The sequence below is a fragment of the Thamnophis sirtalis genome, unplaced genomic scaffold (genome assembly GCF_051295495.1).
Source record: "Thamnophis sirtalis isolate CommonGarterSnake01/CBP01778 unplaced genomic scaffold, rThaSir2_p1.2 scaffold_3, whole genome shotgun sequence".
In the NCBI taxonomy this organism is placed as follows: domain Eukaryota; kingdom Metazoa; phylum Chordata; class Lepidosauria; order Squamata; family Natricidae; genus Thamnophis; species Thamnophis sirtalis.
The window spans coordinates 11,273,068-11,345,156 of NW_028261383.1; the positions used below are offsets into that span (position 1 = coordinate 11,273,068).

The 72,089-nt window shown below is 41.2% G+C and overlaps 2 protein-coding genes across 2 annotated transcripts; both read right to left on the reverse strand.

The window, feature by feature from the left end:
* Positions 1-11,015: 11,015 nt before the first annotated feature.
* LOC148047170 (vomeronasal type-2 receptor 26-like) lies at positions 11,016-24,427 on the reverse strand. Its single transcript, XM_087707985.1, has 4 exons — positions 24,264-24,427; positions 23,249-23,540; positions 12,803-12,929; positions 11,016-11,914 (listed from the first exon to the last, which is right to left on the reverse strand). The coding sequence occupies exons 1-4, from the start codon at positions 24,425-24,427 to the stop codon at positions 11,016-11,018; spliced, it is 1,482 nt and encodes a 493-aa protein (XP_087564111.1).
* A 4,274-nt stretch (positions 24,428-28,701) lies between these two features.
* On the reverse strand, positions 28,702-30,610 carry LOC148047171 (vomeronasal type-2 receptor 26-like). Its single transcript, XM_087707987.1, has 2 exons — positions 30,574-30,610; positions 28,702-30,041 (listed from the first exon to the last, which is right to left on the reverse strand). The coding sequence occupies exons 1-2, from the start codon at positions 30,608-30,610 to the stop codon at positions 29,149-29,151; spliced, it is 930 nt and encodes a 309-aa protein (XP_087564113.1). The 3' UTR covers positions 28,702-29,148.
* Between the last annotated feature and the right edge of the window lie 41,479 nt (positions 30,611-72,089).

A 72,089-nucleotide genomic window follows, 5' to 3' on the forward strand; every position in this document is an offset into this window, starting at 1 on the left:
ATCATTGCATTTGTTAAGTTAGTAACATGGTTGTTAAGTGAATCTGGATTCCCCACTGACTTTGCTCTTGGAAGGTCACAAAAGGGGATTACATGACCCTGGGACATGGCAACGATCATAAATATGAACTAGTGGCCACGCGTCTGAAATTTGGTCATCGTGTGACCATGGGGATGCTGCAATGGTTGTGTTGGAAGAAATGTCCATCTGGGTTCAGTTCCAAGTGGGGGAAAAGACACTGGAAACATGGAGGCTGTTTGGTGTAATGGTGGATAGGATCACATGCCTTGGAACTCCTGGGTGAAAAGGGAGATCACATCCTTCAAGGTTTTGGGTGAAGAAGAAAAAAGGGAGGAGACGCCTGAGTTTTATGTCCTCCCTGGGCTTTTGAATTTGAGCTTGTACTCAGATTGGTTGACAGACTCCCATGAGGCCATGCAGGGGCAACTCTTGTAGGCTGTCATGAGTGCCAGGCTTGGTTGAGCCTTTGCTGGGTGATGATGTAAGGTGATGGTGTAAGGCAGTGGTGGGATTCAAATAATTTAACAACTGGTTCTCTGCCGTAAATGACCAGCTGAGTAGGCATGGCTCGATGGTCATGTGAACACGTGGGTGTGGCCAACTCAATGTCACTCAGGTCGATGGGCGCAACACCTTAGTTGTTATAGTGTAATAAGGGTTAACCAGAGAGGAATTTTATGTAAGCAGGGCAATAAAGATTAGGCTAGAAACAACACCAGAATGTTTCTTTCCTTCCTTCCTTCCTTACAGGATTAGCCCTGTAAAGTGGAAAAAACAAAATAAGATTTCTTCCAACAACCGGTTCTCTGAACTGCTTAGAAAGTTAACAACCAGTTCTCCCAAATAGGTGCGGACTGGCTGAATCCCACCATTGGTGTAAGGGCTTTGGGATTCCTATTGTGGCTCTGTCTGAAGTAAGTAGATCTTTGGTAATATACAATAGACTGGCTCAGGCCTTAATGGTCTATTGACAATGGTGGGGAATGGGTTTCTGCCTCCCTTTTTTGGGTGGAAATATTCTATCCTTTCAATATTTCCTAAAATATTTCATTTTCTAGGATAAAGATAGGTATTAACTTCCTACAGTTGTAAGGGTGAAAAATGGTTAGAAGTCATATTTTTTCAAAATGGTTGTAACTTTGAACGGTCACTAAATGAACTGTTGTAAATCAAGGACTACCTGTACATAAACCATACATAAACCATTCAAGTAGATCCAGATTGGGGGTGCGATATGCTGACTCTGTAAACCGCTTAGAGAGGGCTGAAAGCCCTATGAAGCGGTATATAAGTCTAACTGCTATTGCTAGATCTTGACATTCTGTGATGAACCTTAAAGATGGCTGTGTCAAGCCTGCAGTTATATCCCTTTTAGGATCTTTGGCCTGCCACACTCTCTCTTATTTCATTATGCTGTTTCATTAGTGTAGTAGTTGGGAGGGGGGAATAGAAAGAAGTAGAATTGTGGAATGTATTGTTGTTGTCATTCTTTTCTAGAAGCCCAAGGTCATCTTGTCGCCACATCTCTGCACCTGACCAGAACCAGCTGGGTGGAGATGCCAGCATGGAAAAAGAAGATTGGACCATGTGATGGATTTGTGGGTGTGGGGATAAGATCATGAACTTTCAACTGGGTGGGAATCCTAGGTAACTTCCAGAATTGGGATTCCACAGATGTGCCAAGATGTCTGACTTATTAAATTGGAACTTTAAGGATCGTTTTGCCTTGGACTCTGATTTAATTCTGCATGATACTTGGAACGCTGTCAGGCTGTAAAGGGTTGGCTTTCAAGGTCAGCCAAAACTGCACAGGGCCTATCAATGCCGCAATCTCCCAAAAATATGACTCTGGGAATGTGTAACATGAATCAATGTCAACCCATAGAGTCTGTGTTCCACGTGAAGTTACACTTCTAAGTAAAGTTTGAAAAGTTAGCAGCATTTCACTCTCAGTTCAGCTCCCCAGTTGCTCTAAGTCCCAGCTCGGGGCCTCAGCGGCCCAGAAGACACTTTGCTAATAACTTTGCACCAACTTCTTCAAACTTCATTCAAAATATTTTCTGTGGCTGTCGCTTCCTACTGTTTATGGGCCTCAATTATAGGTCTCATGGGTCAGCACTAGAAACCAGCTTGACCTTTGGAAACAAGCAAAGCAAATTGGCCTTAATTGGATAATTATAAGGAGAAGAAGGTGATGTGTCTGTCATGCACTCAATTCTGCCTACCAGTAGCTGTCAGCGCAGGTGCAGAGCTCGAGAAAAACATGTTTATGCCAATTCCCTAAAGGGGTTTAATAGCTTAGCAACAGGTCGGCAAAGAGCCAGTTGAGTTTTGCCTGCCTGTTTTGCAAGGCAGAGAGTCACAAGAACAATTAAAAGTTTTGCAGTGTCACAAAGAGCAATCGAATGATCCTTTTAATGTCTCAGATGTCCCGTTGGTTCTGTTGCTATGGAGGAATTTAGAGATTTAGCTTCCAAATGCATTGCTTCTTTTCTGCTTTCTTGGAAGCTTGCCAGATTCAGAGTTTTACAGGCCTTTGAATACTGCCATTCTCTGTATTGCTAATAAAAAATATTCCCTGAAAAATAGTGGGAAACTTTTTTGGTACAGTGTTTCTTGAATGACCACTAAATGCATTCACTGGTACCTTGAACCATATCACTTTATGGTTCAACTGTGGATACTTTTATAGGTCCCCATAATACAATCAAAATTTAGCCAACCATAATTTCAGCTACTATCTTTTATGTCAGTGGTGTCCAGTGGAGGGTCATGATGGCAGAGAGAGTACTGTGATAATAGCCCCATCCCTTTTGAAAGTACCATATTTTTTGGAGACACTCTGAAGTATAAGAGGCATCTTACTTTGGGGCAGGAAAACAAGAAAAAAATCCGCCTCTGCCTCCCAGCAATTTGAATCCTTGCAACAAACAGCCTGTTTCAGTTTCAATTTCAGCACAGCCTGATTAGCACAAGCAACCAAGCCCCATTTTTGGCCTCCGCATGCTGCATTTTTGGCCTCTGCTGCCCCATTTTCTGCCCATTATGGATCAGAATGGGTGGAAAATCAGGTGCACAGAAGCTGAAAATGGGGTGAGCAGAGGCCAAAAATGGGGCACACCAAGGGAGCAATAGGTAATAGCAATCCCTGCAGCCTGAAACAGCTGATGATCGGGAGACCAATCCAACTGACAGTCAGCTACTTGTGTTAATCAAGCTGTGTTGAAGCTGAAACTGAAACAGCTGTTTGCTACAAGGAGGCAAATTGCTGGGAGGCAGAGGCCAAAGGGTGGGAGCTATGGGTCCACACATACACACATATATATAGATGCCACTGTATTTAGAGTCACAACCCCCGGTATGCCCAAATATGGGAGAAAGTTCACTACTTCCACCACTCTAAATACATGCCTATTCCCTGGCTCTGCTGATAAGGATAAGAACTCTGTGGCTTAGTGGTTAACACATCTGCCTAAGAAGCAATACAGCACAGGTTCTAATCCCAGTAAGGGTATGGCTAGCTGATGAGAGCTAAATAGTTTGAAATAGATCTATACTAGTCTCCCTTTATTTATTTATCAGCACAAATACAACACACACACACACACACACACACACACCTATATCTATATCTATATCTATATCTATATCTATATCTATATCTATATCTATATCTATATCTATATCTATATCTATATCTATATCTATATCTATATCTATATCTATATCTATATCTATATCTATATCTATATCTATATCACTCTATAGATAGATAGATAGATATAGATATAGATATAGATATAGATATAGATATAGATATAGATAGAGATAGAGATAGAGATAGAGATAGAGATAGAGATAGAGATAGAGATAGAGATAGAGATAGAGATAGAGATAGAGATAGAGATAGAGAGATATAGATATAGATATATAGATATAGATATAGATATAGATATAGATATAGATATAGATATAGATATAGATATAGATATAGATATAGATATAGATATAGATATAGATATAGATATAGATATAGATATAGATATAGATATAGATATAGATATAGATATAGATATAGATATAGATATAGATATAGATATAGATATAGATATATTCATTTTCAGTTCTATACATTTCTGTATTGTTTCTTGGCTAGATTAACTTAATTCCTGTTATGCAACCATTTATACCAATTATCCCAAATTTCATAGTATTCAGACTCTTCTTTATCCTTTAAGCTTAATGTTAACTTGTCCATTTCTGTGCAATCTAGAATTTTCTGAATTACTAATTTATCTGGGGGAATATTACTCTGTTTCCAACATTGGGAAAACATTATTCTAGCTGTAGTCAACAGATGAATTAATATGTATTCAATATTTCCCCTTGGTTATTTCCAACAGAAAGAGTTCTGGTTTATATTCTCTTTGTTCCTCTGTAATTTGTTGTATCCATTTCCAAATTTTAATCCAATACTTTTGAGTTTCCGGACAGGTTCATCATATATTATAGAAAGTCCTCTGTGTGTGTGTGTGTGTGTGTGTGTGTGTGTGTGTGTGTTTGTGTGTGTGTGTTTGTGTGTGTGTGTGTTTGCACTTCCAGCAGGTCAGATTCATGTTCAGATACATTTTGTCCAATCTCATTGGTGGTAAATGTCAACAATAAAATATTTTGTACAGGTTTTCCTTGCTCCTATATTGCATTCTATATGAGGCTGCTTTGCAAGACTATCCAGAAGCTACAATTGTAGGAACTCCATAGTGATGAGTTGGATGGGAACTCAGTGATGAACTTGTCCAAACCAGCAGTGGTATTCAGCCAGTTCTGACAGGTTCTGGATAACCGGTAACAGAAATTTTGAGTAGTTCAGACAACCGGCATAGAATAGGATGGCCCTGCCCCCGCTGCTTTCCAGCCTCCCAACTGATCTTATTTTGTTGTCCCGAATAGAAGAACGGAGCTGGAAAGCAGGTTAGTGGGGGTGGGGAGGGAATGGGGATTTTGCAGTATCCTTCCCCTGCCATGTCCACAAAGCCATGCCCATAAAACTATGCCATGCCCATCAAGCCATGCCCACAGAACCGGTAGTAAAAAAAATTGAATCCCACCACTGCTTCAAACTCTAGCTTGGTGTAGGACACATTCTTGGAAGAATAGAAAATAGGATGGGATGGGACGTGATAGAATAGAATAGAATAGAATAGAATAGAATAGAATAGAATAGAATAGAATAGAATAGAATAGAATAGAATAGAATAGAATAGAATAGAATAGAATAGAATAGAATAGAATAGCAGTGTTGGATGTCTTGGAGGTCTTCTATTCTAACCACTGCTTAGGCAGGAAACCCTATACCAATTCAGACAAATGGTTATCCAATCTCTTCTTTAAAACTTCCAGTGTTGGAGCATTCACAACTTCTGGAGGCAAGTTGTTCCACTGTTGTCTATTCCTGCTAGCTTGGTGTCATCTGCAAATTTGATGAGTTCCCCATCTATCCCCTTGTCCAAATCATTGATGAAGATGTTGAAGAGTACTGTGCCTAAAACAGAGCTTTGGGGCACCCCACTGCATACTTCCCTCCATGAAGATGCAGTTCCATTGAGGACTACATATTGACTGTGGTTGGTCAGCCAGTTATGAATCCATCTGGTGGTGATGTTGTCTAACTCATATATTTCTATCTTATCAAGTAGTTGGTTATGGTCTACTTTATCAAATGCTTTACTGAAGTCAAATTATATCCACAGCATTCCTCTGGCCCACTAATTTTGTCACTTTGTCAAAGAATGCAATAGGATTTGTCTGGCATGATCTGTCTTTGACAAACCCATGAATATAAATCCTTCCATTCCGCATCATCCAGTTAGAGCTGAAGAATTTTTGTGGATGAGGGAAATAAGGTTATTCATGTAAAAGAGCAGAACCTGACACATTGCATTTTACACTCCACATATTACAAGAAGCAGAAGCAGCAATTTTATAACACATTACTCTTATAACACCCATCAGCTTAATGCCATATATAGAAAGAACATTTAGAGGAATCCCTGGACTGTGAGGTTAACTGAGGAGGAACTGGCCAGGTCAATGTGAGGCCTACCAAGAAAGTGCTGGCATCAGTCTCACAGTGCTGACATAAGGGGATTGATAATTTTGTTGTGATCTAATTATTTCCTTGTATGGTGGGAAGCAATTGGGGGCTTTCTGTTAAAGGGGATTATGGATGGAAACTGGCTGACTATTTGCCAAAGGTGTTGTATAACATGCATTGTGTAATATGACTTTATGTAACACAGACATTTAAGGAAGTGAACTGTTACCCCAAAACTGTATTTAAACTCTGTACCCAATCCTGTCAGACATTCTCTTTCTATCTTTCATGATTGAGAATCCTTTTGCAAAAGCTTATCTTAAATTAATCTGCTTTTTATTGTTTATCATCTCCTTGCTCTTTGTTCCTTTACGAGATAGAGATTAATTTTTTTCACAGTGGGTGAGAAGTGAAATGTCTTCAAAAAAAACCCCATAAAGTCCAGTTGCCTCTTGAAAAAGCACCTCTGGGACAACCATGACCTGGATGATGGAAAAAGGGATGTGACTATCACACTACTCTCTCTGCCATCGTGACCCTCAGTAGACAGTTATCCATGTCCAATAAATTGGAACATACCAGAAATAAATAAATATGAGCCAATGTATCATGAATCTACTAGAAACTCTGAATTACATGAACCACAGAATATGCGCTATTTAACCTAACAGACTCAAAGCAGTTTAGAGCAAAAAAAAACCAAAACATTTAAATATAAACCAACTGAAATGAAATAGCAACTGCCTAAGGTTAAAAAAAAGGATTCCCCTCACCTCCCTTTTAAAACAAAAAACTCAAGAAGAACTAGGTTTTATTATTGACTCAAAAAAAAACCCAGTATATCTACAACAATCTAAAATAAACATAGCAATTGTAATAATATCAACATTTATTCTGATGTATCAAAGGTTTATTATAGCTACAGATCAGCATCGTAAAATGGACAGACATTTTCAGTCTAGATTAAGCAGCCCATCTGCATTTCAAGGACAAAGGCCACTCTTTTGAAGACAGAAAAGTCCACATTGGTACATTGTTCAAGATATGGAGATTCTCCTTGACAGCTTCCATCTTTTGCTATTGTTTTTTATGTTTTTCTTCTTCCTTCTCTGCTAGTTGGATTCATGTTATGGGCTGTTCTTTACTGGAAAGGATCAGCTGTTTATGATCTCTTAAGCTTTCATACACTTTCCTTCTTGTGAGCATCACTGCTTACAATCTGCTCTGAGCACCATTTTATATTTCCCTCTTTGCCTACTACCGGTAGCACTTAAGGCAACATCATTCAATGAAGCAAGAGGAAAGGGAGTCTTCAATGACCCTCTAAAAAAGGCCTTCAACAAAGCTCCAAAACAGGCCTATCAAACCCGTGGTGCATGAGCATTATGCGTCATACACAAGCAGAGGTGGGTTCCTACCAGTTCGCACCTATTTGGTAGAACCGGTTCATGAAATCTACCAAACCGGCTAGAAGAGGTTCCACCAGTGGACCCGGAAAGCAGGCCACACCTACAGAAGAGGTTCCAAAAAAATTTGAAACCCACCACTGGTCCTTGGATATGATTATTCTACACTATCATGCTCATATTTATAAAACTCAGTGCTTCTGTGAAAGGTAAGGATGACTACTGCATTTGTGTTGCAATCAGAACATTGCGTGTGTTGAAGTTGTTTTAACGCAAACCAAATATGCTTTTTAAAAAACAAGTTTACATCATATTCTTATGCATGCCAGGGCTGTGTGTGAGGTAATTTAAGGTGGTTCTGACAAGTGTCGTCGGCATCTTCATATCCGGTCACATGGGCAGCAGGCCACTCCCATCTGGTCACATGGGCGGCAAGCTACTCCCACAAAGGAGGCCACACCCACAGAGTAGGTTCGAACAATTTTTGAAACCCACCACTGCACAGAGGCCTCATCCACCCTGGCTCCGCAAAAGCAAAAAAACCCATCATGATAAATCGTATGATGTGATCAAGTTTGACATCCATGCTCTAAAAGAAAGCAAATTACCAGTTGTCTGCAAGGAATATAAATCCTTCCATTCCTCACTATCCTGTCAAAGCTGAAGAAGCTTCTTGGTTGAGAAGCAAACCATCTTCAAAGAAAAAACAAGAAAGTCCAGTTGCCTCCTGAAAAAGCACCTTTGGAACAACCGTGACAGGGATGACTGAGAATCTCCTACAGACTTTTAGCTATACAATTTGAGATGAACACCCTTTGAATGGTGTGGGAGTAAAAATGGATTTCCAGCAGAAGTGGTATTCAGCCAGTTCTGACAGGTTCTGGAGAACCGGTAGCGGTAATTTTGAGTAGTTCGGAGAACCGGCAAATAGGATGGCCCTGCCCTTGCTGCCACCCAGCCTCCCAGCTGATCTTCTTTTGTTGCCCTGAATAGGAGAACGGAGCTGGAAAGCAGGTTAGTGGAGTTGGGAGGGATGGAGATTTTGCAGTATCTTTCCCCTGCCATGCCCACAAAGCCATGCCACACACACAAAGCTATGCCAACAGAGGAAAAAATTGCAGACTACAGGAACCAGGAGCACTACTCAGGTGACCTTGAAGACAGAGATAAACCTCCAAGTGCTTCAACGACCCTCTAAAAGGATGTAAATGACCAGCTGTCTGCAAGGAATATAAATCCTTCCATTCCCCACCTTTCTGTCAGAACTGAAAAAGCTTCTTGGATGAGAAGCAAAGTATCTTCAAAAGAAAAAAAGAAAAAAGTCCAGTAGCCTCCTGAAAAAGTACCTTTGGGACAAGAGAAAAGAGAGGATGAGCAGAATCTTGGGATCAGTTTCTGTTTGAAACTCCCCTCCAAAGCCAAATTCTACCTTGCTTTCTGAACACCTTTCGTCATTGTCAATGATGTTCACAGCAGGGCCACCACAACTAAGAATTGGATTGGAAAGGGGCCACACCAATTGTATAAAATTTCCTCCCTAAAATAAACACAGTCATCTTATGTACAGTCATAAATGGTGCTCCTATGTAACAATGGAAATGGACAAGGGATCAAGCTCACCACAAGTTTCATCCGATTGGGTGGCCTATTGTTATCCAGCTAAAAAATTATGAATCCCAATTTTAATACCAGTTTCATTTCATTCAGGATCCAAAGCAAATAATCAAGGTTCATTTCAGTGTTTATTAGGCGGTATGTACCACGGAAAGCTGAAGTAAGATCAGAAGTAGGGTCATGGTTTTACTTCACTTAGTAACCAAGTTTCTGGTGCCAGTTGTTGGCAAGGACAAGGACTTGCAACTTCTCTTAACTTTTCCTTTATTTCTATCACTCTTTCTCATACAATTAATACATATGAAACAATTAAAATGGTGACATTTATTTTAAAATTTCCTCCATTCCCCATAGAGGACAATTCTTTCTAACATGTCTATCTAAAGCCTAGGGGTATTTGCCATTTGTACTGTAGCATTAAATTGTTGAACTGTTGCCAATTACCTCCCTTCGTCCCATCAGATCGCATAGAGTGGGCCTCCTCCGAATTCCATCCGCCAGCCAGTGCCGACTGGCGACTACTCGGAGGAGAGCCTTCTCTGTTGCGGCTCCGACACTATGGAACAATCTCCCCGTGGAGATTCGAACCCTCACCACCGTCCAGGCCTTCCGCACAGCCCTCAAGATCTGGCTATCCCGTCAGGCCTGGGGATAAGACCTGTACTTTGCCCCACCCGAATGCTGAATGAATGTTGTGTTTTATTGGTTTATTTTTTATTATTCTCATTTTTTTTCTTTCTTGTGTTTTGTCCTACACTCCCTTCCCATTAATTGTAAGCTGCCCTGAGTCCCCTCAGGGAAAAGGGCGGCCTATAAATTTAAATAAAATGAAATGAAAAAAATGAACCCAATTGACAAAGGATATCCATGAAGCACCATTTCCTGCAGATAACAAAATGTAACAAAGCCTAAGACAGTTAACTTTCAAGAAGACAGTGGTTCATTTTCAACCAGATAGTGAATCCACAGTCCTCTTGGAGGAATAAACAGGGTAAATAGAATAGAATAGAATAACAGAGTTGGAAGGGACCTTGGAGGTCTTCTAGTCCAACCCCTGCTTAGGCAGGAAACAGACAAATGGTTATCCAACATCTTCTTAAAAGCATCCAGTGTTGGAGCATTTACAACTTCTGAAGGTAAGTTGTTCCACTGTTGTCTATTCCTCCTAGCTTGGTGTCATCTGCAAATTTGATGAGTTCCCCATCTATCCCCTTGTCCAAATCATTGATGAAAACATTTTAGAGTACTGGGCCTTAAACAAGCTTTGGGGCATCCTACTGCATACTTCCCTTCATGTAGATGCAGTTCCATTGAGGACTACACATTGACTGTGTTTGGTCAGCCAGTTATGAATCCAGTGGATTCATGGGGATATCTATGGGAAAATTTCCTGACAGTTAGAACAATTAATCAGTGGAACAACTTGCCTCCAGAAGTTGTGGATACTCCAACACTGGAAGTTTTTAAAAAGAGATTTGATAAGCATTTGTCTGAAGTGTTGTAGGGTTTCCTGCCTAGAAAGTGGGTTGGGCTAGAAGACCTCCAAGTTCCCTTCCAATTCTGTTTTTCTAATTCAAAATCATTATAAAGAACATTAAACCATAATCTTCAACATTATCCGGTCTCTTCTTAAAAACTTCCAGTGTTGGAGCATTCACAACTTCTGGAGGCAAGTTGTTCCACTGAATAATTGTTCTAACTGTCAAGGAAATTTCTCCTTAGTTCTAAGTTTCTTCTATCCTTAATTAAAGCATGACCAGAAAGAATTTTGAAGATAGAATCTACAAATGTGTGATGTCTTGCTTATGTTTTTAGAGATCAGGGAGACTATCCATGAAAATATGATCTTTAAAAATGAATAACGAAAGAAGTCGGTTGATTTATGATTTTCCAATTAGCTGTCCCTTTGCATTCAGGTTTGGTCTTAGTAAAATAATATAACACTTGGGAATAAAGATGCAGATCAGTAGACCGGCACTAGAAGTCAAAATAGAAAAGACCTGCACAGCCACCATATACTTCCCTTTGGTGCTCAGGTAGGTGGGCACAAAGGACACCCAGACACTGCAGAAGACCAGCATGCTGAAGGTGATCAGTTTGGCTTCATTGAAGGCCCCAGGGAGATTCCTGGCCAGATAGGCCAGCATGAGGGAAATGGCAGCCATGAAAGCCATGTAGGCAAGGGCACCATAAAACATGGAAACAGACCCTTCATTACATCGAAGCACAATCTCTTCTGTCTGGGAGTGCATGTCAGACTCAGGGAATGAGGGAGAAACTCCCAGCCAGATGCTGCAGATTACCACCTGGACACTAGAAGAACACAGTACTATGGTATTGGCCAATCTTTTCCCTAGCCATCTCCTTATGTTGTTCCCTGGTTTTGTGGCCAGGAAAGCAAGCACAACTGTGATTGTTTTGGCCAAGACAGAAGAGACAGCAATTGAGAAGATGATGTTAAAGGCAGTTTGCTGGAGGAGGCAAGTGGCTCTCGTTGGCTGGCCAATGAACAGGAAAGAGGTCAAGAAGGAAAGAAGGAGGGAGACCAGGAGGATGTATGACAGGGTCTGGTTGTTGGCTTTGACAATGGGAGTTTTTGTGTACTTCACAAAGATTGCTAACACAAAGGCTGTAATTAAAGAGAAGAAGGCTGCAATTGAAGCCAAGAGGATCCCCAGATATTCATTGTAGGCCAGGAAAGTTATTTCCTTAGGACAACATTTATTTCGCAAGTTATTTGGATATTGATCTTCTGGACATTTCCTGCAATGATCTGCATCTGAGGAGAAAAAATAATAATGTCTATTATCTTTTGCTATACTTCCCAAGATTAAACCAGTGTAATGGTTGACCCACTATGCAACCCTGCTCACAACCAGACAACAGTAACAGGAGGGGGGGTAATAAAAGCATTGAAATGTATGGGAGGTTTGGAAGGGAGCCCGGTAATGCAAGTGTGCTTCCTGGAAGTATGAGACAGTCCCAAACCCCAAGGATATCACCTGGGAACATCCAAGGCCATTTCCAAAATAAAGCAAGTGCAACCAATGGAAGGTCCAGGGGGGAGTTTTCCTATGCTGTTTGCATGTGAAAATGTCAGAAATGGCTTTTCTACTTCTGTACCCATGTGGTTTTTCAATAAAGTTATACTCTTGGATACAAAATGACCCAGGAGTTGTTTTGTTTTGTTTGGTTTGGGGTTTGGTTTTTGGTTTTTGGTTTTTGGTTTTTGGTTTTTGGTTTTTGGTTTTTGGTTTTTGGTTGTTGTTGTTTTTTTGTTTTTTTTTTTGCTGTTTAATGCATTGGGATTGTTGACAACCATACATGAAAGTTATAGAAAAGCCAACAGGAAATATAAATTTTGAGACTGTCCATTTTTATTATACACCAAGAACATTTTTATGATTGTAAATAGTAGTGAGGAACATAGGCTAATTAAGGTTTTATTGACACAGTTCATCAACCATGATCTTTCTCCTCTATATATCTTAAAATGTTTAGTTTGTTTGGAAAAACTGCCCAGAAAGAGTAGATGGCAGAGGTGGAATCTTCACACAAGTTACTGATAAGAACACATGTTATGCTTACTTTAGATACAGGGCCAAGATTTGTAAAGAAGCATTAGTGCTCTTAATGAAGGGCTGCCATTTCCTCTCAAATTACCCACCTTCCTGATTGGAGAAAGTCCCCTCTTCACAGAAAACACAGTCATAGCAGCAAATGGGCTTCCCTTCCTGCTGCACCTTGAAAAATCCAGACTGACAACTTTCCACACACCTGGAGGGAGGCAGATTCTGAGCACAAAAAAGAGGAACATAAAAGAATATAACTTATGGCTTACTTCTCAAAGAAAAAAGGGGGAAAGACCTCAGGTAGGTCTTGGTTTCACCTAAAGTCTGTAACCAAAACTAAGCCAATTTAACTGCAACAACTACGTATGCTTGAAGTTATCTCTTGCTATGAGATCAAAGAGATCAAGGCTAGAGGGAGGTTCTTCTCTGTTATTGTCCCCATGCTATAGAACAGGGATGTCAAACTTGTGGCATCACAGTGGCATCACATGACATACCATGACTTTTTCCCCTTCATTAAACCAGATGTGGGTGTGGCCAGCATATGATGTATTCAGCACATGGGCCACAAGTTTGACAGCTCTGCTATAGAATATGAGAAATCAGACTTTGCTTTGAGCCTATTAGCTTTCTAAAGAGAGTTCCTCTACAATTCCTTTTTATTATCTATGTTGTGGTCCACTGGCAGCCTGCAGAGCTGGCAGCAAAGTCAGACAGTGAGGAGGTTGGGGAGGAACATGGGTCAGTTCTGGAGTCTGGGAAGGGCTTGGACGATGGCTCTGCATCAGAGGCAGAGAGGGGAACAGGGCCATCTGGGAATTATGTGCTGGCTCCGGAGCCCCCAGAGTCGAACATCAGTGAGGCAGAGGAACAGGGGAGCCTGTTCCCAGTGTGTGAATGCGCAGAGATGCCAGAAGTCAAGAACAGTTAAGACAAAACGTGCAACTCGAGAGTAAGGCTTGGAGATGATTGGCCCCTCCTATAAGACATAAAGGAGGAGCAAAAGCATGTGAACCTTTGCAGGAAGCAACTTTGTTTGTTCTTGTCAATTTGAATTGTGAAGCTCCATTTTGACTCTGTGCTCCGTTTGGCCTTGCAAAGCTAATTGCCAATTAGGTCTTTGGCAGCGTTTAAAGGGAGATAAAGTTGGGTGCTTATCAGCCTTATCCCGAAAGACTTTGGCAGACTTCTATCGGACTTGTTACAAACTATTTGTGACTCATTATGGGTTTTGAATGAACATAATTCACACAGTTGTTGAAATAAAAATAAGGTTTTTGGGACTAAGTGTGTGCTTTGTACTGTCCCAGGAAGTTTAGGTCAGAGCAAGTTATTACTTTTACATAGTGTAGCTTCTTAGGAATTGCTTATTCTTGTTTCAAGACAATTATGAACATTATTTTTATGATTGTATTACCGTATCTTAATCTGGCATTGTTTATACTTCTGAACCATCAAGTGGCGAATGATTGTGGTGCTCTAAAGTTGAATACATAAACAAAACAGCAAATTATGTCTTCCTATGAACTTTCTGTGCATTTTTATTTTTACTGTTCATAATCAGTTTCATCTGAGTTTTACGAATAAGGAGAGGAACATGGGTTAGGAAAGATTCTTTGCAACTATTCTGAATTTTGCAATACTTCCTAGATTCTTTGCAAACACTCCACTGAGCATGTGTTGCACTGCTCAGAATGATGTCCCAAAGGTGCTTTTTTTCAAGAGGCAACTGGACTTTCTGGTTTTTTTTCCTTTGAAGATGTTTTGCTTCTCATCCAAGAAGCTTCCTCAGCTCTGACTGGATAGTGAGGAATGGAAGGATTTATACTCTCTGTAGACAGCTAGGTTATTTGCATTCTCAATCTGAATCTAGTCCAGATATAAACTGAGCAACATGGTATATATGCAGTACAGTGCAGTAAGCCATGCACAGATCTGTACATTGGAGAAACAAAACAACCACTGCATAAACGTATGTCACAACACAGGAGAACAAACCCATCAGGACAAGGTTCAGTAGTATTTTTGTATTAAAAGACAAAAGCCACTCTTTTGAAGAGAGCAAAGTTTAAATTTTGGACAGAGAAGACCATTGATTTGAAAGAGGGGTCAAAGAGGCCATCTATGTCAAAATTGAACAGCCCTTTCTCCACAGATGGGGAGGATATGACATCATCTATCTCCAATCTACAAAACAGTCCTTTCAACAGTTCAAAGAAGGCCCACACCCAGTTGCACCACTCAGGTGACCCTGATGACACAGATAAACCTCCAGTTAACCTTAATGACTCTCTAAAAGAATGCAAATGTCCAGCTGTCTGCAAGGAGTATAAATCCTTCCATTCCCCACCATCCAGTCAGAGCTGAAGAGGCTTCTTGGATGAGAAGCAAAATTCTTCAAAGAAAAACCAGAAAGACCAGTTGCCTCTTGAAAAAGCACCTTGGGGACAACCATGATCTGGATGACTGAGAATCTCCATAGACATTCTCAGAATGATAGTAACAACAACAACAAAGAATGAAATGAATCAAATGGTTTTCATACCTTGTTAAACCATTTGGGCCAAGCAATGGCATTCTGGTCGATAAAAAATTTGGGTTCCTGGGAATTCCCTCTTGCAAAACTCCCAAATTTCACTCTGACAAGAGACCTGTTGGGAGAATTCAGCCAGTTCACGATATCAAAGTCAGCTGCGAGCTCTTGGTTATGGTCCAAATATACCCCATCCAGGGAACTGTTGTAAAAATGAGGGCTTTGCAGGAAAGGATGAATCTAGCATGATAGGAAAAATACAGTGATGTTGTTTCTAAAATGAAAAGGCTTGACTCACATTATCCATTTTTTTTCGAATTTAGGATTTCTGATATTATAAAGACATTAAGATTTTCAAGTTTAGTTCTACTTCTGGGTATCTCTGTTGCAATTTTCTTGGCCAGAAGAATGAAATGGTTTGCCTTATTTTTCTCTGTGTTGTTCCTTCAATTGCCAGGGAAAAGTTCTAGAGGGCACCAAGTAGAAAAGGCTGATACAGAATACAGTTTTAAAGAAATTGTCCCAATTTCAAGGAAGATGGGTCTTTTTAATCAAATTTTTATTTTATATTATTTATACATATCAATGCGTGAATGTGGTACCTGGGTATCATACATTTCAAAACACAAAGATACAGTCTTAATTACTCCTAAATATTACATTCCATTTCCATTATGTCATGGTATTTATGCATGCCTTTTACTGTTAGCCTTCATTTCTAGACCCTCTTTCTGTTCTTTTATATATCTTTATATCTTTCTATCTCTATCTCTATCATCTCTATCTCTATCTCTCTATCTCTCTATCTCTCTATCTCTCTATCTCTCTATCTCTCTATCTCTCTATCTCTCTATCTCTCTATCTCTCTATCTCTCTATCTCTCTATCTCTCTATCTCTATCTATCTATCTATCTATCTATCTATCTATCTATCTATCTATCTATCTATCGTATTTATCTATATAAAAATAGATATCTATCTTTATATATCTATATCTGTTGTAGCCCAGCAGGAGCTGTTGGAGCTGCCACCAGACTCTGACAGCGAGAGGCCCTATGAGTTGGCTCTGGAGGATGTGGATGACCCTGGACAGGGTTCTGACTCTGAGCAGGGCGCAGAGAGGCTGGTTGGCCACCAGAAGGCACCTGAGCCTTGGACCAGTGGGGAGGAGACAAGGGAGAGTGAGCCGGAGAGTGAGTTGTTCCTGGATGAACACCATCGAAGAGATACTAGGCGTCAGGAACAATTACGCAATTACAGGAGGTAATTGCGCTCAGCTGGTGGTCATTAGGCTCCTCTCCAGACTATAAAAAGCTACTTGTACACACATCCCTCTTTGCAGAAGGCAACACAAAATCAAATGTCGGAGAACTTTGTAGGAGCTTGGCAGGCTGGATTGCTGCCAAGCCTTTTCTGTGTTTATTGCTGCGCAAGCTTGTCTGTGCTGGGTTGCTGTCAAGGACATGTTTGTCTGTTAATTAAATGCTGTAATTTATCTCTGGCTCAGAGCGTGCTTTGGTGTGGAACAAGGGGGGTCAGAACATATACCTATGCCTATGCCTATGCCTATGCCTATGCCTATGCCTATGCCTATGCCTATACCTATACCTATACCTATACCTATACCTATACCTACCTACCTATCTATCTATGGTGAAATCTATTTTTTTTTGCCACAGGTTCTGTGAGTGTGGCTTGGTGGGGGGTTATGTGACTGGGTAGGCATGGCCAACTTTTTTCACTTTTTAAAGCATTTTTCACTACCTATTCATCAGAACCAGCAGGAAAAAAATGCTCTAGAAAGTGGGAGGGGCAGAGATTCCGACAGTTGCACCGCTCACAGCTGTTCCATGCAATTATTGGAACATTTTTTTTCACTTTTGAAAGCATTTTTTTACTACTGATTCAGGGGAACCTTAGCATTTTTTGCTACTGGTTCAAACATGCATTCATACTATTATTCAAAAAAAATATGACTGGTTCTGTGGGTGTGGCATGGTAATTGTGGCATGGCGTGGTAGGCAGGGGAAGGTTACTGCAAAATCTCCATTCCCCCCTTCAATCAGCTGAGACTCGGGAGGCGGAGAATAGATGGGGGTGGGGCCAGTCAGAGGTGGTATTTACCGGTTCTCCGAATTACTCAAAATTTCCGCTACCGGTTCTCCAGAACCTGCTGAATACCTCCTCTGATTCCCCTCTGATTTCTATCCCTATTTTAACTCCCCCCCCTCATATGTTGTAAAATTCAAAGATGTGTTTTTCACCTGTTATGTTGTTCATATTTCTCTTAGTTAATTCAATTTTTCATCCCTCAAGGAAGATGTTGAAGGACAATGAAATACATATAAACATAATTCCTATTCAGAAATAGTTGGCTGAGTAAAGAACTACAGCTAAAAGGGCTTATCAATTTAACTGGCAAGGAATACCTAAGAGCTACGTTAAGATAAATAGCATTTTATTCTAAGAAAATGTCTGGACACTCATCAACTTCCAGGGAAGTTGAGTGAGACTGACCTGAAAGAAATGGTTGGAGGTAAGAAGATGTAGAGCTGGATGTTTAATTTGAAATGGAAAGAATAACTCCTGCCATGCATCCATATTATATGAGTAGAATATAAAACATAATCCAAGAAAGGCTGGGTTATGTAGTATGATACCCTCTGGGCCAGGGGTGAAATCAACTTACCTTTGCCACCGGTTCAGTAGCAATGTGAGCACACATGTGGGTGTTCATGCATGCAATAGCTTTGCTTGCACGCACGCACCACTTCCACGCATGCACAAGATCTGCGTATGCGCAGAGTGTCAAAAATGGACTGCAAAGGTAAGTGAACAGAGAGGGGGGGGAGCCAAGGTGGCGCAGTGGTTAAATGCAGCACTGCAGGCTACTGCTAGATCAGCAGGTCAGCGGTTCAAATCTCACCGGCTCAGGGTTGACTCAGCCTTCCATCCTTCCGAGGTGGGTAAAATGAGGACCCAGATTGTTGGGGGCAATATGCTGACTCTCTGTAAACCGCTTAGAGAGGCCTGAAAGGCCTATGAAGCGGTATATAAGTCTACTGCTATTGCTATTGCTATTGCTGTGCCACACAATTTAGATTAGCTAAAGGTAAAGGTTCCCCTTGCACATATGTTCTAGTCGTTCCTGACTCTAGGGGGCAATGCTCATTTCTGTTTCAAATCCGAAGAGCCAGCACTGTCCAAAGACGTCTCCGTGGTCATATTTTTCTACTTGCATTTTTACATGCTTTTGAACTGCTAGGTTGGCAGAAGCTGGGACAAGATAACGGGAGTTCACTCTGTTATGCGGCACTAGGGATTCAAACATATAGAGCTTCATGGGAACCAACATCATCTTGAACTACACCTCGAAACTAGGGCAGCTGAAGCAGGAGTAATGTTGGGTGTACCAGAGGTGGTATTCAGCCAGTTTAGACAGGTTTACCTAAACCGGTAGCTGAGCAGGCAGGCACACACGTGGCAAACCTGTGGCGACAAAATATGAAACCCACTGCTGGTGTTTACCATGCATATGGCACCACTTACTACCCACATGGCTGCATTCTGAGGATCTTATCTAGCTTGGGTAGTGAAATATCTGCAAGAAAACAACCAAGCTCAGAGAGCACTAAGGACGCCTCATTTTAACCCATGAATTACAAATATTTTTCTTCAAGATAAAAGTGGAAGAAATAGCCCAACATTAGAAATATTCCTATCCTGAGATTCCAGATCAGGAAGATCCAATTGATAACATTTTCCAGTCAACTTTTATGATCCTAGTTCCCATATCCCTAGTCCCCATACCCCATGAAAAGAAGGATTAGGGGAGACATGATAGCTGGGTTCTAATATTTGAGGGGCTGCCACAAAGAAGAGGGAGTCAAACTATTCTCCAAAGCATCTGAGGGTAGAACAAGAAGCAATGGGTGGAAACTAATCAAGGAGAAAAGCAACTTAGAACTGAGGAGAAATTTCCTGACAGAACAATTAATCAGTGGAACAACTTGCCTCCAGAATTTGTGAATGCTCCAACACTGGAAGTTTTTAAGAAGATGTTTGATATCCATTTGTCTGAAATGATATAGGGTTTCCTGCCTAGGCAGAGGGTTGGACTAGAACACCTCCAAGGTCCAAACTCTGCTATTGTATTGTATTGTATTGTATTGTATTGTATTGTATTGTATTGTATTGTATTGTATTGTATTGTATTGCATTGCATTGCATTGCATTGTATTGTATTGTATTGTATTGTATTGTACATCTGTTTGGCCTACCATATAAACAAGGTAGGCAAAAGAGAGAAAAAATCACAATCTATTCTGGATGCTTGGAACCTTGTCTCAAGAGGATCTTGACTTGACTTTCATTATAAGCTATGTATTTTCTTATGAGCCACGGTGGCGCAGTGGTTAGAGTGACTGCAGGCTGATCACCAGCTGCCAGCAGTTTGGCAGATCGAATCTCACCAGTTCAAGTCCTACCAGCTCAAGGTTGATTCAGTCTTCCATCCTTCCAAGGTCGGTAAAATGAGGACCCAGATTGTTGGGGGCAATATGCTGACTCTGTAAACTGCTTAGTGGGTAAACACTATGAAGCGGTATATAAGTCTAAGTGCTACTGCTATTGCTTATCAATTTCTGTAAGTGACATTATATGCGAACATTCTATTCCACTGAGAAAGAAATACCTGCCAAGGTGACAGCCTTTCCAATTCAAAGATCTTTCCACCTTCTTTCAGAACCCTTCTCTTGGATCTGGACATGCAGGCTTTACTTAAAGCTCGTACCACAGCCCAAATGGTGTTGTAAATGTGATAGTTGTCAAGAGAAAGGGTGCCTTCAACTTCCTCCTGTACTAGAGTTCTCGGGTGTTCTTTTTCCATGCATTTCAACCAGTGTTTTACAGTAAAGGGATGCTTTTCAAGTGAGCACATAAAAGCATTGCGAACAAAGCCAGCAATTGAAGACAAAAGATGATTGGTATTTTCATATTTCATCCTTTCCTTTGTGTGGATAGAGAAGGAGAAAATGCTGACAGCATGTCGTATAGTGTTGCGTCTTAAAGCCACGGTGAGATCCCACATAGCTGTGATGATCCAGATTTTTCCAGTGGCGGAAAAATTGTTTATCAAAAATTGAAATATTCGGTCTATCATTTCCATCCCATAGAAATAACCACTTTGCAAAGTTGACTCTGCATAGTATATAAATACATTGACTTCTTTCCATTGCAAGTATGCATTAGAGGGTATTTCATGTGCATTGCTATGAAACCCTGGTATACTGTGTGAGAAAAGAGCACAGATATTATTTTGCAAGAGTAAAGCTGTTAGAGTTTTCAAGAACCTTTCTCCATTATCAGTTTTTGGAGCAACAAGAGCCACTGAGGTCCATCTAAAATAATGGATCACTTTAACAAATCCTGTATATTGGATTCCTTCTTTTGGGAGCATTCGATAGAAAAAAGGAAAGTAGGTTTTATCATTCATATCATCGGAAACAAAAGCGTAAGAGATCTGGAGAAAATGGAAGAAATTTATAATGACTGATGGAATCAAATTTTGCATTTTTATAACCAAAAAATGTAATTGGAATATAATGTCCACAATGAAAAGAAGGGCTCCATCTTTTCAAAGAAGGGCATTTGGTTATACATATGAATTGTTTGCAGAGAAAACACAGATATACAATATATTAAAAAATTCAAGTATTTCTTTGAACATTTCAAAATTTTATTAAGTTGCTGTCAGGTTTCCTAAAAATGCTCTAATTGATTCATGAGTATCGAGCCAAGTTTCAATACAAAACTAGTCATTTATTGGGAGCACCACAGGCAAGGCCTTTTCGCAGTAGGATCTGAGTTATAGCTGAACTTTACCCTAGTTCCTTCCCTCCCCTCAGTCTGTGTCATAAATCACATTTCTCAATGAGGTGCACCACTCTCAACTTTGCAACTTTGCAACTTTAATAAGATTTGTATGCTGCCCACTCCCTAGGGACTCCAAGCCTGCTGCAGTAATCTGAGATCCAACCTTAGCCAAAAGTAAGCTTGAAATGCACTTCACCCCTTCTCTCACTATGGCAACGTTAGGAGTTGACAGTTGCACTCTTTTAGATGGATTTCTGCAATAGGTTTTGTTCTCATGAAACACCAGCTTCAAGTGAAAAGAGGTTTTTTTATTTAGAATCAGATAACATGTATCAAACAAACACAGTTTATCCTCAAGCTAGTCATCTTATAATTAGACTTATGTTGTGGTCCGCCAGCGGCCAGCAGCATTGTCACAAATACGAACCAGTTGCCAAGCACTCAAATTGCAATCACATGCGGAAGCAATACAATGCATAACTTTAAGGACAGGTCATGCCACTTTTTTCCAGTATGGTCATAACTTCAAAATATCATTAAACGGTCATAAGTCAAGAACAAACTAGGATTTTCTTATCTTTTCTAAGTGAAGAAGGTTCCAAGAATTTCATGCCATTTTCACCATCTTCAAGAGCCTCGACAAACGCCCTTTAGAATGGGAACTTGTTCAACTTCTTGAGAAACAGCTAAAGAATTTGCCCACGGATGCCCATGAATTTGCTTCATGATCATATGGAGGAATTGATAAATATTTCCTCCTAGGCAGGAATATAGACTAGTACAGAAAGACGTAACATTTCTAGTCTAGTCTTGGATTCACTCATATAACTTTGTCAGTTTATGAAAGTAGGTTCCCATCACCGTATTTTAGAATGTTTTTTTTTTCTAGAGTGGTGCAATGGCCTAGAGCTCTCTCCTCACAATCAGGATGGAGGTAGAGGCAGATATTTCTCTTTCTGAGCAAACTGAGAATGTATCTGCTGAACAAAACTCCACATTGACAACAGGTAGGGCATCTGGCCATTAAAACACTCTTGTTAGCTCCATTCAGTTGGCCATATTCCATCCCCATAAGAGTTTATGGGGTTGTTAAAAGAAGAAGATGATGATTCTAGAATGTTTTTTTCTCCTTCCTAGTGTAGACTACGGCCTATTGGTCTCTTGTCCTTTTATTATGTAGAGACCCCAATTCATATGCATTCTCTCTAGGTGGCATACAACATTAAAAATTCACAGTTAACCACAATTCTTAAATCAGACCAGATGTTTGGAAGGACTAACATCATCATTCCCTATTCCCCATCTGTCCTCCACAAAAATATACCCAATATTGGTTCAGCAATCTAGCTATAGTGGAATTTATTTTAATTTATACTTTAAATAAATAGATACAGTATCCTTGCATAATGTGCTTTGCGTGGAGAAACTCCATAAGATTACAGAATAACGCACATCAACAGCTAGAGCCAGATGACAGCTTTTCAAAGAGTTTAAGGTGTTTCAAAAAGAAATTGAGGTTCTATTACGTTCTTTCATTTTTCTCCAATGAATTTTTTTTTTTTTGCACTTTGGCATTTTTTAACTCTAACTGAATATTTTTTGAGGCGGGATGTATTTTATCAACGAATAGACAGTAGAAACAGAAGTTAGAAAAGAGGAGCTATAAAAAGAAGAAATGTCAATGTGGAGAGAATTTGAAGATAATGTAATGTATTATTGTAATTATATTACTATATAGTTATATTATTAATATTATTGTGATGAATATAACAACAAATATGTGGATTATGATTGTTGAAATAACTGTACCCAGATCACAGACTGTTTGATGGAAATAGAAAGTAATATAAACATATCAAATTAAACATCGAGCTTCTACTATGTTCTTTCATTTTCCTCCAATGAATTTTTTTCACTTTTGCATTTTTAAAAAATTTATTTTAAATACAGATGAACAAACAAAAGACATGTTTCTGCCTTTAGAGAAGAAACCTGTATAAAAACACTCACCACTTTCTTTTAAAAATACTTTATCTCTAGTCCATCATTTAATATCTCCTATTTTGGGATGATTCTGGCAAATTCCAGAATGGAAATGTACCAAGTACTAGAAGTCGCCAGTTTGCATTCTTACCTGTGGGATTTTGTAGATGCTCAGCATGGTTGCAATATGGTAGGAAAGGTCAGAATCGGTGCCTTCAAGGAGGACTAGCGGATTTTTCAGTCTTCCACATTTGTAGTTTGGAACATTTGCCTCCCCAGCAGAAAGTAGGCCTAGCAAGCTTTCAGCATTTACTTCTGCATTGAAGCTACTGTCATGGACATTGTAACCCACGGTAATGTTGGGTAGGATCAGAGGGTTCTGGTTGATCTCACGGATGGCAATCAAGAAGGACAAGAGGTACCAGTTATCCCATTTTAATTTCCTACATAAATGAATGGTGGATCACATCACTATCCAAACTCAATGTCAATGTCATATTTACTTCTTGCTTCTCTGACTTATATGGAAATAAGTAAAGTTCTTAATTCAGGAAGATAATATACAACATCTGAAAAAAGGAACCACTGAGAAAGTTGATTAAATGATCAAGAGGATAGGTAGGTAGGTAGGTAGGTAGGTAGGTAGGTAGGTAGGTAGGTAGGTAGGTGGGTGGGTGGGTGGGTGGGTGGGTGGGTGGGTGGGTGGGTGGGTGGGTGGGTGGGTGGATGGATGGATAGATAGATAGATAGATAGATAGATAGATAGATAGATAGATAGATAGATAGATAGATAGATAGATAGATAGATAATAGATAGATAGATAATAGATAGATAGATAGATAGATAGATAATAGATAGATAGATAGATAGATAGATGATAGATAGATAGATAGATAGATAGATAGATAGATAGATAGATAGATAGATAGATAGATAGATAGATAGATGGAAAGAAATTAAAAGACACATGCTCCTGTGGAGGAAAGCTATGGCAAATCTAGATAGCATACTAAAAAGCAGAGACATCATCCTGCCAACCAAAGACTCCAAGATCCTGCTAACCTTCTCAGTACAAAATGTGTCCTTTTCGCTTTTCTTGCCTAAGTGTAAGACTTTATTTTTCTCTACATTGAATTTCATTTTGTCTCATTTCAAATTGACTCACCAGAGAAGAACTTGACTGGAGGGACTTGCACTGAAACTGTAAAGGGGACGTATAGCGTGGCTTGCAGAGATTACTCCACCAATGAGATAATCCCCTGGCTGGAAATGATATTTCCAGTCTCGTACATTCCGTGGTGGCATTAAGGAGCATTTTGCCTTCAGCATCTTACAGGTTATGTGAGAAAGCGGGAAGCAGAATAAGGAGAAGATTCCCTCTTTATATTCCTGAGCTCTTTACTTGTCCCAAACAATGAGGAACGGGATTGACAATTCTCCTGATGCTGGGTGAACCAGAAGAAGACTTATCTCTGAAGTGGATCGTAGGGAAGAGGTTCTTCTGATGGACATGTCTCAAATGTCAGTTCTGGAGCAATTATAGTACTGTCCTTTCAGACTCAGAGTCAAGATATCATCCCATGTCCCCTCTGTTCTGGTGTTTATGTCAAAGGCCGTCATAGGAAAAGTCTCCGGAGATTCATTAATCCATACTGATTTTAACTCTGTGACATCCAGAATTTGCTCTGTGAAGCCAGGAAAACATGTTTTTCAAAGGTGCTGGAGGCTGTTCGCTCATCTCTGATGATTTTATGGAGAGATTTTGGCTAGCTTTTCACCCCAGAGAAGGATTCCAATGCAAAGTAGCATTTTAGGAAATCTGACCGCATAGCTCTGAAGGCTTGGATAAGAACAGATAAATATTTATTTTATTATATTTATTAACTTTGTAGAGCATCCAATAGCTGAAGCTCTCTGGGCAGTTTACAATAAAACACACTTTTAAAATGTAAGTAAAAGCACGTATTAGGAATAGAATGGAATAAGCAGAGTTGGAAGGGACCTTGAAGGTCTTCTAGTCCGACCCTCTGCCTAGGCAGGAAACCCTACACCATTTCTGACAAATGGATATCCAACATCTTCTTTAACACTTCTAGTGTTGGAGCATTCACAACTTCTGGAGGCAAATTGTTCCACTGATTAATTGTTCTCATTGTCAGGAAATTGCTCCTTAGTTCTAAGTTGCTTGTCTCCTTGATTAGTTTCCACCCATTGCTCCTTGTCCTGCCCTCAGGTGCTTTGGAGAATAGCTTGACTGCCTCTTCTTTTGGGCAGCCTCTGAGATACTGGAAGACTGCTATCATGCCTCCCATTTTCATTAAACTAGGCATACCCAGTTCCTGCAACCATTCTTGTTTTATCCCCAAGTCCCCTAATCATTTTTGTTGCTCTTCTCTGCACTCTTTCTAGAAAATCAGTTTGGTGTAGTGGGTAAGGTGCAGGCCTATAAACCAGGAGTTTCTTAATTCCTGAGGTGCTCATGAAGAAGCATGTTTGGCATGCATGTTCAAATTCCCCAGAATAATCATTCTGGGAGCCCTCAACTCCAGATGCAAGGCCAAAGAGAGGGAAGCTAGTGGGCAGCAGAGTGGGTAGTACTCAGACTATCTGTTGTGGCTCGCAGAGCTGGCAGCAGAGTCGGACAGTGAAGAGGTTGGGGAGGAGCATGGGCCAGTCCTGGAGGCTGGGGAAGGCTCAGACATGGGCTCTGAATCAGAGGCAGAGATGGGGCTGAGGCAGTGATCAGGTGCCTATGGAGCTAGACACCAGTGAGGCAGAGGAACAGCTGGAGCCTGTTCCCAGTGTGTGCATGCGCAGAGCTGCTAGAAGAAGAGAACAACTCAGAAAGCAGGTTCGACTTGGGAGTAAAGTCACAGGTGGAAGGTGACTGGCCCCTCCCATAGGAAATAAAAAAGGAGTGAAGGGGGAGTGGGCTTTTGTGGGAAACCATTCGTTCGTTCGATCATTAGATTCGTTTCAGTAGTGTGAAAATCTATCCGTGAATCTCAGAAATTCTGTGCTCAGTCTTGTCTTGCACAGCACCTCAATTGGAAAACATTTACATGGCAGCTTTCCAAGATAGATAAGGTCTGTAGTCATAATTACTCCTTTGAAAGACTGTTTGCCAAGCCTTGCTGAATGTGAATGAGAGGAATTCACATTCGTTTAATAAAAGGGGTTTTGTCGGGACCGGGATTCTCCTTTGTACTTTTTGGGGAAACTTAAGTCAGAACACTATCCCCACTCTGTCCCACATGACCTGTACAAAATACTGACATTTCAGTTCATCTGTACAGTAGAAATATACAATATAGCCCAGTGATGGCTAACCTTTTTGTTAAGGTGTTCCAAAAGTGGGAAGAACATAGGTGGGTCATGCGTGCCCATGGCCATAATGCAATGCCCTCCCCCCATGCAAGCATGCATAACCCCCCACAGGTGGGCCAAGATGAGCCCTTTTTCACCCTACCCAGGCTTCAGGGAAGCCTCCTGAAGCATGGGGAGGGCAAAAAAATGGCCCAACATGCAAACTGGAAGTTCAGGAACAGACTTCCGGGTTGCATGTTGGGCCATTTTTATCCCTCCAGAGGTTTCACAAGGCTTCCCTCCTGAAAAACAGCTGAAAATTAAGGCCAAGAATCAGCTGGCCAGTGCATGCATGTATACTGGAGCTGACAGACCAATGACTCGTGTGCCCTCAAAAATGGTTCTGCTTGCCACCTGTGGCATGTGTGCCATAGGTTCGCCATCATGGGTATAGGCCTATATTTAAGTGCTTACCTATCTTTCCTTATTGCATTGAACAATTTATGTCTAGCAGCCCTGTATAAGGTGTTTCATTTCCCTTTTAGAGGAAAATAACCCTACATTCTTACAACTGGTCACTATGGCCAGTTTACACAAACTTTTGCTGGTAAAATCACTTGGAATCACTATAGCCTTGATTCCTCCTAGATAGATATGGTGGGGGGTGACTGGAGGCTTGGCATGCTTTATGTGGCACTCCTGTGACTTTTGGCCTCTGAAGATAGCACGTCATCTCAGTTGTCTTCTGCCATTTGCTAGTTGTTCACTGTCCTTCTCAGTTGTATCGGCAACAGGAATAGCAATGACCATTTGGGCCTGCAGAATTGTCAGTGCTTGTTCCAGAAGAGCTGGATAGCATGAAAAAGGCCCTTCCTGAAGATGTCATCACTGGACTCATTGATGATAGACAACTCCTGACAAGTGTCCAACCTGTCCTTTTTGGGGGGAGGGGGAGTAGGAAGTTGTTGATAATATGGTGGTGGACCACCTTTACAAGAACCTAGATAAAATAAATTATCTAGATCCTTTTCACTCAGGGTTCAAGCCTGGGATTGAACTCTGCACATGTTCAAGTGGCCAAAGTTGAGAAACACTGCCTTAAAGTATATTCATAAACTGCAGTTGATTCAAAACAGCACACATACTTTTGGGCTTCCCCATTTGGGAGCACCACATTTGGGAACATTTATTTGGTTGCTAATTGGTTTCAGGGTCCCATCTAAAATATGGATTTTGACCTATAAAGCCCTTCATGGCATTTGCCTTGGATAGCTATAGAATCATCTTCTCAAGCTAGTATCAGCCTGACCAAACTCAAGGCCCAGGGGCCAGAAACAGGCCCCGGGGTGCTTAGATCCGGCCTGCGGGGCCACCCTGGAAACAGTAAAGGACCAGCCTGCGGTGGCTCTGCCAGCAAAAATGGAGCCCAGGAGGGGCCGTATGTGGTCCTACCAAGCTCCGTTTTTACTGGCAGAGGGTTGCAGGAGGCCGTCACAGCTGAAAAAGGGCTCGGGAGCCAGTTTTCACTGGCTGACTACTCAGGCCACTGCAGGTGGCCCAGACACGAGTGACATCAAGCTGGCCATGCCCACCCCAGCCACACCCACCCCAGCCTCCCGAGGTCAAATACCACCCTGATGTGGTCTTCAATGAAATTGAGTGTCAACTCCTAAAGTTGCCTTGGTGAGGAAAATGGGGGGAGCACATTCCACACATCCTTTCAGCTAGAATAGGATCTCAGATTACCACAGCAAACTTGGGAGGGGTGCACCTCATTTGGGAATATGATTTATGACACAGACTGAGGGGATGGAAGGAACGGGGTAAAGTTCAGCTATAATTCAAATAATGCTCAGATCTGACTGCAAAAAGGTATTGCCAAAATGAATGCTCTTAATAAATGACTAATTTTCTTTTGAAATTGGCTCAGGACTCATGAATGAATTAGGGATTTTTTGGGAAACTTGACATTGAGTTTGACACCCCTGAACTACCAGAAAGAAATGAGTGTAAATCCCACACTTCTGTAAATTTTTAAACTAACTCTCTGTGGAAATAAGGCTGACTCCTAGCTGGTCCCTTCATTTGACCTAAAGTGATTTGAGTTGATTTGAGGTGGGTTTTATTTTCTTTTAATTGTTATTGTTAGATCAGGTAAATGGATGAGACTCAGGCCCCAATGACAAACAACAGCTCTTTATTAAGACAACTATGCACAAAAGAAACAGATTCTGGAATAAACCACTGAATTTTTTCCCTCAGAATTGTACTATTTTTAGGAACTATCCACAATGGAATTGTCAAAATAACTGACAAAATTAAAATTATTTGATTCACATAACATTTAATTTACAAAAGCAACTTTGTTTAGAATCACATATATATTACAATGAAAATAAAACTTGATTTGACCCTGAATTGCTACCATTTGGTGAATATGCTTCAGAAGAGACAATAGTAAAAATAATATGACAATAGCCATAAAGAAGTAAAGACACTATCGTAAACAGAGAGAAAATGCTTTCTAGTTTGCGCCTCTAATATTAAACAATTTTCTAGAACAGCATTTGCCAGTGTTGGCAAATATATAGACTTGAGAATTCCCATCTGACAACATTATTGTTACAATCTGTGGAAATTGAAGTCCACACAACTTAAAGTCTGATACAAATATTTTTTTAGAGATAGGAGAGAAAGTATGCAAATTTATGATCTAGAGAGGGAAAATGCAGAAAATGAATTGTTTATGTTTTCACTATTAGCTGTTCCTTTATATTCAGATCTGGTCTTATTAAAATAATGTAGCACTTGGGGATGAAGATGCAGCCCAGTAGGCCAGCACTGGAGGCCAAGATGGAGAAGATCTGCACAGCCACCATGTACTTCCCTTTGGTGCTCAGGTAGGTGGGTACAAAAGATACCCAGACACTACAGAAGACCAGCATACTGAAGGTGATCAGCTTGGCTTCATTGAAGGTCCCAGGGAGGTTCCTGGCCAGGAAAGCCACTATGAAGCAGATGGTGGCCAGGAGGCCCATGTAACCAAGAGCAACATAAAACATGGCAAGAGACCCTTCATTGCACTGAAGCACAATCTCTCCTGATTGGGAGTGGATATCAGAATCAGGAAATGGAGGAGCGACCACCAGCCAGATGCTGCAGATGACCACCTGAATACTGGAAGAACAAAGGATGATGGAGTTGGTAAAGCTCTTCCCCAGCCATTTTCTCAATCTGTTTCCTGGCTTTGTAGCCAGGAAGGCTAGCACCACCATGATCGTTTTGGCCAAGACAGAAGAAACAGCAACTGAGAAGATTATGCTGAAGGCTGTTTGTCGAAAAAGGCAGGTGACTTTCCTTGGACGTCCAACGAAGAGGAAGGTTGTTAAGAAAGAAAACAGGAGTGAGATGAGAATGATGTAGGAGAGGCTCCGATTATTGGCTTTGACAATGGGAGTATCTGTGTATTTAGTGAATATTGCTAACACTAAGGCAGTAATGAAGGACAAGAAGACTGCAAGTGAAACCACAATAATTCCCAAATATTCTTGATAGGAGAGAAAGCTTATTTCTTTAGGGAGACATTGATCTCGCTCCTTATTTGGATGCTGATCCTCTGGACATTTGGTGCAATAATCTGCATCTGAAAGAGCGGCATTTTAAATATTTTCTGGTTTATTTTTTTCCATACCAGTAACAAGAAAATCCTATAAGGCAGGAGTGTCAAACTACATTTCTTTGAGGGCCGCATCAGGGTCGTGTTTGACCTCGGGAAGCCGAGTGGACATGGCCAATGTGGGCATGGCCAGCTCGACATTACTTGTGTCAGGGGGCTTGTGGTGGCCCACGCGCTCGCGGTCCTCTGAAGCTCCGTTTTCATTGGCAGAGGGTTGCAGGAGGCCATTGCAACTAAAACTGGAGCTCAAGAGAGCTGCATGCAGCCTTCCGGAGCTCCATTTTTGCTGGTAGAGGCACCACAGGCCAGTCCTTTGCTGTTTCCAGGGCAGCCCCATGGGCCAGATCTAGGCACCCCATGGGCTGGATACAGCTCCCAGGCCTTGAGTTTGACACTCCTGGTTTAGGGTATCTGCCTAAGTAGAATAATAATCATAAAAAAGTTAGGTATGAACTGAGACTAATGAGGGATTGTCCTCATCCCAGTTTCTTACCATTTGTTTCATGAACAGAACAAGCAAAGTACAACATAGGGGCAAAATATTTACAGAAACTATTTATCTATTGTTATATTTCTTCAGTGCCTATCTCACTCAGAGAAAAGCTTTTGCTGCTGATTTTTTCACCCACCTTCCTGACTTGAGAAGGTGCCTTCTGCACAGGAAGCACAGTCGTAACAGCAAATAGGCTTCCCTTCCTGACCCACCTTGAAAAATCCAGATTGACAACTTTCCACACACCTGGAAGGAGGCAGACTCTAAGCAGAAGAAACAAAATGGGGAACATAAATGAATAGAGTTTAAGAATGATTTGTTAAATAAAGGAATAGTAAGACAGAATCAGGGGACACGGTGGCTCAGTGGCTAAGACGCTGAGATTGTTGATTGGAAGATTGGCAGTTCAGCAATTCGAATCCCTAGTGTCACATAACGGAGTGAGCTCCTGTTACTTGTCTCAGCTTCTCCAATCTAGCAATTCGAAAGCATGTAAAAAATGCAACTATAAAAATAGGGAGTACTTTGGTGTCTTTGGTGAGAAGGTAACAGCACTCCATGCACCTTCGGCATTTAGTCATGCCAGCCACATGACCACGCAGATGTCTTTGGACAATGCTGGCTCTTCGGCTTAGAAACAGAGATGAGCAGCAGCCCCTAGAGTCAGGAATGAGTAGCAGGGAAACCTTTATCTTTATTTAAAGCAGAACTAGTAAGATCCTAATGGGAATTTCAGATAATAGGCTAAATATGTTTAACATTAAAACAGCAAAATTGGGAACATTCCTATGACTAATCCTTATCAGGTTACTATATAATGTATGCCAAGGTGGCGCAGGGGTTAAATGCAGCACTGCAGGCTACTGCTAGATCAGCAGGTCAGCGGTTCAAATCTCACCGGCTCAGGGTTGACTCAGCCTTCCATCCTTCCGAGGTGGGTAAAATGAGGACCCAGATTGTTGGGGGCAATATGCTGACTCTCTGTAAACCGCTTAGAGAGGCCTGAAAGGCCTATGAAGCGGTATATAAGTCTACTGCTATTGCTATGCATTATTCACATTGTGAAACTGAGAAATGAATCATGATAGTTTAAAAATTTCCCAAAAACAATTCTTCCTACAAAATTCTGCCTTAGTTTCCTGTCTTTTCTATTATTCATTATAGGTTTTGTTTTGTAGGAATCTTGGGACTGCTAGCTCCCCCAATCCAAGGTGTAAACTAGGCAATTTGGAGTTATAAAAATAAAAATAAATAGTGTTTCATGCAGGGAATATCTCTTGCCGGACCCATTAAAATAGGGAGGCAAGGAATGCTGCAGGTCCCATCCCCTAGGGAGATACACCTGGTGGGACCCAGAAGAAGGGCCTTCTCCATGGTGGCTCCCTCTCTCTGGAACATCATTCCCTGAAAGATTAGAATGGCCTTCAATCTAGCACTCTTCTGGAAGGCACTGAAGACCTGGTTCTGCCAGCGGGCCTGGGGAACCCAGAGTGGGATGGACCTCATTAAATGGCTCGTATGATGTTTTGTCACTAGGATGGAGGATGGGTGGGTTTTATATTAGTTTATTATTTTCTTCTATTAGTTTTATTATTTCTGTGTGTGTGTTTGTGTATATTTGTATATTTGTATATTTGTATATTTGTATATTTGTATATTTGTATATTTGTATATTTGTATATTTGTATATTTGTATATTTGTATATTTGTATATTTGTATATTTGTATATTTGTATATTTGTATATTTGTATATTTGTATATTTGTATATTTGTATATTTGTATATTTGTATATTTGTATATTTGTATATTTATTTGTATATTTATTTGTATATTTATTTGTATATTTATTTGTATATTTATTTGTATATTTATTTGTATATTTATTTGTATATTTATTTGTATATTTATTTGTATATTTATTTGTATATTTATTTGTATATTTATTTGTATATTTGTATATATTAATTGTTAGGTCAAAGCACCTGGTATGCCCAAATATGGGAGGGAGCATACTGCTTCCCTTTTGCCTTTCAGCTCCACCCTAGGAGCCTTCCAGGCAGAAAACCAGCTCCCTCTCATATTTGGGTATACCAGATGCTTTGACATAACACTTAATCATTTCCTTGGCTCAGCTGGTAAGGGAGGAGAGCCTGTGGTTAGAGGCTAATACAACCGCCTAACATGTAAAAACAGCCCAGGTTCGAATCCCAATAAGGGTAGCTAATGAGAGCTAAATAGCTTGAAATAGATCTATACTAGTCTCCCGTTATTTATTTATCAGCACAAATGCAACACAAATGTATACACACACACACACACACATGCATGTGTGTGTGTGAGCGCGCGCATGTGCATGTGTGGATGCATCCGTACATACATACATACATATATGTATGTATGTATGAAAACAATACCATTATGTCACACACACACACTTTAGGGAGAGTTTCTGTCCGATAACATTGAAATTTCCACTTATACTTGTAAATGAAATGCACAGAGGATGTGTTATACTTATTAATACTGGTGATTTAAAAAAATAGAAATATGGTGAATGAAATGGTTTTTCCTACCTTGTTAAACCACTGGGCCCATATAGTGGTATCTTTGTCCACGAAAAATATGGGTTCCTGGGATTTCTCTCTTGCAAAACTTCCAAATTTTACTCGAAGAAGAGATCTATTTGGAAATTCCACATAGTTCACAATTTCAAAGTCAGCTGCCAGCTCACCATTCTTGTCCAAATATACCCCAGCTATGGAACTGTTGCGAAACTGGGTGTTCTGCATGAAACGATGAAGCTGCCATGGTAAAAATATGTTAAAATATTCATGATTGGGAGAGACATGGGAACAAGGCAGGGATGGGTTGTTGTTCATATTATTGCCAGTTTGCAATCCGTGTGCAACATGCACACGGGCATCAGATGTGTGCTGCACTTTTTTTTTATAAACATATTTTTTTATTTCCATTTTCATAACATCCAATCACATGTATACTATACATAGCCAGTATCATATAGTAATAAATCATCAACGCCCAAACAAGAAAAGAAAAAGAAAGAAAAAAGAAAAAAGAAAGAAAGACAAAGCCTATTGTTAGCTCTTCTGCTCTCCCTACACCTCTTTCCTCTACCTCTCTCCTACTTCCTATCTTCCCTCCCTCATCCTTTAGTTTTTTTAGTTTTTTAGTTTTGGTTTATTTGTATGCCGCCCTTCTCCAGGAGGGACTCAGGGCGGCGAACAACTCAACTTTTCTGTTCTACTTCCCCTCCCCTTCTCCTTCTCCTCTCTCTACATTCCACTCCTCCTTATCACCCTCCTCATCTTCCCCCCTTACCCTCTCCTCTCTCTTCCCATCTCCTCTCATTGGTGTATTTCTGCTTCTGAGCCAACTCCAATCTATGTTGATAGTTTTGTACTTCCATAACAATATACTTAACAAATCGTAGTTTTAAAGAAAACATAAGGAAAACAGTATACAGGTGCAAGCATATTACCTTAGAATTTACCACCCCTCGACAGACCTCCCTCCCTCCTGCCCTCCCCCCCAACCCCCCCCAACCTTCCCTCCCCGACTTCCCAGAACCCATACACAGTATAAATCTTTAACAAAAACAGTCTAAAATATATTGAGGGAAAAAGAAAAAGAATAGAAAAATTGATAACTTCGAGCTTAGCTCCTCCTTGCTAAACTAACTTAACAGTTTATATCAGTCCTGGTGTTAATCATAAGCTATCTGGAATTTCTTAATCCTGTATTTATTTTAAATATAATCAATCCGTTTTTCCCCATCTCGTTTATACATATTTATTTTGTATATAATCAATCCATTTTACCTAATCTCATTTATTTCTCTCGTTTAATTGGTGCTTACGATATGTAAGTATTTTAGCCATATCGGCTAAATCTATGATCCCCAGAGTGGCCTCTTGGGCTATAGGCAAGTCCTCCCTCCAGATGTGTGCTGCACTTGTATGCACTGTTCAATGTAAATTGTTCTGTGCACATGCGTCGAACCATTTACAGTGAACTGCATACGCGCAGTCACTAAAATCCAAAATGGTGGTGGCCAAGCGGCAGTGTGGGAGGCCTGGGTCATTGCCGGTTCTGCGACCCAGGCCTGAATTCCACTACTGGTTCAACTGAACCAGGCCGAACTGGTAGCAACCCACCTTTGGAACAAAGTCAGTCAATGAATAGGCATAGCAACTAAGTCAGCCAATGAGAGCTTAAACAGATCTGAGTCTGTGCAGAGAATTGAAACAGAAACATAAGAAGAAAGCAGTCTGCTGCTCTGAGAAGTAAACTTAACAGTCTGTCTGGGCTTGTCTGCTGAAATGAAGCTAACTGCTTATGTTTGCCTGTTACTCTCCTGCCTTGTGTTTACTTGGAACCACCTGTTGGTATTGTACATTTATTCATCTATTCTTATTTATATAAAGAAGTTAATGAATCCTGCTGCATCTCTTATCTGTGTGTGCTTCTGGATTTGAATTTATGCAACAAACTCTGACAGAATAACATCAATAAGAAAAATTGCAGCCTTTTATAAAAGAATCTCTTGATCTCAATTATGCCCTTCCCAAGATTGGCTTTTCTAATTCACTAGATGAAGAGTCCCTCAAGTCATTTTTTCCATTTCTTTTTTTTGTTGAAGCAACCCTCAGTTTCCCATCATTTTATGAATATAACAGCCTGCCTGCTATTCATTATCTTAAGGGTGTATGCTCAGATTTTTCCCATAACAATTATTATTTTGGGTCTTCACAAATCTAGCCCAACATTTTCATTACTACTCTAAGAGTTAAGTCAAGAAGTCAAGAAGCAACAACTCCCAGATCAAAGATGTTAGTGATAACAAGAAGCAACCATTAGGAATTCTTTTCTCTCCATTGTTGGAAAAGACAGCCTTTTAAGATTTTTATTAAAATATTTGGTGTCAATAGAGAGACAAAAGGTTTATCTTAAGCAACTCATTTACAGAACAGAAACTCTTTTGAATACAGAAGCAACAGTATCTCTTCAGGGAGCCTCTTTTATTCCCAAAATGGACCTCTTCCATGCCATATCAATTTCAATCCCAATCCAGTGGTGGGATTCAGCTGGTTCGCACCAGTTCAGGAGAACCCTTTGTTAACTTTCTGAGCAGTTTGGTGAACCAGCTGTTGGAAGAAATCTCCTTCCAACAGCCTTTCTCCCCCTCCCCGCACTTTACAAGGTTAATCCTGTCAGGAAGAAGACATTCTCTGGTGCTTCTGTGTTGTTTCAACCTAATCCTGCTTATCTTTAAGTGTTGTTACATTGTTATTACAGCAGTTAATGGTTCTTAGCAGTACACCCAGACTTCATGTAGCCAGATCAGCTGGAGATTTTTTTTCCCCTCTTTGCTGGTACTTTTATTAGGGGCTTGGGTTTTTTTAAAGCTTTTTACACTGCTTTTGTGGTTTCTGGCACTGTCCTTTTGGGGTGTACTTCCAAGAAACAGGATGCAAACTTGGCACTGTCTGATTTGTTTTTTACTGCTGTTCTGGGGGCATGTGATCTTTCCTGAAATCTAGATGGTTTCCTTAGGATATCTTGTGAGGTGAGTGAGACCAGCTGGTAACTTTAACAAATGAATCTAAGGATTACTTTTCCTAGATGGGAAAGGGTGTGCTTTGTCAGCTCACTGAGCACAGGAGTCTCTTCTCTATGGGGATTCTTCTATCATCCAGGTCATGGCTATCCCAACCCAAAGGTGCTTTTTTAAAGAGGCAAATTGGACTCTCTTGATTTCCAGTTTTCTCTTGAAAAAGCATCTTTGGGTTGGGATATATTAGATTTTTTATTATTATTTTTTATAAATGGCTAGGATGTCTGCCTAGCATGTAATATAGCCCAGGTTCAAATCCCAGTAAGGATATGGCTAGCTGATGAGCGCTAAATAGCTTGAAATAGATCTATACTAGTCTCCCTTTATTTATTTATCAGCACAAATACAACACACACACACACACACACACACACACACTATGTGTGTGTGTGTGTGTGTGTGTGTGTGTGTGTTGTATTTGTGCTGATAAATAAATAAAGGGAGACTAGTATAGATCTATTTCAAGCTATTTAGCTCTCATCAGCTAGCCATACCCTTACTGGGATTAGAATCTGTGCTGTATTGCATCTTTGGCAGATGTGTTAACCACTAAGCCATGAGGTTCTTTTCCTTATCAGCTATACACACACACACACACACACACACATATGCATACATACACACTGCATTTACTTTACCATTCTCAACTGATAGTAATTAATAGCATTTCTGATAGTATTCACAATTGTTGATTTTAGTGAAGATCTATTTGATGGAGCAAGAAATACCTGCCAAGCTCGCAGCCTTTCCAGTTTTAAGGCATTTCCACCTATCAGCCTCTTCCTGGATCTGGAGAAAGAAGCAGCATCTAAGGCCCTTGCCACAGCCCAGATGGTGTGGTAAGTATGATAGCCATGAGAAAGGATGCTTTCAATCTCCTTCTGTGACAGAGTGTCCACTTCTTCTCTCTCTCTGCATCTAACCCACCGTTTAGCAGGGAAGGGATGCTTTTCAAATGCACAGATAAAAGCTTTCCTGGCAAACAGATTCACTGAAGAGTAGAGAATGTCAACTGTGTCGTATTTTATCCAGTTTTTCGACGGGATGGAGCAAGAGAAAATACCATCAACATATCGGAAAGTTTTGGGTATCAAATTCAAAGAGAGATCCCACATGGCTGTCACCACCCAGATTTTTTTTATTTTGGGTTTCACCAAGAATTTAAATATGTTCTCAATGATTTCCATCCCATAGAAATACATACTCTGCAAAGTAGATTCTGCATAGTAAATAAATACATTGACTTGTCTCCATTGGTAGTACAAAGCAGGGTTTATGTTAAATGGCTTAGTTTTCAGCACTACGATCCACTGCACAAAAACAACACAAATACTATTTTTGACCAGTAAAGGTATAAGAGTTTTCAAGAACTTTTCTCCATTGTCAGTCTCTGGAGCAACAAGAACCACAGAAGTCCATCCGAAATACTGCAGAAGTTTAATAATCCCTGCATATTGGATTCCTTCTTTTGGGAGCATCCGGTAGAAGAAAGGAAATTGGGTTTTATCATTCATATCATCAGAAACAAAAGCGTAGGAGATCTGGAGGAAAAATAATGAAGAAAGTGATCATGCCCCCCCAAAAATCAACTTTTTTGACTTCAAATTGTAAGTAAACTTAGAGCTGTGGTGGTGCAGTGGTTAGAATACAGTACTGAAAGTTACTTCTGCTCACTACCGGCTGCCTGTGGTTTGGCAGTTCGAATCTTACCAGGCTTAAGGTTGACTCAGCCTTCCATCCTTCCGAGGTGGGTAAAATGAGGACCCAGATTGCTGGGGGCAAGAGGCTGACTCTGTAAACTGCTTAGAGAGGGCTGTAAAACACTCTGAAGTGGTATATGTCTAAATGCTTTTGCTATTGCTAAATTGTAAATTCGGAGATAATTGTGACAGGGAACAAGACTAGCTCTCTTTCTTCAAATGTGGTCTCATTCATGAGAATGCATAATCCGGCAGTTTCTAACTATGAATTAAATTAAACTGTTTAATATTTGTGTCTATTCAGATGCAGAGTATAAAATTCCCTTATAGCCAGAGGTGGAATTCAACCAGTTCAGACCGGTTTGGGTGAACTGGATGCTAATTTTATGTCTGGTTCAGGGGTGGGTTTCAACCGGTTCGCACCGGTCCCTGCGATCCGGTTGGTCGCCAAACCCGGAAGTAAGTAACTTCCGGGAACGGCAAAGCCCCCCCCCACGCCCGCACACGCCCGTACACCCGCGCCCACTCCTTACCCGGTTTTTACGAATTCTGCGCTTCCACGCATGCGCAGAACGCATACAGCACCTGCGCGATCCTCCAGGAGCAGCTGGAGCATCACGCAGACGCTAGTACGTGCGCGCCGCATGCGTGCGCAAGGACGCCGCCGGCCTCATTCCAACCGAACTGGTTGGAACGGGGCGAGAAACCCACCCCTGGTCTGGTTGGTGAACTGGTAGTTCTGACAACCAGCTGGCCCAGCCCCACCCCTCCCAGGCACTGTTCCCTGTTAGGTGCGTGGGTGAGCGGCCGCCCACGTGGCAACGAAACACCGCGCAGCAGTTTCCAACTGCCGCCCAGTGGTTTTTGTGAGACGATAATAGAAGGGGAGAGCCAGCCTGGAAACAGCAATCATGGCAGGAAGTAGCTGAGAGAAGGGGTGTGGGGGTTGGGAGAAGGCATGGGACCGGCTCCCAGCAGCGGCTGCTCGGATTTGCCATTTGAGAGAGAGAGAGGAAGGGAGGGAGGAGGAGGAGGAGGGGAGGGAGGGAGGGAGGGAGAGCGTGACTTTCAATCTGCCTCCCAGCCTAAAGGCTGAACGGAGAAGCAAAGAGGCAGGAGAGACAAAGCAGGAGAGATGAAGTGAGAGCCAATCCGGGTCATTCCTTCCAAGAGGCAACTTTCCCATCGAATGACTTGCTGCCCTAGACTCGAGGAGACCCTCTGCAGTCCCTCTCATCTGGCTGGGATGCCAGCGAGAGTGTTGGGCTGAAGGAAGGAGGGATTCTCTCTCTCTCTCTTTCTCTCTCCCTCCCTCTCTTAGAGTTAGTTAGTTAGCTAGTTAGCTAGTTAGTTAGTGGGCAGACTTAGCACTTTGTTAAGTTTGTTTCTCTGTGTGTTGTGTATATATACATGTCTCAATGGGTGCAATTGTGCAAGCATTTTTTCCCTCTTTAAAAGAATTTTTGGATTTCTCCTCACCAAACCTTTAAGACTGAAAGAGAGTTGAAATATAAAGAGATTGTCAATCGCCATACTGTTAGATTGATAGGCAATTATGGACTATCTTGATTATATCCTCCTTAGAAAGAATATGCTACTGTATGGTTGAGAAAAAGATCCAGCTTCATTCCATGGAAACCCAACAAAGTTCATAGGGAGGGTTTCTTTCTATGATGGGCTTCTTGGGTCAACGTGAATATCAGTTATCAAAAATGTAGGTAGAAAATTAAGCAGGCAATAGGCAATTACAAAAAGGGAAGCCAACTTTCTGAATCTGTTTCTTTGTACTTAGTGACTTATAAATAGACTAATGTTCTGAAAACCTGACCTAAATTACTATATATTTTAAATAGCTGTAAAGCTATGCTGAAAAAGTTGTTCTTATGGTATTGTGATAAATTCAATAAAAAGAAGGGAATTCTTGATGAATTTAAGGAGAAATGAGAGTATTGGATAGTAAATGGACAAATAAAATTACCAATCAAAGAGAATATTTGCACCTCAGGGTTGAAATGAGATGTTCTCTCTTACTCTTTCCTCTTCCTCTCTTCTCTCTCATCCTCTTTCTCTGTCTGTCTTCTCTTTCTCTCTCCCTCTTTTCCATTCTTCTGTCTCTTTCTCCTTCTCCCTTCTCTCGCCTCTTTGTCTCTTTCTGTCTCTTTCACCCTCTTTCTCTTTGTCTCTCTTTCTCTCTCCTTCTTTCCCACTCTTCTGTCACTTTCTCTGTCCTTCTCTGTCTCTTTCTATCTCTCTTCCCTCTTTTTTTCTTCCTCTCTCCCACTCTTTTATCACTTTCTCTCTACTGCCCAATCTGTCCCCATACTTATCTTCGATTGATCATGTTTGCAATAATTTCCTTCTTTCCTAAATAGGTGCAGTTCCCTTACTGGATCCCTTGCTCTCTCAAACACACACACACACACTCACACTCACACACAAAACCATTTTTCTCCATTCCAATTCGGATCCTATAAATCAATTGCTCTGTGAAACATCTGTGAAAAAATTCAGGTGCTCAGGCATGAAAATGTGGTGCTCAAATACTATACTTTTCCGCACACACTGAAAAAAAATTAGAGGGAACATTGCTCCCAGGCATCCCCACATGACCCGTTTTGGATCCCAGGCAAGGGCAGGGTATGTTTAGAGCCCAGAGAGGTGGGAAATGGGCCTCCTAGAGTCCCATGGCAGGTAAAAATGGGCCTATTTCTGGCTTCCAGAGAGCCTCTGGAGCCTTAGAGGTGGAAAATGAGCCCTCCACAGCCCGTTTTTGTTCCCATAATGGTGTAAGACACTGACTAGGCTATGCCCATCATGGCCATGCCCATCCAGCAACTGGGCAGAGAACTGATTGTTGAATTATTTGAAGCCCATCACTTCTAATAGCCTCCTACACTTCCAGAAGAGATGAAGCTTTCCAGAATTTCATTTCACGTTCCCAATTGTCTTTCACAACACCTAGAAAAATATTTCAGAATGGGGACCTGCTTACTTTTTATGGACAACCAAGAACAGCTAATGACTTTGCCATCATATGGACCTCTAGTATCCGTGAAACCAACTTAAGGATATTATGGAGCCTATCCATTCCTATGGCAAATGGCTCCCAAGTACTTACTCTTAGCTAGCAGTGGATAAGTCGACCAGTGTCCTGTTTGGTTTGATATTTATGTATATAAAAGTAAGTGTGTGTGTGTGTGTGTGTGTGTGTGCATGTGTGTGTGTGTGCGTGTGTGTGTGTGTGTGTGTTTCAGCATAACTCTGCAATGCCTTGAGCAATTTCAGTGGAATGCAGTGGAATTGCCATAGTAACAGCTTCACAGTACTCCCCAAGGGGGCTCCCTCTAGTAAGGGGGAAAATCCAACATTAGACATTACGTTTGGACTGAACATTTCCCCCCTATAAATAAATACCCCAGCAGTGCTGGGTTATCAGCTACTACTAGATAAAGCAACAGTTGACTTCTGGGAAGTATCCATTTAGCTCTTCTGGCAAGTATAGAAATATGGTTGCCACTGTCTTATTCTGGGATGTGTTTTGAGTTCCCAGACATACCTATAGCCCTGAGCATATTTCAGCGAAGCCCTAAGCAAGATTGGTGCTTAGGAAGAACTACAAGATCCATAGTTGGATCTGGGTGACCGTTTCTTGTCTTGTATTTCTCCTCATATTGCTTTCAAAGTTGGATAACTGAGCATCCTTATACCTGCACTGCTAAACATGCTTGCTAAGGAGAAAGTCCAAAGTATTGCAGTAAAATATTCATAAATGACTCGCGCCAAATGGTAGTATTTTTTTCCCTGGGTTGAAGGTTGACAGATGGGTGCTTTTAATATGTTCCTTTGGGGCCCTGACTCTACCTTTTAAAATCCATTGGCATAATAAATGAAAAATGAATTTTGGCCAGAAAACAGGAAAGCTCTAAAACATCTTTTATGACACCCCTTTCTAATTATTTGGCCTGCAGTCCAGTTTGAATATTTATTAGGTAAAGGAAAAGGTTCCCCTCGCAATATGTGCTAGTCTTTCCCAACTCTAGGGGGCAGTGCTGATCTCCATTTCAAAGCCAAAGAGCCAGTGCTGTCCAAAGACTTCTCCGTGGTCATGTGGCCGGCATGAATAATGCCAAAGGTTCACAGAAGACTGTTACCTTCCCACCAAAGGTGGTCCCTATTTTTCTACTTGCATTTTTACAGGCTTTCAAACTGCTAGGTTGGAAGAAGCTGGGACAAGTAACGGGCACTCACTCAGTCATGTGGTGCTAGGGATTCAAACCGCCAAACTGCCGAGCCTCATGGTGCAACTGGAACAATCTGGAACTGAACACACTCAAAGCCATAGAAATGGTGGTAGACTTTAGAAGAAACCCTACCATACTACCACCTCTTAGAATACTAGACAACCAAGTATCAATAGTAGAGACCTTCAAATTTCTAGGTTCTATCATATCTCAAGACCTAAAATGGATACCTAACATCAAAACGTCATCAAAAAAAGCACAACAAAGAATGTTCTTTCTGCACCAACTGAGAAAGCTCAAACTGCCCAAGGAGCTGTTGATTCTGTTCTATAGAGGAATCATTGAGTCTGTCATCTGCACCTCTATAACTGTCTGGTTTGGTTCTGCAACCCAACAAGACAGACACAGACTTCAACGGATAATCAGAACTGCAGGGGGAAAAAACAATTACTGCCAACCTGCCTTCCATTGAGGACCTGTACACTGCACAAGTCAAAAAGAAGGCCATGGAAATATTTAGACCCCTCAAATATTGGACATAAATTGTTTCAACTTCTACCATCAAAATGACGCTATAAAGCATTGCACACCAAGACAACTAGACACAAGAACAGTTTTTTCCCGAACGCCATCACTCTGCTAAACAAATAATTCCCTCACCACTGTCAAACCATTCACTAAGGCTGCATTACTATTAGTATTAGTCTTCTCATCATTCCTATCACAATCTCCTCCCACTTATGACTGCAGGACTGTAACTTTGTTGCTTGTATCCTTACGATTTATCATTGATTGTTTCCTGATTGCTTATTTGTAACCTACGACTATCATTAAGCATTGTACTTTGTGATTCTTGATGAATGTATCTTGTCTTTTTATGTACACCAACAGGCTATGCACCAAAGACAAATTCCTTGTGTGTCCAATCGCACTTGGCTAATAAAGAATTCTATTCTCTTCTATTCTATTTCTGATCAACAAGCTCAGCTTCTTAGTCAAATGCTTGGGAACTTCCTAGGTCAAAATCAATTAATTTGTGACCTTGTCACAAATCCACAAATCTTACCTGTGGGATTTTGTAGATGCTCAGCATGGTTGCAATATGGTAGGAAAGGTCAGAATCGGTGCCTTCAAGGAGGACCAGCAGATTTTTCTGTCTTCCACATTTGTAGTTTGGAACATTTGCCAATGTTCCAGCAGAAAGTAGATCTAGCAAGGCTTCAGCATTCATTTCTGCATTGAAGTTACTGTCGTGGACATTGTAGCCCAGAGTGATGTTGGGTAGGATAAGAGGGTTCTGGTTGATATCACGGGTGGCAGTCAGAAAGGACAAGAGGTACCAGTTATCCTGTCTTTGATGCCTGTATAAATTATATATCACATCATTGTCCAAATTCAATATCAATGTCATTCACATCTTGCTTCTTTGACTTAAATGATCTTAACCGGTGATGGGATTCAATTTTTTTTACTACTGGTTCTATGGATGTGGCTTGGTGGGCGTGGCATGGCTTGGCAGGCATGGCAGGGGAAGGATACAGTAAAATCTCCATTCCCATCCCACTCCAGTGTAAGGTTACTGCACAATCCCCATTCCCTCCCGATCAGCTGGGACTCGGGAGGCAGAAAAAAGATGGGGGTAGGGCCAGCCAGAGGTGGTATTTACCAGTTCTCCGAACTACTCAAAATTTCTGCTGCCGGTTCTCCAGACCTGATCAGAACCTCCTGAATCCCACTTCTGATCTTAACTCAGGAAGGTAAATGGGACATGACAAGCATGCATGGAGCTGGAGGGAATGACATTCATAGTTATCCCAATGGCTACAACGTGACACATAATATCTGGAAAAATAAGGAATTGCTTGGAAGATTAATTAAATTATTTAGAATTTAGAATAGAGCTGGAAGTGGTTTTCTAGTCCAGTCCCCTGCTCAAGCAGGAGACCCTATGCCATTTTATAAAAGTGGCTGTCCAGTCTCTTCTTAAAAATCTCCATCACTGAAGCACCCAAAATTTCTGGAGGCAAGCTATTTCACTGGTTGATTGTTCTCACTGTCCTTAATTCCATGTTGCCTCTCTTTTTGATTAGTTTCACATTTTCCAAAGTCTCGACATCTTTTTTGTAATGTGGTGACCACAGCTGGATGCAGTATTCCAGGTATGGTCTTACTAAAGTTTTATAAAGCAGTACCAAGACCTCACATGATTTTGATTCTATGCCTCTGTTTATACAATCAAGAGACTTGATCTCTTCTACTTAATTTTGAAGTAGTCAAACTACAAATTAAAAACCAAGCAGTGGAAGAAATATTCGATGTCTACCACTAAATATGGTCATTCCCAGCTGTAACTAATTCTTGAAGAAATATGGAATACTTTTTGAAAAAATATGGATTATTCAGAATCCATATTTATCTTAGATATAGATTGCCAATTTAGATGCATTTTGATGTAAAATAGATGTCTAATTTTCATGCAGTGGAAAATATGTCCCTCATTTTGAGCAACCACTCAGGCTCAGCTGCAAATGTCTGAAGCAGTTAATTGGCCTCAACAGAACCATCTCCTTGCTTGTCAATTATCGATTTCCAATATTTGTCCTCTTTCCCCCCTCTCCCTCCCTGCTTTCTGCACTGTAAATTCAACCATAATTCAATAGTCTGCAATTGGAAAAAAAACCAACACAGCCTCTTGGCACTTTCTCTCTCCTGCCAGATGCAGTTTTGCATATCACAACAGAAACTATCTGAGAAAATGAAGGGCTCTGCTTCTGCCTCCCTCCTCTCACCCTCTCTGGTATTTCTTCATTTGGGCTGCAAGTTCCCTTCTCCATTTGGCTGGCATACAGTCTTCTTAGCAAAAGAAAGGAACGTTCTTCTTTTTTTAATGTTAGGAAAATTCTGGGAAGGGGGAATCTGAAGATGTTTTATTTATTTATTTGTTTGTTTGTTTGTTTGTTTATTTATTTATTCATTCATTTATTTTAGTTTGTCAAACATGTAAAAGATAACAGGTATAAGTACCTTGTTTCCCTGAAAATAAGACCTCCCTGGATAATAAGCCCAATCAGACTTTTGAGGGCTAAAATAAGCCACCCCCCTGAAAATATTGCAACTTAGCAGCAGCCATGAGATGACCATGCTTGCTGCCTCCTGCACCTCAAAAATAATAAGACATCCCCAAAAATAAGGCCAAATGATTATTTGGGGGATCAAAAGAAAATAAGACCCTGCCTTATTTTTGGGGAAACATGGTATAAACATAAATATGAATACAGTAAATGAAAGTAATGTAGACAGTAGGACAGGAATGGAAGACATGCTGGTGCATTTATGTATGCCCTCTTACGAATCTCTTAGGAATGGGGTGATATCCACAGTAGACAGTCTTAGGTTAAAATTATGGAGGTTTGGGGATTTAACAGAGTCAGGTAGTGCATTCCACGAATTGAAATCTCATTTTTTTAATAAATATTTTTTGAAATATTGTCTGACTTCAAACTGCACACAAATTTAAGATTTGCAAGACTAGGAAATCAGTGAGAGGATTACCATGGGCTTATGGATATCCCTGATTAGAACACTAGACTTGGGTTTTTGCTTTGCAGGAGAGGAGCAACTTAGGAGAAATTTCCTGACAGTTCGAACAATTAGTCAGTGGAACAATTTGCCTCCAGAAGTTGTGAATGCTCCAACACTGGAAGTTCTTGAGAAGATGTTGGATAACCTTGAAGGTTATGGTTCAATGTTCTTTATGAAGATTTTAAAGAAATCTGATCAACCACAGAATTTGAAAAAAAAAGCAGTAGAATTATAATTAGAATAACAGAATTGGAAGGGACCTTGGAGGTCTTTTAGTCCAACCCCCTACCTAGGCAGGAAACCCTACATCACTTCAGACAAATGGATATTCAACATCTTCTTAAAAACGTCCAGTGTTGGAGCATTCACAACTTCTGGGGGCAAGTTGTTCCACTTATTAATTATTCTGTCAGGAAATTTCTCCTTAGTTCTAAGTTGCTTCTCTCCTTGATTAGTTTCCACCAATTGCTTCTTGGTCTACCCTTGGGTGCCTTGGAGAATAGGTTGACTCCCTCTTCTTTGTGGCAGAAATATTGTAACACTGCTATCATGTCACCCTGGTCCTTCCTTTCATTAAACTAGACATACCCAATTCCAGCAACCATTCTTCATACCTCCAGTCCCCTAAACATCTATGTTCCTCTTCTCTGCACTCTGCAGGTAAAATCAATAGCAAAAGGATTGGTGGCCATGTGACCTCCATATCATGTCTCACCAGAGAAAAAAATTGCTGGAGGGCATCACACTGAAATTGTAAATTGATCGTACAGCTTTCCTGGCCGAAAACACTCCACCAATGACATAATGGCCTGGCTTGAAATGATTTCTCCAGGATTTCCCATGTTCTTTTAAAGTCAAGGGGCATTGTCTTTGCGGCATCTCCCAGGATATCCAGGCAAGCAAAATCAGAAGAAGGAGAATCATTGTGCACTTCTTACATAGCCACTTAAAATCCAAAGCCATTTAAAAAAAGATCAGATGGAGCTCTATTCTGAGGCTTGGATGACTTTCCTGATTGAAAGGAACCCCAAGCAAAGCTTTATGTCTGAAGGAGATCTTAGAGACTAAACCTTCTTCATGTGTCCTTGTCTCTCAGTGGTCCAGGAGGCATATATATATGCCTTCAGACCTGGAGATAAGACGTCACCTAAAACTTCCATTGTTCTGATGTTTGTTACAACGGCAATCTTGGGGGAAATCCCTGGAGATTCATTGTGAAGGCAAAGTAAATCACCATTATTTTGAAATGCTCAGCTTTGGAACAGAAAAAAAATGCCTCTAAAACACAAAGCTGCCTTATGAGACCTTTTTAAAAAAAATAATTGTCACCTTCTTCAACAGAGTTTGAGAGTTCTATCGTCTACATCCTGCAGTTCAGAAAGGATGCCAGCATACCAATAGAGGAGATTATTTGTAGCTCAGAGTTGAAGTGAACTTTGGTGCTCTCTGAGCTTGGAAGTTTGGAGACATTTCATTATCCAAACTAGGGAACATCTTCACTGTCAGAGTTTGTTGCAGCCATCACAGCAAATTCCACTGGATATTGGAGAATTCAGAGTTTGCTCACAAGCCCCCCTCCCAGGATTCAATCCTCTCTCCTAGCTTGTTCAAGCATATACCCAAAAATATTGGATGAAGTCATCTGGCAGTTTGGAGTATGGTATTGTCACTATAGGGACATGGTGGCTCAGTGGCTAAGATGCTGAGCTTGTTGATCAGTACATTGGCAGTTCAGTGGTTCAAATCCCTGGCACCGTGTAATGGAGTAAGCCCCTGTTACTTGTCCCTTCTGCCAAGCTAGCACTTCAAAAGCACATTAAAAATGCAAGTAGAAAAATAGGAACCCCTTTTGGTGGGAAGGTAACAACACTCCATGCACCTTCGGCATTTGGTCCATGGCAGCCACATGACCACGAAAACATCTTAGGAGCCGAGGTGGTGCAGTGGTTAAATGCAGCACTGCAGGCTACTTCAGCTGACTGCAGTTCAGCAGTTTGGCTGTTCAAATCCCACTAGGCTCAAGGTTGACTCAGCCTTCCATCCTTCCAAGGTGGGTAAAATGAGGACCCGGATTGTTGTTGGGGGCAATATGCTGACTCTGTAAACCGCTTAGAGAGGGCTGAAAGCCCTATGAAGTGGTATATAAGTCTAACTATTGCTATTGCTATCTTCAGACAGTGCTGGCTCTTCAGCTTTGAAACGGAGATGAGCACACACACCCCCTAGAGTCGGGAACGACTAGCACATATGTGCAAGGGGAAGCTTCACCTTTACTTTATTGTCACTATAGTGATGACATTTAATTGCAATGTTAATTAGAACCCCAGGCCATCCAAGTGAGAGGGTCAAAGCTTTGTTTCAGGGCCTGGAGTTTGTTTAGCGTTGGATGAAACCAACCCTCGCAACTCAGAAATCTCTGTCCTATCAAAACCAAGTACCTATGATTGTTGGAACCACCAAGGGTTGGTTGTTTTCCAGCCTTACTTCTGCATGGGGCCACAGTACCCCAGTCAAAAGTAGTGTGCAACTCAGGGGTCTTCTCAGACTCAGTAGTTCCAAGTTGAAGACCAGGTGGCAGTTATGGCCAACAGGACCTTTGCAAACTTTCATTTGTGTCCTTGAATAAAACTGCTCTCCAGTTCATCACAGACTGGTCATTTCACAGGTCAACCATTATACCAACTGCATGGGACTGACTTGAAGTCCATTTGGAAGCTTCAGCCCAGAATGCAGCAATGTGAACAATTGTGGGCTTGCCACAAGTGGCACTTCTGCTTCTGTGAGTTGCACTGATGCCAGTGTGCTTCTGGATGTGATTCAATGTGCTGGTTATTACATATGAAGCCATACATGGCACAGGGCCTGGTGATCTGAGTGACTTTACATCTGCTGCAGTTTCAGATTTTAACAGATTAACAGAGGTGGAAGGGCCCTTATAGGTCATCTAGTCCAAACCCCTGCTCAAGTAGGAGACTCTATACCATTTTTGACAAATGTCAGCCTAATCTCTTCTTGAAAGTCTCAAGTGAGGAAACCCCCAGAACTTCTGGCAGCTTCTGTTCCATGGGTTGATTGTTCTCACAGTCAGAAAATCTCTCCTTATTTCTAGGTTGAATCTGTACTTGGTCCGTTTCCATCCATTACTCCTTGCCTGACCTTCAGGTGCCTTGGAAAACAGAGTGTCCCCTTCCTCTCTGTGGCAGCCCCTCAAACATTGGAAGTCTTCTATCATGTCTCCCCTGGTCCTTCTTTTCATTAAACTATACATACCCAGTTCCTGCAACCGTTCTTCATATGTTTTAGTTTCCAGTCCCCTAATCATCCTGGTTGCTCTTCTCTACACTTTTTCTAGAGTCTCAACATCTTTTTTGGAGTGCAGTGACCAAAACTGGATGCGATATTCTAGATGCGGTTTTACTAAGGCTTTATAGAGTGGTATTAGTACCTTACTTGATCTTGATTGAATCCCTCTGTTAATGCAATTTAAGATTGTGTTGGCTTTTTTGGCTGCCGCTGCACACTGCTGACTGATATTTAGCTGGTTGGCCACTGAGACTCCAAGATCCCTATCACAGTCACTGCTAATAAGACTGGTTTCACCCAGTTTATATGTGTACTTTTGATTTTTCTTGCCTTACTTTTCCCTATATTGAATTTCATTTTGTTAGATAGGGTCATGTTTCTGCATGGCTAGAACCATCAAGTAGAGTAAGGATGTTCTAGTTCCCTCTCTTACATATTGTCATCTTTTAGAATCCAAGAAGTCTTCTCTGAAGTGATGGCCTGGCTTCTGGAATGAGGTTACCCCTGAAATCTGAATGGTTCTCACCCTGATGGCATTCCTGAAGGCCTTGGTGTTTCATATGTTGATGTGTTGTGTGGATTGCCATTTTGTACTTATTTTGTAACCATTTGGTAATTTGAAATGATGTTCAGCTTTTTGGCTGAATGGCCATTGGACTACTCTCATTTTGCTGGTTTTTCACCAGCACCATAGCTCGCATCTTCAGTAGAAAGATTCAGCTACTTTCTGATGTACCACTCAACAGCTCATGGGCAATTGAAGAGGGACTTACTGGGTTTCAGTGTTGTCATATGGTGGTCAGCTTGCCAGGTTCAAACACAAGAGCCAGATTGAAATACAAAGCCCAGGTTACTCCATTTCATCACATTCTCCACACTGAATTGATCAACAAACCATGCCAATTACTTTTAAGCACAGTAATATAGTTTTGGAATTATGGTTACAACCAGCAACCAGATGGAAAAGAAGGACTAGAGGTGACATGTTAGCAGTCTTCCAATATCTAAGTGACAAAGAAGGGGGGGTGTCAACCTATTCTCTAAAGTACCAGAAGGCAGGGAAAGAAGCAATGGATGGAAACTAATGAAAGAGAGATCCAACCTAAAAATAAGGATAAATTTCCTGATAGAGCAATTAATCAGTGGGGTAGCTTGCTTTCAATAGATGTGGGTACTCCAACACTCAAAGTTTTAAAGAAGAGATTGGGCAGCTATTTGTCTGAAATGATATAGGGAAGGGGTGTCAAATTTATGTTGTCACAGCATTGCCATGTGACATATTGTCACTTTTTCCCCCTTCACTAAACCAGGTGTGGGCGTGGCCCAGCGCGTGAGTTTGACAGCCCTGCTATAGGGTCTCTGCTTGAGTTAGAAGACCTCCCTTCCAACTGTTATTCCATCAATAAAAAATAGGATCCCACACAAAACCACAGGATGAATTGAAACCTCAGATTCACCATCATAAAAAACATCATATTGGTCACCTATCCATATACATCAATGCACTATGTTGCCCAAGAGCAGGATCTGTAATGGATTAAGAGGAAAAGCACCACTTCAAATGTGGAGCAAGTGGGAAAATAAAAGAAGGACCCATGTAGACACATCCTTTGAAAAGAAGTTGCTCGCTGTCCTCATGCACCTGCATGGATGCTCGGTTCGTTTGTCCTATATATTTGGATCCAGCAGTTTTAAGAAAGAGCCTGGACTTGATTTTAGCCAAAAGGCCAAGAGGCAATGGCAGAAATGGTAAAATTGATTACTTTGCTTAAAGAAAACAGCACAAGTACTTTGGTTTCCACATGGAAACCACTTCTGAACTTCATGCTTGATGTGGAAAAGAATGAAATCTGTGTTTTACAGATTAGATTTTTGTAGAAATGACTGGTTTATACTATTATAGTAAAACCAAAAGTTGTGATTGTTGTTAATGCCCTATTCTACTGTAACAGAGTCGTGAGTCAATGCTTCTTTTTCTTTTCTTACCCTTCCTCACTTTTCTAACATCGCTATCTAACAAAATGAAATTCAATGGTGAAAAAAGTAAGGTTCTACATTTAGGCAAGAAAAAGCAAAAGATACAGGTTCAATATATGTGGTTCCTCACTCAATAGTAGTAACTGTGAGAGGGATCTTGGAAGCCTAGTGGACAACCATCTAAATATGAGCCAGCAGTGTGTAGCAGCTGCCAAAAAAGCCAACACAGTTCTAGGCTACATAAACAGAGGGATAGAATCAAGATCATGTGAAGTGTTAATATCACTTTATAATGCCTTGATAAGGCCTCACTTGGAATACTGCATCCAGTTTTGGTCACCACAATGTAAAAAAGATGTGGAGACTCTAGAAAGAGTGCAGAGAAGAGCAACAAAGATGATTAGGGGACTGGAGGCTAAAACATATGAAGAACAGAGAAAAGAACCTGGAGATTTCACAGAGAGAATCTGGGATAGGGATGTTGGTAATGTTAGTACAATCACCATAGGGATTGAAACCCTGTGAAACTGAGTTTCATACTCCACAGCTTCAGGTCCTGAATGGAAGGTAGGTGATTCTAGAAGTTTTTCTCAGATATAAGAGAATGCCATATAGGATGGCCACAGTCTTCTTATGTGCATATCCTGCCTTCCATTTGAATGTAATCATTTAGAAATTAACTATTGGAAGAATGGAACAATCTTGACATTGTTGTCACAATGTCAGTAGTGGCAGTGGGAGATTAGACCATGTGATGGACTTGTGGGTGTGGGGGGCAAGATCTTGAACTTTCAACTGGGTGGGGAAAACTGGGAAGCTTTCATATTCAGGTTTTCCCAGATGTGGCAACATGGCTCTCTTAATAAATTGGAACTTTGAGCAATACTTTGCCTCGGGCTCTGATTTACTTTTGGATGTTATTTGGAACACTGACATCATGAGTCTCAAGCCAAGTTTCAAAAGAAAACCAGTCATTTATTAGGAGTGACATGTCATGGAGGTCACCTTTACTGAACGCAATTTATGGCAGAACTTTGCCCCTGTTTCCCTCTCCCCTCAGTCTGTGTCATAAATCATATTATCCAATGAGGTACTCCAGCAAGCCTGCTGTGGTAATCTGAGATCCGACCATGGATGAAGGTATGTGTGGAATGTATTTCCGCTCATGGCAAATCAATAGCCAACATAGAGTGCTTTGCGAGTTGACACATTCTCTATGTTGAAAAGACAGCTAAACGTTTTCCCTACAGGAAAAAAAGAACATTGGAAAAGAGAGAAGCCACATCTGGGAACTTTGGAAACATGTTTTCTTGGTCTCCACCTATACAGCAATTCAGGACATCCTGAGATTTTAAAAATGATAATAATTTGCTTTGTCTCCTTTACAAATCTCCAGGGGTTTGACCTGCTTAGAACAGAGTGGAATAACAGCATTGTTGCCCTCAAACCTTAAATAACAATCTTACGTGCCTTCAGTGAGATTTAGAGCTGAAGCTAAGGCACATGATAAAGATTGCTTTCCTAAGATCCCACAAATCTCCTGGATTCCCTTTGCATGAAAAAAATATCCACCCAACTATCAGACCCAGACAAAAACTCAACTTCTTTATAATTGAACAGGGGGTTGGACAAGAAAACCTCCAAGATCCCTTCCAACTCCGTTATTCTGTTGCATCTCTTCTATCTGCTTGAAAGGAGGGAGTGGCTGACACAAGAAGAATGATTCTCCTTTTTGTGTCCCTGCTTCCCCAAATAAGCTGTGAGATGCGGAAGGCAAAATGCCCTTTAGTTTCATCCCACGATTTCGAACGAAGCTGGAAAACGTATATCAGGCCAGGCGACTGCCTCATTGGTGGCGTCATCACCGCAAGGAAAGCCCTGTGTCCGCTTTACAGCTTCAAGGTCACTCCATCCAAACAACGTTTCCTCTGGTCAGTCAATACGTTCCCCAGAATAGAATCAAATTTCTCTGCTTGGAGATGAAGTTGATAATTTATTTACAGCTGGTTTTTTAAAATTATTATTATCACTCATTTTCTTTGGCCTCTTCTCACACGGTCCCTCCTTTGTTGTCTATATTAATATTAACTGTTTCCTGACAGTGGGTCAACTGGCTACGCCTCTCGACTTCTGTATATATTTATTGTGGGTGTTTCTATTGTTTTAAAATGCTTTTTAGTATTGTGATTGTAAGATAGATAGATAGATAGATAGATAGATAGATAGATAGATAGATAGATAGATAGATAGATAGATAGATAGATAGATAGATAGACAGACAGACAGACAGACAGACAGACAGACAGACAGACAGACAGACAGACAGACAGACAGATAGATAGATAGATAGATAAGCTCCCAGGATCCTTGATTGAAATGGGCAGCTATAAAAATTGAATAAATAAATAAATAAATAGTTTTGCTTGGCAACCATATATATTTATTTTGTATTGTTTGATGGTTTTGTTTTGGGGATGTATGCTACCCAGAGTCACCTGTTGAGATTAGCAGCTACATAGAATGAAAAAGAAGGAAAGAAGGAAGGAAGGAAGGAAGGAAAGAAAGAAAGAAAGAAAGAGAAAGAAAAAGAAAAAGAGAAGAAGGAAGGGAAGAAGGAAGGAAGGAAGGAAGATTGAACTCTCTGGAAATTGGCCCCAGGGCCAAAATGGTGGTTTCTTATTTCGTTTTGTTTTGTTTTCAACCTCCAAAACTCATACTGATAACTTCCCCTGATCTTTTCTGTTTGTAGTAGTTTCACACTTCATTTACGTGGTCTGAAATATGGCCTTCTCACACTTTTCCTAACTTGGAAATGAAGGAAGGTGTTTGGTTTAATGTTTTCAGACACAGGCATAGGAGGGCTTGCAGGAAAAATAAGAATCAGCAGAGGTGGGAGAGGAATGGAATTGGTAAGGTATTTAGGAAGCCCTGACTATCTTTTTAAAAAATAAGGTACCATCTCAATTCTGATATTCAAATTTTGTGAGGAGAGGAAGAAGGCAGGATAGATGCAGTGCCCTTCATCTTGTAAAGTGACACAATGTTCCAATCCCACGAAATATTATATTTCCTAATTCCCCTCAATTTGTCTCCTCTCTCTGAAGCTGATTCCACAAAATATTTTTCAAAACCATATGAAGAAACCCAAACAAAGCTAACTTTCCACCTATGATTGTTAGTGTAGATCAGGAGACAGGAATTGGGGGATAAAAACATGAACATTGGTGGTCACGGAAGGAGTGGGCAGTAGTGAGCAAATTTCGCTTTCAGCTTTTGCCATCTGATCTGAATCAGTCTCTGAAAATTAGAGCAATTTCCATGAAGGAAGATAAATATGACATCTGTGGATTTCTAATGCCTCAAACGTGATTTAAATCAGAAAAGAATCAGTGAGCAGGTGGTTTTTACTAATAATCTGAAATTCGCCACTTTTGCAAATCTGAAATTATTTAGGATGATATAATTCAATTGAAAATACCTAAATCTCAGAACTGGCACTGATTCATTTCATATGTGAATGAATGTGAAACTGTGATGTTTTGAAGAAGATTATAATATTATAACCTGCAGGTACAGTTATTGATGGAAACCAAAGTTAGCTGTGATAGGATTTCCAAAAATCTTTTTTAAAAGCTTCAGTTTTATTTGTTTGCTAATGTTTTACTTCTAACAGTGAGCAGTGAGGTATCCCATGGCTTGGTCTTAGGCCCAGTACTCTTCAATATCTTCATCAAGGACTTAGATGAGGAAATAGAAGAGGAACTCGTTAAATTTGCAGGTGACACCAAGCTAGCAGGAATAGCCAACACTCCAGAAGACAAGCTCAAGAGGCAGAAGGGTCTTAACAGACTTGAACACTGGGCTCTATCTAATAAAATGCAATTCAATGTAGACAAAAGTCTTACACTGAAGCAAGAAAAGGCAAATGCACAAGTGAAGAACAGGTGGGACCTAACTCAACAGTAATAACCATAAGAGGCATCTTGATGGACAATCACTTAACTATGAGCCAGCAGTGTGTGCATCTGCCAAAAAACAACAACACAGTCCTAGACTGTATTAATAGAGGAATAAAATCCCAATCATGTGAAGTGTTAATGCTACTTATAATGCCTCAGTAAGACCACTCTTGGAATATTGCATCCAGTTTTGGTCATCACAATATGAAAAAGTTATTGAGACTCTAGAGAGAGTGCAGAGAAAAGCAACAAAGATGATTAGGGGACAGAAGGCTAAAACAAATTAAAAACAATTGCAGAAATTGGGTATGTCTAATTTAATGAAAGGAAGGACTAGGGGAGACATGATAGCAGTGTTCCAATATCACAGGTGTTGCCACAAAGAAAAGGGAGTCAAACTATTCTCCAAAGCACCTGAAAGCAGGACAAGAAGCAATGGATGGAAACTAATCAAGGAGAGAACCAATCTAGAACTAAAGAGAAATTTCCTGACAGAACAATTATGGTAATCAGTGGAATGACTTGTCTGCAGAAGTTGTCGGTGCTCCAATATTAGAGATTGGACAATCATTTGTCTGAATTGGTATAAGGTTTCCTGCTTGTGCCAGAAGCTGGACTAGAAGACCTCCACAGTCCCTTCCAACACTTTTATTTTATTATTTTTAGGAAGACATATAGATTTTTGTCTATTGCTTACTTCTTAGTTAAGATCAGTGTTTCTCAATCTTGGCTAGTTTAAACTAGGCAACATTGGGTTTTTTAATACTCACCTACCACTCAAATTTGTAATAAGAGATCATCAGAAATTAGTTCTTTTAAAGAGTTGTTAGTTGTTTTAAAAGCCTTCTGAACTTTTACTTTTTTAAATAGTGTATGAAACATTGTAGCCTATATAACCATGGTAGGGGTGATCTCACACATTTTCACTGATTTCTATCACATCATATTTGCTTTCCTGAATTAAAATCTTTATTTTCCCTTCTTTATGTCAAGAAAGCAAGAAATGACCAATTTCGTTGTATTCAAGTACAAAGACAATAAAGATTATACTTATAAATGATTATAGTACTATTCTTAAATGTGGAGTAAAGTGAGGTACATAATCCATTTTGCAGGCATAAAACACTAAATGCATGGTACCTCTTGTCCTTCCTGATTTCTGTCGGGGAGATCAACCAGAATTCTGTGATCTTACCCAACATCTCCCTGGGCTACGACCTCCATGATAGTCATTTCAATGCAAAAATGAACGCTGAAGCCATGGTGGATCGACTTTCTGCTGGAGAGGCAAATATTCCAAACTACAAATGCGGAAGGCAGAAAAATCTCCTGGCTGTCCTTGAAGGGACCGATTCTGAACTCTCCCAACACATGGCAACCATGCTGGACATCTACAAAATCCCACAGGTAAGCATATAAAGTTAGGGATTCAAACATTTGGTTGATTTCTACTCTGGAAATTTCCCAGAATATTCAACAATTGGACAGAAGATGTCTAGACATTAAGTAGAGACATTAAATGTTTTCTGTAAGAATGTGATATATGATTTTATATCATATATCACTATCATAGATAATGACATAAGTCTAAGGGCACTGACCCCAATTTGAATTCTTTGATGAGCGGAAAGACTCTGAGATAGCTTCCCTCTTAGAAATGTTGTCAACCAGATGATCATGGACATTCATGGCTACATATGAAAGAAAAGCCTTTGATAGTTCATGGCTGTCCTTCAGAACTGTATTTATTTATTTTATTTATTTTAGTTTGTCAAACATGTACAAGATAACAGGTATAAGAATAAAGTATGGACATGAACAAAAGAAATGAATACAAATAAATGGGGACAGTAGGACAGAGACGGTAGGCATGCTGGTGCACTTATGCACACCCCCTTTATGGACCTCTTAGGAAAGGGGTGAGGTCCATGTTAGACAGTCTGAGGTTAAAGCTGTGGGGGTTTGAGGAGGTAACAACAGAGCCGGGTAATACATTCCAGGCATTGATCACTCTGTTGCTGAAATCGTATTTTCTTCAATTGAATTTGGAGGGGTTTACCTTGAGTTTGTATCTATTATTTGCCCTTGTATTATTGCGGTTGAAGCTGAAGTAGTCATTGACAGGTGGGACATTGTAGTAGACAATTCTGTGTACTACGATTAGGTCAGACCATAGTCAGTGTAGTTCTAGGTTACCCAAGCTCAAAACTTCAAGCTTGGTGGCATAAGGTATTCTATTGTGAGCAGAGGAGAGAAGTGCTGTTATCATGAAATACCTCTGGACTCACTTGATTGTATTGTATAAATGAGCAGGTTTCCATTCTCAGTTGTGTTCATCGGTTCTATGAAAGACATTGGGTAAGTGGAATGAATGGGCTGGGAAGTTGCTGTCTCTCAGGAGTGGAAGAATATTAAAGAATCCTAGCGGTTAAGTTGATAGGATCTTCTGTTGATCAGAAGGTTGGCAGTTCAAGATCCAAATACCGCACGACAGGGTGAGCTCCCATCTTTGCTTTCTTCCAGGAACAGGAGAAGGTTAAAGAATTCTAGCAATTAAGATGCTCGGCTTGTAAACCAGAAGGTTTATAATTCAAGACTCAAGTACCATACAACAGGGTGAGCTCCTGTCTGGCCAAACTCCTGCCAACCTAGCAGTTCAAAAACTGATGTGGTCTGCAGAGCTTGCAGCAGAGTTGGACAGCAAGGAAGCTGGGGAGGAAAATTGGCCAGTCCTGGCATCTGAGAAAGGCTTGGACGAGGGCTCTGCATTAGAGGCAGAGAGGGGGGGCAGGGCCATCTGGGATTTATGTGCTGCCTCCGGAGCCTCCAGTCAGACAGCAGCAAGGCAGAGGAATAGGCTCTTCCTGTTCCCAGTGCATGCATACACCGTGCTGTCAGAATGCAAGAACAGTCAAGACAGAAGGGATAACTCGGGAGTAAATTTTGGAGGTGATTGGCCCCTCCCATAGGACATAAAAAAGGAGCAAAGGCACATGAGCCTTTGCAGGAAGCAACTTGGTTCATGATGGTCAGGTTACCTTTTGAAAATACGTTTGGATTCTCTGCTCCATGTGACCTTGCTTAGCTATTTGCCAATTAAGTCTCTGGCAGCGTTTTCCAAGAAGATAAAGGTAGTTGCTTATCAGCCTTATCCTGAAGGACTTTGGCAGCCTGCTGTAGAATTCTTTACTCCTATTTGGAACTCATTACGGACTGTGAATGAATATAATTCACAGCCTTTGAAATAAAAAGAAGGTTTGTGGACTCAATCGTGTGTGTTTTACTGTATCAGGAAGCCTAGGTCAGAACAAAAGCATGGAAATGCAAGTAGATAAATAGGTACCATTTCAATGGGAAGGTAACTGCATTCAGTGCACTTCAACATATAGTTATGTTGGCGATGACCACAGGAGTGTCTTCAGACAATGCTGGCTCCTTCAGCTAAGGAATGGAGAAGATCAGCACCCTCTAGAGTTGGACATAACTAGACAGAGGAAACCCTTTACCTTTATATGGCTGATATCCTACTTTTTCTAATGCATGAATGTTCACTTCATCAGGAGAACATTCTATCAGGAAAAAAAATCACCTATAACTGACCAATATGTTGAACTATATAACTTATTGAAAGTTTAGAAACATATAGTGCAAAATAGTTGGTTTTTAAAAAATATATATATCAACTTTTCTTTCTTATAGTCTATTGTGGTTCAAGGAATCCTTATTTTCTACAAAGGATCTTCCTTAACATAGATGGAATCCCTCATTTTGGCCATTATTTTCCAATTATAATTAGGAGTGATAAAATACAAAATCTGATTTCCTTGGTTATTACCAATGGCTTCCATTTTTCTGCAGATCTCTTATTCATTTGTTTCTGATGATATGGATGATAAAACCAGTTTTCCTTTTTTCTACCGGATGCTTCCAAAAGAAAGAATCTTATACACAGGGATCATTAAAGTGATCCAGTATTTTGGATGGACATCAGTGGCTCTCGTAGCTGCCAAAACTGACAACAGAGAAAAGTTCTTGAAAATTTTAACTCCTTTACTCATACAGAATAGCATTTGTCCTCTTTTCTCACAAACTTTATCAGGGTTGAGTATGAATCTGTTTAACTTCCAAGCTGATTTATTCTTGAAATGGAGACAAGTCAACGTGTTTATTTATTATGCAGAATATATGTTGCAAACTCACTATTTCTATGGAATACGTTTGATAGATCAACTATTTCAACAGTTTTTAAAATCTTCTTCAGGGAAAATCTGGATAGTAACAGCCATGTGGGATCTCACTTTGAATTTGAGATATAACACTTTCCACTATGTGGACAGTATTTTCACCTTCTCCATCCAGACCAAGAACTGGATAAACTATGAGAACATTCACCCCCTTTCCTTTTTAACCACTGAGTTGGTCAGCAAAGCTTTCTCGTGTTCATTTCAAAAACATCCCTTTGCTGTTAAAGGCTGGGTTAGGTGCAAGGAGAAAGAAGATCAGGAAATGTTAGCACAGAAGGACATTGAAGAGATCCTTTCTCTCAACAGCCATCACATTCACAACTCCATCTATGCTCAGGCACGAGTGCTAAGTGCTGCCTATGTCTCCAGATCCAAGTGGAGAAGACTGAAGGAAGGTAGAAAACCCTTGGACCTCCAAAAGCTACAACCCTGGCAGGTAAAAGGCCTTTGTAAGACCATACTTCAATACTGCATCCAGTTTTGGTCACCATATTATAAAAAAGATGTAGAGAGACTCTGGAAAAAGAGAAAGGCAACAGGGATGATTAGAGGGCTGGAGGCTAAAACATATGAAAAACAATTGGAGGAATTGGGTGTCTAGTCTAGTGAAAAGGAAGATTAGGAGTGTTTCCATATTTAAAGGGCTGTCACAAAGAATAGGGAGTTGGCCTCTTCTCCAAAGCACCGGAAGGCAAGACAAGAAGCTATGGATGGAAACTAACCAAGCAAGAACTAAGGAGACATTTCTTAACACTGAGAACAAGTAACCAGTGAAATGACTTGCCTTCAGAAGTTGTGGTGCTCCATCACTAGAGAATTTTAAGAAAAAACTGCATACCCAGTGGGTCTCCTGCTTGAACAGGGAATTGGATTAGAAGACCTCCAAATTCCCTTCCAATCTTGTTATTCTGAATCAGATACATATATATTTATTTATATTATTAATTTGTCAAACATGTACAGGATAGCAGGTATAAATATGAACATGGACATGAACAAAGAAAATTAATCCAAGAACATGGGGACAGTAGGACAGGGACAGTAGGCATGCTGGTGCACTTAGGCACGCCCCCTTTATGGACCTCTTAGGAATGGGGTTTAGTTTAGTTTAATTTAGTTTAGTGTAGTGTAGTTTATTTGGTCTTGTATGCTGCCCACTCCCGAAGGACTCCGGGCGGCTTACAATAGACAAGGGAAGGGGATAAATAGACAAAACAACACTTTAAAAAACACAACATTCACAATTTCCGTGGGGCTGGATATTTCACAAGCCCCCCGGCCTGCTGGAGCAGCCAGGACTTGGTGGCTTTGTGGAAGGCCAGGAGGGTAATAAGGGTCCGGATCTCCATGTGGAGGTCGTTCCAAAGGGCTGGAGCGGCAACCGAGAAGGCTCTCCCTTGGGGAGTCACCAGCCAACATTGGCTGGCAGATGGAATCCGGAGGAGACCTAACCTGTGAGATCTAATCGGTCTATGGGAGGTAATCGGCAGGAGGCGGTCTCTCAGGTACCCAGGTCCAATGCCATGTAGGGCTTTATAGGTGACGACCAGCACCTTGAAGCGGGTCCGGAGACTAATAGGTAGCCAGTGCAGCTCGCGGAGGATAGGTGTGACGTGGGTGTACCTGGGTGCACCCACAATCGCTCGCACGGCTGCATTCTGGACTAACTGAACACTCTTCGAACACTCTTCAAGGGGTGAGGTCCACAGTACACAGTAATGGGAATGATCTGTTCCTGGCTTCTGGGGGGGGCTCAGAAAGGTCAGGGAGGCAGTTTTTGCCCTCCCCAGGCTCCAGGAAACCCTCAGAGCCTGGGGAGGGCAAAAAATCAGCCCAACGGGCCTACCAGAGGTTCAGAAGTGATCCATTTCCAGCTTCCAGAGGGCCTCCAGGGGGCCAGTGGAGGCCATTTTTCCCTCCCCAGGCTTCAGGAAAGCCTCCAGAGGCCCTCTGGAAGCTGGAAACAGATCATTTCCAAACTTCTGGTAGGCTGTTTGGGCCTGTTTTTCACCCTGCCCAGGCTCTGGAGGCTTTCCTGGAGCCTGGGGAATGTGAAAACGGCCTCCCACAGCCCCCCAGAGAAAACACCAAGCTCAGCTTGGAGGTGAGCAGTGTGGCGCACATGCACATATGGGTGTGTGCTTTGCACTATGGGTGTGTGTGAGCTCGCATTTTTGGCACCCAACAACAAAAAGGTTAGCCATCACTGCTGCAGGCTAAACAGAGAAAAGAAGTTTTACGTTTGAAAATTGAAAAGGCGTTTCCAGGTCCTTCCAGGAAAATATCATCAATGTTTCTATGACAGTGGTTCTCAACCTGTGGGCCACAAACCCCTGGGATGCTGCGATGTCATTACAGGGCATGTGTGAAGGCTTAACAAAATGTTATGAGTTAAGTCTTGAGAGTCCATAGCCATAAAAGGTATTTAAAGGTGATCTGCGGTGGAGAAAAGGTTAAGAATCACTAGTCCGTGAAATAACCAAGGACAGGGCTTGAGTTGGCTTCAAGGCAAGGTTTTTATTCTTCTAGTGCAGTGTTTTTCAACCACTGTGCCGCGGCACTCTAGTGTGCCGTGACATAGTGTAAGGTGTGCCGTGGGAAAATTACTTTATATATAGTCAATATAGGCACAGAGTTAATTTTTTTTAACATTTTCTAATGGTGATGTGCCTCGTGATTTTTTTCATGAAAAAAGTGTGCCTTTGCACAAAAAAGGTTGAAAAACACTGTTCTAGTGAGCCATAAGATCCAAGCTTCAGGATGGCATCTCTAACATCAAAACCACCATTTCTTTCACAAAAGGCTGCAGGAGTTTTACAATCACCTCCACTTATGTCGTTATGATGATGACGTTGTTCTTCCTACCATTCCAGGTTCACCCATTCCTCCAAGCACCCCAGTTTCGCAACAATGTCATGGATGGGGTGTATCTGGACCAGAATGGAGAGCTGGCAGCTGACTTTGACCTTATGAACTGGCTAAAGTTTCCCAATAGGTCTCTAGTCAGAGTGAAATTTGGAAGTTTCGCAAGACAGAGAACTCAACAGCCCAAGTTTATCATTGACCAGGATGCCATTATTTGGCCAAAATGGTTTAACAAGGTGGGGGAAAAATTTATTCAGAAAATTTCTATTTTGGGTTACCACTCTTCCAAAACCTATAATAGATTACCCATAGAGTGTCTTTCAAGCAGTCTTTAAAAGTTTACAAAGTTTCAGTTTACAGGTAGTCCTCGACTTACAACCACATTTGAGCTCAAAATTTCTGTTGCTAAGCAAGACAGTTGTTAATTTAGGCTGGGTCATGTACATTAAGTGAATTACCGCTGTTGTTAAGTTAGTAATGTCAATGTTCTGACAGATGTCTTATTAATTCATGAGTCTCGAGCCAAGTTTCAAAAGAAAACTAGTTATTTATTAGGAGCAGCATGTCGGCAGCTACTCGAGTGAGGTCAACTCTGTGGCACGTAGTTTATGGTTCAACTTTGACCCTCTTTTCCCACCCCCTCCTCTCACTCTGTGTCATAAATCACATTCTCCCCAGGCTGTAGAAGTCTATGCCCCACAGGCATAATCTGAGATGTGCTCCTGGAAGAAGGTATGCGTGGAATGTGCTACCCCTTTCCTGCCTATGGCAACTTGAGAGCAGACTAGAAATGCTTTTGTGAATTGTCAAGTAACCCGATTGTTAAGTTAATCTGGCTTCCTCATTGCTTGTCAGAAGGTCACAAAAAATGATCACATGACCTTGAGACACAATGGTCCTAAATATGGAATTGAGAACAAGTATCTGGATGTTGATCATGTGACAATGGGGATGTTGCAGTGGTTGTAAGTATGACAAAATGGTCATAAATCACTTTTTTCAGTGTCACTAAATGAATGATTATAAGTCAAGGACTGCCTGTATTCTCCAAGAATCTCTCCTGTACTATATGCCATCATGTTCCATTGTTTGAACCTAATTCAGGGGCTTTGAGCTACAGAGCCTCAGTGGTTAGAATCAGTGGTGGGTTGCTTGGGGTTTGGTCCAATTTGGCCGAACCAGTGGTAGCAGTGGCAGGAGGCTCTGCCCACCTGCCTGGACACGAGCCCGAACCGATAGTAAAAATATTTGCAACCCACCACTGGTTAGAATGCAGTACTGCAGGCTACTTCTGCTGACTGCCAGCTGCATGCAATTTGGCAGTTCAAATCTCACCAGACTCAGCCTTCCATCCTTCCAAGGTGGGTAAATTTAGGACCCAAATTGTTGGTGGCAATAGTCTAAGTGCTATTGCTATTTTATTTGGATTCCCATTTCAATGCTACCATTTTGGGGTTCCATCATTGCCACACTTTACACACTGAGCAGAGAACTGCCTGTCCAAAGCTGAAGAAGCTTCTTGGATGAGAAGTGAAATGTCTTCAAAGAAAAACCAATTACCTCTTGAAAAAAGAAAAAAAAAGCACCTTTAGGACAACCTTGACCTGGATGACTGAGAATCTCCATAGACACCAGTCCAAAAATGACTACACTATGAAGCTTATAATAAGCTGTTCTGACCCCCTCCTCCGTCCAGTAAGCTGAGTCAAGCTTAACTGCAATTTCACAGCACTTTAATTAACAGGAAACATAAACTTTGGTGGCTGAAAGCCCAAGCATAAACAAACAGATAAGAACCTTGGCAGCAACTCAGACTTTGACAGGGACAGATAACAGCTTCTCCAGCATTATGAATGAAGTTGAATCCTGCAAATCAGACTTCTCCCCAAGTCTCTCCTTAAATACAATCTTGAGAGGAGCCTAATTACAACCAGCTGAGTCCAATTATCTTTTGTAACTGCGTAGCTGTTTTCTCCGTCGATCTGCCCGGCATTGCCTGGTATCCAGGACCACCTCCCTTGTCTCCTCATCACTACTCCAAGGCCTGACGTCATGAGCACACTCCCTTCGGCTCTCACCGCTGCTCCATGCCTCAAGTGCCTCCTGGTGGCCAACCAGCCTCTCTGCATCCTGCTCGGAGATGGAACCCTGTCCAGGGTCCTCCACCTCTTCCAGAGCCGACTAATAAGGCCCCTTGCTGTCGGAGTCTGTTTGCAGCTCCAATGGCTCTTGCTGGGCCATAACAATAAGCTATAGGGGCGGGGGACACCTCTTACAGCTTAATTCCTGGATATTGCCAACCAAGTCACCTCTTTAGCAAAATATGAAACACTTTTTTACAATGCGCAATTCTTAAGATTTTTATCCTAATTAATAGCAATAGCCAGTGGTGCATTCCTACCGGTTTGGCCAAACTGGTAGTAGTTTGGTTGCCTGGGTCACTGGAACCAGCACCAACCCAGCCTGGCCACGTCCCCAAACCGGTTCTCTGGGCGGTGGCGTAGGCGCTGCTATCTTGTTTTGCAGTTCTGCACATGCACAGAACAAATTAAATAGCACTGTGCATGCACGTGCGACACACACATGAGCAAACTGGTAGTAGTGCCTGCCGAAACACACCCCTGGCAGTACCACTTAGACTTCTATATTGCTTCATAGTGCTTTACAGCCCTCTCTGAGCAGTTTACAGAGTCAGCCTCTTGCCCCCCAAAATTTGGGCCTGCATTTTACCGACCTCGAAAGAATGGGATGCTGAGCCAACCTTGAGCCAGTAAGAATCAAACTGCAATTCTGCATTCTAACCACTGTGCCACCACGATTCTTAACCAAAGAACGTCTCTGAAGGGACTTTGTTTTGACCAGTTAGGTCCCAGATAAGCCACATGGGATCAATAATACGAAATCTCTCCTTCTAGTCTCAGCCTCTTCCTCATTTTAGAAGATCGGTTACAGGCTTTAATTTAAATCAAGTCTGACCTGTTAGTTAATAACTCTTAGAATCTTTCCAACTTTTCCTCCATAATCCTTCATAAAACTGTATTCCTTTACAATCCCTCTTTTTCCATGTAGAGTCTGCCTCCCTCCAGATGTGTGGACCGTTGTCAGCCTGGATTTTTCAAGGTGGGTCAGGAAGGGAAGCCCATTTGCTGCTATGACTGTGTGCCCTGTGCAGAAGGCACATTTTCCTCTCAGGAAGGTGGGTGAGTCCAGAATGAAGCAACCTTTCAATGAAAAAGCTAACAATTCTCCATGTGAGAAGATCTGACCTTGCTGAGTTGATTTCTGAAACATGTTGAGTAGAATAGAATAGACCTGGAAGGCATCTTGGAGGTCTTCTAGTCCAGCTCCCTGCTCAAGCTGGAGACCCTATACCAGGGTTGTCAAACTCAAGGCCCGGGGGCCGGATCTGACCTACGACATGCTTAGATCTGGCGCATAAAGACACCCTGAAAACAGCGAAGGATTAACCCGTGGTGCCTTTGTCAGGAAAATGGTGCTTGGGAGGGCCATATACAGCTCTCCCAAGCTCCATTTTCATTGGTAGAGAGTTGCAGGAGGCCATCCCAGCCAGAAATGGAGCTTGAGAGTCCGTTTTCATTGGCAAAGCACTTGGGCTACCAAAAGTGCCCCTGACAGGAGTGATGTCAAGCTGGCCACACCCACTCTGGCCATGCCCAGCCCAAGCCCCCAAAGTCAAACACAAACCTGATGCAACCCTCAATGAAATCAAATTTGATAACCCTGCCCTATACCATTTCAGACAAATGATTGTCCAACCTCTTCTTAAAAAGCTCCAGTGATGAAGTACCCCCAAGTTCAACTGGTTAATTGTCCTCACTGTTAGGAAGTTTGTCCTTAATTTCAGGTTGCTTCTTTCCTTGATTATCCCAAAGGTGCTTTTTCAAGAGGCAATTGGATTGTCTATTTTTTCTTTGAGGGTGTTTTGCTTTTCTAAAGAAGCTTCTTGGGTGAGAAGCAAAACATCTTCAAAGAAAAGCCAGAAAGTCCAGTTGCCTCTTGAAAAAGCATCTTTGGGACAACCATGACCTGCATGAATGAGAATCTCCTTGATTAATTTCCATCTGTTGTTATTTGTCCTGCCATCTGATGCTTTGGAAAATAAGTTGACCTCCTCCTTCTTGATGGCAGTCCCTCCTATACAGGAATACTGAAAAATAAGCCAATAGAAATCCAAGGTATGGACAAGCATGAGTCCTCCACCAGTGCAAAAGAGCAGAAAAAAGTCCACAGGGTTTAATGGCATTGATCATAGTCCCTGTACTTTCTTTTGGTTTTTTCTATTTCTTACCCCCTTCAACATGTTTGGTGCTGACATAGAAAAGACTAGATTGTTGGCTGAAGATGATTGGTATTCTTTTCCTTCACTTCAGATGCAGAAAATTGCGCCAAATGTCCAGACGATCAGCATCCAAATAAGGAGCAAAATAAATGTCTCCCCAAGAAAATAACTTTCCTGGCTTACAATGAAAATTTGGGAATCATCCTGCATTCTCTTGCACTTTCCATGTCCTTAGCTACTGCCTTTGTGTTAGCAATCTTCGTGAAACACCAAGAAACTCCCCTTGTCAAAGCAAACAATCGCAACCTCTCCTACATCCTCCTTGTCTCCCTTCTGCTTTCCTTTGTCACTTCCTTCCTGTTCATTGGCCAGCCAAGGAAAGCCACCTGCCTCCTCCGACAAACAGCCTTCAGCATCATCTTCTCAATTGCTATGTCTTCTGTCTTGGCCAAAACTATCACAGTTGTGCTAGCCTTCCTGGCTACAAAGCCAGGAAACAGGATGAGGAGATGGCTAGGGAAGAGCTTTACCAACTCCATCATCCTTTGTTCTTCCAGTATTCAGGTGGTCATCTGCAGCATCTGGCTGGTGGTCGCTCCTCCATTTCCTGATTCTGATATCCACTCCCAATCAGGAGAGATTGTGCTTCAGTGCAATGAAGGGTCTCTGGCCATGTTTTATATTGCTCTTGGTTACATGGGTCTCTTGGCCACCATTTGTTTTGTCATTGCTTTCCTGGCCAGGAACCTCCCTGGGACCTTCAATGAAGCCAAGCTGATCTCGTTTAGCATGCTGGTCTTCTGCAGTGTCTGGGTCTCCTTTGTGCCAGCCTACCTGAGCACCAAAGGGAAGTACATGGTGGCTGTGCAGATCTTCTCCATCTTGGCCTCCAGTGCTGGCCTGCTGGGCTGCATCTTCATTCCCAAATGCTACATTATTTTAATAAGACCAGATTTGAATGCAAAGGAGCAGCTAGTTGTTAAAGTCTAAGCTCGCATCTGATTTCTTCTGCAACATTTCTTCCGAATCATAAAATTGTATACATTCTATGCCCCTCCCATCTCCAAGCAGATTTGTACATCTGTTACAAAGTTCCCCTTATACTCAGTGTCTCTTCTTGTCTACAATCATCTGTAGTATTAAACTGTGACATCCCCCATCTTGGAAGAGACTCATTTGTGGCAGACTGCCCTAATCTGTGTGTTGTCTTCCTGAAATATTGTATATATTTTGCAAACTTCTTTTAAGATCTAAAGAGTTCATAATTCTTTTTTTGTTTTTTAGTGAAGTTCAGTTTTGTTTCTGAGAGAAATGAGAATTATTCCTATAAAACTAAGCAAGCAAAACTAAGCAAGAAGACAGCCATATTTTTGAACTCGGTACCAGATAGCAGATTGTATAACCTAGGACACCTTATCTAAGACTTTAGTTTTCTAAGAAGGGAGTGTATGGGCATTCCAAAGCTATAAATTTATTAACATCCCAGGTCAGGCTAACATTGGCAGGGAGGCAACCGTCATGCTAGGATTGATAGTCATCATTAGCATCCTTAGTCTCAAAAGACTATGGTATTGTGCTCTGGAAAGATGTCAAAACTGGAGGGTCCTCTCCAACACGAACCTGGGTAGATTAATATGGAGGATAGACTATTACCCAAGCTGCAAATTCCCCCTTTCCACGTCGCTGAAATAGTCCAATGGAACAGCAGAGTCAATACAATTGGTTCCAGCTGCATCGCAGGAGTTACCAGAACATGGTTGTACATAGTCACGAACTGCTTCTGGGACTCCGGCTCTAGATTTTGCCTCAAGGTTGACTCCTGAAGCCTTTGCCAGTAGTGGATATAGCCACAAGGAAGTGGAGGTTTGTAATCAGAGTTTCCCTTCTCCTAGAAGATGGTTCTGCTTTATCTGCCATTGGGGCATAGAGCCATCTTCCACCTTCAAAACCATTGATCGTCTTCTTTTATAACCCTGGAAAGGGGCTCTTACAAGGTGCTACCAGCCAGGCCAGCTGGACCAAGGTTTTTAAAGGAGATTTTACTCCTCCATCACTCACCCTTTGTCCTGGCTTGTAACAGGCACAGCCTGACTTCCCAAACATTGAGCCCAGGATGGCAGTGTTTAGGATTGATAGTATTGTTATGATAAAGATGTTGCAAATGTCTGAGAAAACAACTGAGAAGTTTTAAATCTCACAGTTTCTCTTGTGTGATATTTGTTTATCTCTCAAGAATTACAGAAACCAAACAGGTATTCCCCATGTTGGCCTCCCATGTTGGGTTGATGGGCTTCATCTTCATCCCCTAATGCTACATCATTTTATTAAAAACAAAGCTAAATACAAAGATGCAGTTGTACTAATTGTGAAAATTTAACACTTCATTCTCATTTTTTTCTGATAATTTCAGCTGTTTTAGAAAGACACCCATATACATTTGAAAAAAAATATTATTGGATCCTAACCTTGTTCCACTTGCTTTGGTTTATTAATGTTATCTGACTGCCCTCCTGTCCAGTAAAACTCTGAGCTGTAACAAAATAAAAAACACCAAGTCAATCCCCTCTTAAAATTACACACCAGAACTTCACATACCTGAGATTCAAAAAGTAACATCCTGACCCCTGACTATCAGAGTACAAATGTTCATAGACTGGAATAGACATGGCAATAGGTCAGCCAATGGGGACAGTTTGGATAGACATGGTACCAGGTCAGCCAGTGAGGGCTGTTTGGATACTGAAACAATATTTGCTGTGTGAGCAACAAGGAAACAGCAAGGAGCCTGGGCATGGCTTAGCTTAGCTCTGTAGCTCTGAGTCTGTGCTGAGCTCTAAACTAGTCTGCTGCTCTGAACTGAAACAGAAACTGTTCTCTCCTCTGCCTGTGTTTGCTTGCATTTACTACCATGTTGGAAAAACCTGTTTGGGTATTGTATAGTTATTTCATGTGTTATATTATATATAAAGAGAAGTTAATGACTCCTGCTGAAACAGTTACTTGTGTATCCATTCCGGATGTGATTGCTGCTGCAAACTCTGACACTGACCAATGCTGAGGGAATGAACCAGACTTTTTCAGCCTTCTGAAATGCCTGTGTCAACTTCTAAAGTGTTGCCATGACTATTATCAGATTAGAAATGGAGAGAGAATTCCATGCATATCTTCGGCTAGAGTCGGGTCTCATATATCTACAATCTAGTTGGTGAATATGAGTTATGACACATGACAGAAGGGAGGATATAGAGGGGTAAAGTTCAAATGCAATTAAGTGAATGCCAGTTTAGGCTGGACAGAAGATCAAGCCAAGATGTTGATCCTAATAAATGAATGCTTTTTGTTTGAACTTTGTCTCGAGGCTCGTAATATAATTAGGTCATCTCTTGGGAACTTCACAGCCTGTAGGATCAAGCTGTCTGAATCTCTGAGAGAGAGTCTCCATAGCACAGGCACCATAACAAATAAACCATGTTTTCTGGGCTCATAAGGGGACACTGATTCATTGAGCAGGTCTGGAGCATTTACACTGTACAGGTAGTGCTCAATTTACAATTGGTTGTCTAGTAACCATTTGAAGTTACAACAGACCCAACCCTCCACCAAAGCTACTTAGGACTGGATTTCTAAGTTGCAATGGACACACACACACACACACTGTGGTGACATGACTGCATTTTGGTTACTTGGCAACCGGTTCTCCTTGATGGCCATTTGCAGCATTCTGCAGTCATGTGTCCATGATTTTTTTATATATTTTATTGCACTTTCTGGCTTATACTTTTGGTTTTTGGTAAAATATGCCCATTAAGTAAAATGAATTCATTTAACGACTGTGGCATTTGCTTAACTGAGTCACGGTGGTGCAGTGGTTAAAATGCAGTATTGCAGACTGACTCTGCTCATTGCCAGGAGTTCAATCCTGACCAGTTCATGATTGATTCAAGGAGGGGAAGGGAGAGGAGAAGGAGAAGGAGGAAGAAGAGCAGTAGGAGGAGGAAAGAGAAAGGGGAGGAAGAGGAGGAGGAGGAGGAGGAGAGGAGGAGGAGAGGAGGAGGAGGAGGAGGAGGAGGAGAGGAGAGGAGGAGGAGGAGGAGAAGGAGGAGGAGGAGGAGGAGGAGGAGGAGGAGGAGAAGAAGAAGAAGAAGAAGAAGAAGAAGAAGAAGAAGAAGAAGAAGAAGAAGAAGAAGAAGAAGAAGAAGAAGAAGAAGAAGAAGAAGAAGAAGAAGAAGAAGAAGAAGAAATAATAATGAAAGAACCACATCTGGTCCATTTGGGAATTTTTTCTCTGCTCTCCCACATGAGTGAATTCAAGACGTGACAGATTTTGTTTTCTTCCTTCTGTAATTTGCTCAGTTGGCCTTCTGAACAAATCTCCAGAGATTTCCTTCAAGATTGCCTTAAAACAAAGAACAGAGTAGAGACAAACACAGGGTGACATCTTGCCTTGATCCTGGAAATAGAGCAGCATAAATCTTTGCTGACACTGAGAAATTTTGCTGAAGATCAGGGTACAGGAGAAGAAAGATCCCTTCTGTGGGATCTCCTTCATATCAGAAGCTAAAGAAAGCCAACCAAGACTTACATTGCCTTTAATTCTTCTCTGTTTTCCTAATCACGAGGAGCAAGTGGCTATGCCAGCTATGCAAGAAGTGAATCCCCTCTTTTTTCTGCTTCTCTTTGCCCCTATTGCTTGGGGAATGCAGAAGGCAAAATGCCCCTTGACTTCACAACGAGATCCATCAGAGTGGATGAACCATTTCAAGCCAGGTGATTATCTCTTGGGAGGAGTCATCACTGCAAGGAAAGGTCTAAATCCACTTTACATTTTCAACAGGATCCCCTCCAGCCAACGTTTCCGCTGGTGAGTCACAATTTTGGAATGAACTTTTTCCAATTCATTGGCTTCTAATTTTCTTTACTCTGAATTTATTTCACTCTCTTCTCATTATCTTCTTCCTCCTAAATTGCTGCTGGTGGTGAGAAAGTATATGGAGATGTATAATTCCAAGAGCTTTGGTGGTTCAGTGGGAAGAATGCAGTGTTGAAGGCTGACTTTTTATAATCTTTCTTGCCACTGTTATTAAGTTAATGATTCTGGTTCTTAAGTTAGAAACATGGTTGTTAACTGAATGGTTTTTAACCATAGTTAAAAGGAGATAATATAGTTAGGCTTATATACCGCTTCATAGGGCTTTCAGCCCTCTCTAAGCAGTTTACAGAGTCAGCATATTGCCCCCAACAACAATCTGGGTCCTCATTTTACCCACCTCGGAAGGATGGAAGGCTGAGTCAACCTTGAGCCTGGTGGGATTTGAACAGCCAAACTGCTGAACTGCAGTGCTGCATTTAACCACTGCGCCACTGACTCCGGGACACTCAATTGTCATAAATATGAAGCAGTTGCTAAGCATCTCAATTTTGATCACATGACCACAGGGATGCAAAAATGTTATAAGGGTGAAAATGGTCACATATCACTTTTTTCAGTGCTGTTGTAACTGAACAGTCACTAAACAAACACAAGAACTATTTGTGTTTTTCTTCCTGAATTAAATTCGCTGTTTCTCCCTCTGAATGTTAAAAAAAGTAGAAGTAACTGAGATCTTGTGACTGTATTTGGCATATTTATATATCATCCAGGAGGGACGTGGAGGCTCAGTGGCTAAGACACTAAGCTTGTCAATCAGAAAGGTCAGCAGTTCAGCAGT

What these genes read in the sequence shown, in the direction of transcription:
- LOC148047171 (XM_087707987.1), bottom strand. Translation starts at nt 30,610, where the DNA reads ATGTTGTACTTTGCTTGTTCTGTTCATGAAACAAATG. An exon ending in TTCTGTTCATGAAACAAATG is followed by an intron (nt 30,042 to 30,573) that starts GTAAGAAACTGG and finishes TTTCAGATGCAG; the next exon opens with ATTATTGCACCAAATGTCCA.
- LOC148047170 (XM_087707985.1), bottom strand. Translation starts at nt 24,427, where the DNA reads ATGCTGAAGGCAAAATGCTCCTTAATGCCACCACGGAATGTACGAGAC. An exon ending in GCATCTACAAAATCCCACAG is followed by an intron (nt 12,930 to 23,248) that starts GTAAGAATGCAA and finishes TTTTGTGCTCAG; the next exon opens with AATCTGCCTCCCTCCAGGTG. An exon ending in GACTTTCTCCAATCAGGAAG is followed by an intron (nt 11,915 to 12,802) that starts GTGGGTAATTTG and finishes TTTTCTCCTCAG; the next exon opens with ATGCAGATCATTGCAGGAAA.